General features: G+C 33.0%; 4 protein-coding genes and 1 non-coding gene across 7 annotated transcripts; 3 read left to right on the top strand and 2 right to left on the bottom strand.

Moving 5' to 3' along the window:
• The first annotated feature begins 27,332 nt into the window (after positions 1-27,332).
• LOC109796626 (uncharacterized) lies at positions 27,333-30,675 on the top strand. Its single transcript, XM_020356339.3, has 3 exons — positions 27,333-27,630; positions 28,464-28,974; positions 29,065-30,675. The coding sequence occupies exons 1-3, from the start codon at positions 27,559-27,561 to the stop codon at positions 30,465-30,467; spliced, it is 1,986 nt and encodes a 661-aa protein (XP_020211928.1). The 5' UTR covers positions 27,333-27,558; the 3' UTR covers positions 30,468-30,675.
• Positions 30,676-39,312: 8,637 nt separating this feature from the next.
• LOC145951995 (uncharacterized) lies at positions 39,313-42,249 on the bottom strand. Its single transcript, XM_083064210.1, has one exon. It carries the CDS (start codon positions 42,247-42,249, stop codon positions 39,313-39,315), a length of 2,937 nt encoding a protein of 978 aa, XP_082920336.1.
• A 2,204-nt stretch (positions 42,250-44,453) lies between these two features.
• On the top strand, positions 44,454-44,535 carry TRNAS-UGA (transfer RNA serine (anticodon UGA)). The gene has a single exon. It is a non-coding gene; the product is annotated as a tRNA-Ser (tRNA).
• Positions 44,507-53,500, top strand: LOC109792651 (vacuolar protein sorting-associated protein 35B). 2 transcript variants are annotated; one of them, XM_020352075.3, is made up of 22 exons: positions 44,507-44,799; positions 44,885-44,981; positions 45,102-45,225; positions 45,439-45,627; positions 46,098-46,188; positions 46,392-46,448; positions 46,541-46,630; positions 46,728-46,850; positions 48,396-48,470; positions 48,538-48,597; positions 49,234-49,350; positions 49,464-49,703; positions 49,776-49,841; positions 50,037-50,126; positions 50,217-50,306; positions 50,757-50,846; positions 51,084-51,152; positions 51,631-51,711; positions 51,801-51,908; positions 52,442-52,545; positions 52,846-52,959; positions 53,037-53,500. In XM_020352075.3, the coding sequence occupies exons 1-22, from the start codon at positions 44,707-44,709 to the stop codon at positions 53,257-53,259; spliced, it is 2,391 nt and encodes a 796-aa protein (XP_020207664.1). In that variant the 5' UTR covers positions 44,507-44,706; the 3' UTR covers positions 53,260-53,500. The 2 variants fall into 2 exon arrangements, with proteins under 2 accessions (XP_020207664.1, XP_020207665.1); XM_020352076.3 differs by lacking the exon at positions 51,084-51,152 and having other exon boundaries at positions 44,508-44,799.
• A 2,206-nt stretch (positions 53,501-55,706) lies between these two features.
• On the bottom strand, positions 55,707-61,936 carry LOC109792652 (ABC transporter B family member 13). 2 transcript variants are annotated; one of them, XM_020352077.3, is made up of 10 exons: positions 61,545-61,936; positions 60,997-61,051; positions 60,702-60,877; positions 60,397-60,597; positions 59,807-60,066; positions 59,402-59,715; positions 58,929-59,152; positions 57,682-58,468; positions 57,296-57,537; positions 55,707-57,172 (listed from the first exon to the last, which is right to left on the bottom strand). In XM_020352077.3, exons 1-10 carry the CDS (start codon positions 61,800-61,802, stop codon positions 55,961-55,963), a joined length of 3,729 nt encoding a protein of 1,242 aa, XP_020207666.1. In that variant the 5' UTR covers positions 61,803-61,936; the 3' UTR covers positions 55,707-55,960. The 2 variants fall into 2 exon arrangements, with proteins under 2 accessions (XP_020207666.1, XP_082920107.1); XM_083063981.1 differs by lacking the exons at positions 60,997-61,051; positions 61,545-61,936 and having other exon boundaries at positions 60,397-60,593; positions 60,702-60,841.
• Positions 61,937-72,089: the final 10,153 nt, after the last annotated feature.

The following is a 72,089-nucleotide window of genomic DNA, read 5'->3' as shown; positions in this document are numbered from 1 at the left end:
ATAGTTTTTTCAGCAAAATTTCATGTGGACTCACTTTGAAGTTTTAATTCACCATGCACACTGTTCCTAAACATTACATTCTTTTTCTATTTTTATTACCAAAACTATGTTTGGTAGTAGAGTTTTAAAGGAAAAGAGAATGAATGACATGTACTCTTACTTTTAACTCGAGAGTTATATGATCGATATTTATAAAAATAATAATAATAAATTAAAATTAAGATATCATGTTTAATTATACCAATCTATAATTTTAGTTTTGAAAAATATCAAACTAGATAATGTTTATTAGAGAAAAATAATAATAATAATTTCTTTTCATTTTCTGAATACTCAACTCCAAAATTGTAAACACTTAATTTTATCTACATTCTTCAATTTATTTATTTATCTTAATTTGTTGTCATCCGATTCGGGCTTGTTAAGGCCTCAAAATTCTTTCTTTTCAAATTGGGCTATCTTGAGCCCATTGTAAAAAAATCAAATTGACAAAAACAGAATAATATGAACGTCCAAGATGGGTTGTGTTCAAACAGCCAATAAATAATTGGTTCATGATATATGCACCTCCTTTTTTCTACAAGTACACCTCCTTTTTTTAAAAAAATAATTAAAATTTTAAATTATTCTTAATTTTTTTATTTTTAATTTTTAATTTTTAATTTTACATCCACAATATTTAATTTAGTACTTTTTTTCACATATCTTTCCTCCTTTTTTCAATTTTTACATGCACTCCCTTACCTTTCTTTCACTACACCTATTTTTGGTAGCATGTGAAAACTAAAAGAGAAAAAATGGTATGTAAAAAAGAAGAAAAAAGTAACAAATTAAAAATTGGAGGTGTAAAATTAAAAAATTAAAAAAAATTACAATATTTAATAATTTTTTAAAAAAAAATAAAGGAGGTGTACTTATTAAAAAAGTATATATCATGAGCCTAAATAATTTACAATCAACTCAATAAAAAGTACAAAAAATACAAAACGAAATTAAAAGAAAACTGAAATGACCACAAAGAAAAAAAAAATATATCATCACATGTAGCCTAAAGAAATCTACTCTCCACGTTCTGAAAACAATGATTACGCAAGATGATAGTGCTTTTAGACTCAACATGTACAAATAAAATTTATTTGGGTTGAAGAAGAGATAGAAGAGATAGCATCTGCAGTGTCGTCTAAAAAGAAGGTTCAAAAGCTTTCTTATGGGTAATATTTTTGTTTCTTGCATAGTTATTTTGATTTTCAGCTTAATGGATCACTCCTCCTCCCCCACCTAATCGGGCTTGGCCCATGTATGTTTCTATGGAAAATTGTTGGTTAATGGTATGGTTCATGATATATACACCTCCTTTTATATATAAGTACACCTCCTTTTAAAAAAATAATTAAAATTTTAAAATATTTTTAATTTTTTGTTTTAAATTTTTTAATTTTACATCCACAACATTTAATTTAGTATTTTTTTTCACATATCTTTCCTCCTTTTTTCAATTTTTACATGCACCCCCTTATTTTTCCTTCATCCCACCTATTTTAGTAGCATGTGAAAATTGAAAGAAAAAAAAAGTGTGTGAATAAGAAAAAGAAAGTAGTAAATTGAAAGTTGAAAGTGTAAAATTAAAATTTTAAAAAAAATTATAATTTTTTATAATTTTTTTAAAAGAAGGAGGTATACTTATAAAAAAAAAGGAGGTGTATATATCATGAGCCTAACGGTATATACACCTTCTTTCTTTTTCTTTTTTTTTTATAAATACACCTCATTTATTATTTTTTTGAAAAAAATTCTAAAATATCTATAATTTTTTTTAATTATTAATTTTATATCTCTAACTTTCAATTTACTATTTTTTTTTCACACACTTCTTTCCTTTTCTTTTCTAGTTTTTACATGCACCATCTTGTCTTCCTCTAATTTATCACCTATTTCAGTAGGTAGTTTTAGTTCTCTCGATTTTTATATTATTCTCTTATTTTTTCATCTCTTTCACTTTTTCACATGCACCCAAATCATAGAACTGGTAGGCGACAATATTGTAGGTACATGTAGCTTCCTCGACAGTTTCTATCAAATTAGACACACATTTTTTCTTTCAACACTTAATTTCTTTTCACCTCTCCAAAAACCTTAACATTAAGTTTAGTGTTATGAAAAAGACATTTTTCACTATTATAGAGTACTATGCAAATAGTAAAATCAGTGAGAAAACTAAAAGAGAAAGGAAAAAAAATAATGTAAAACTAAAATAATTAAAATTACTTACCAAAATAAGTAGGGATGAATAAAAATTAAGGAGTGCATGTGAAAATAAGGGAAAGTGATATGTAAAAGAAAGTGTTAAATTAAATGCTAGAAATGTAAAATTTAAAAATTAAAAATAATAAAAATTAACAATATTTTAAAATTTTAATTATTTTTTTTAAAAAAGGGAGTATACTTATATATATAAAATAAATAAATAAATATAAATAATAATAATAAATAAAAAATAAAAAAAAAGATGTATATATCGTGATCCAAATTGTTTCACGAGTTGAGCTCGTTTAGTCCGTGAGATTTTTGTGCATTTAAAACTCATTGGGCCATTGTTAGTTACACTTACACATCCCTTTTGCTTCAATATTTTACTGTTCATTGGATTCATCAAATAATTTTACAAATTTTATGAGATTTTGTTAAATACACAGAATAAATACCTTTCAATTTACTCTTCCAAAAATACATTTTAAAAGCATATTTTTACTTTTTAGGAAAAAAATCGAAAGTATCTTATACAACAAACTTTCAAAAAAATATTTTCCGGTAATAAAAAAAAAACATGTTTTCTAATCAAATCATTCATAATAAAATCAAAAAATTTTATCTTTCAAGACTATGCCTTAAAAAAATCATAACCTTGTATGTAATATTAAAAATGGGTGAAAAATTAAAGCTTAAAAAATGATGAAATTAAAAGTGCAAAAAATAGAATTTAAATAATACTATCTCTATTCATATATTCATATTAATAAGAATCAATTGAAGATAAATAATTGTTCTTTGTATAAGATCTAATTCATATTATTTCATGTATTAATTATTTTTAGACTGGAATACACCTAATTAAAATATGTTCTTTTAATTTGATGAAATGCATTCATTATAGACTATGTAGAAGACATGCACTCTTTTTTTTTATCCGTAGGAAAGATTACACATGAATGATGAGGATAAAACCTAGGTCTTTTCGCTCTTACTCCAACCCTTTCTCCCTAATCATTAGGCTAATTCTAATGGTTTAAAGACATGCATTTTAATTAGTTAGGAGAAAGTAATATTAATTAAGAGAGAGAAACAGAATAAAACATGCACTCTAATTGGTTAAAAGCAAGAAAAATATTAATAGTGAGATAAAACTAATATAAGAGTAATGTTGAAAAAAAAATATAAGAATAGGACAAATTTATTGATTTCAACTATATTAACTACTTTTCCTAATCTTGGTGAATTAAGTATTTTGATCTTATATGTAGGAACAAAGATTGTAATAAAGATGAGTGGTGAGTATCTTGATTGTTGTAAAAAAATAAATCAATGAAGAGTAATTAGATGGAAATAGAATAGCAAAAAAAGAGTGGAGGAAGAAAAGGATGAATGAAGAATAGAGTTTTTTTGAAATAAAATTTATTTCAAAAAGAGAATAACTAAAAAGGGTATTTAGGAAATTTAAAAATAAAAAAAAGGAAGGTGTATTTATTAAAAGAGGGAGGTGTGTGTGTGTGTGTGTATATATATATATATATATATATATATATATATATAGAGAGAGAGAGAGAGAGAGAGAGAGAGAGAGAGAGAGAGAGAGAGAAAGAGAAAATGGATCTACTTACTCCAAAAGTGACTTTACCTAGATTTATTCCACTTAATAACTCATTTTATATCAAATTTTAACGATCCAATTCTTAAAGTAAAAATTCTTAATGTATAAATCAAGTTTGTAAAAATTTTTAAAAATTTAAAAACTATTTGATACTTTGTTTCATTAATTAAAATTGATAAATAATCATAAAAGTATTTTATACGTTGATTTGAATTAGTAAAACAAAATATCATAGAGTTTTCAATTTTTTTAAAAAATTTGTAGACTTAATCTATGTATTAATAACTTTTAATTTAACAGTTAAATCATTGAAATTTGCTATAAAACATGAGTTATTGAGTGGATCCCTCCTTTTGGTGTGTGTGTGTTTGTGTATTATTTACTTTTCTTATCACATAAGAATGAATTCAGTATAGTTCTTGGATCACTTAATATTAAATGCTTTTGTCATTTTATAGAGTCCATCCCTCTTGTATTAAAGACAATCAATCGTTTCAAGTGCAAATCTAAAGTTCAGACATCAATGATGACAATAGCATATCCACTAATTTTATTGTTAGCTCAGAAGTCTTGAGTAGGTCATATGTAGAAACCATAGGTGAGATATAAGAAAAAACTAAAGCCTATGGTCATTGGCCGATAAATATTTTCAAGAGTTTATTAGATATGCTTTTCAAGTTAGCATTGGAACAGAGCATTATTGAAATATTAAGAATTTTAAAATACAAATAGAGTTATAGTGATTTCTATGGGCACAAAGTAGCTACAATTCAATTCTTAATCAAATATCATTTACTGACACATTTGTTGCTCCGGTGGTGAAATTGTGGCACTAGTGACAACCACCATCTATATTCTCATCTTGAGCTTATTTTGATTTTCGGGTTTAGAAAGCCACACATGAATTAAGTATATTTTAGTCTTTAAATTAGCTAGTATTTAAGACCTTAATATTGAATCAAGAAATGACTTGTAGACTAGAACCAAGTATTCCCTTTTTGGAGCTAACTGGCCAAAGGGCACATGAAAAGCAAAAATGAATCATAAATGCATTTCATTCCCAACTTAAAGAGTGTTTCAACATATAGATATACTTATCCTATCAAAATTTAGTCTTAGTTTTGTAGAACAAACAAACACATCCACAATAAGAGATTGAAAGTTATCATGTCATTTCAAACCATTGAACTTACAATGAAATTGACACAACTATTTTATACAAAAAGGAAAAGCAAATTGAAAGAACTTTCTTAGAAGACTAAAAAAGGTCAACAATATGTACACCCCTGATCAAAAACCCAAAAAAGAAACAAGATACAAAAAAAATAGTTCATTAGTTATTCACGCACAAGAGATTGGATATGGCAGTAACATAATTGAACCAAAAATCCTTTGACATCTCAACTCAATGAGCACTCATAAGAAATGGGTGGTGACAAACCCCACACTCAGGTGGTCTTTGAACTTTGAGCTAGCTACCTAGACCTACAAAAATTCCACAAAAAAGCCCTTCAATGTGATGATTTGATGTGTGTGTACGAGTGAAGTGAGGAGAAAGTTTTGCTAAATTAATCGACGTATTTCAAACTTAAAGGTGTACATTACAAATAGGACATGCGTTTTCTAGATCGTCTGTAACACCCTAGTTTTCAAAAAGGTTATTATTATTATTATTACTATTATTATTATTATATGATATTTGGTCATAATTATTTTAATAATTATAGAGGAATATTATTTTGTACGTTTTAAATAATTGTTTTAGACAATTATTTTGTACGTATTAAATAAGTATTTTTATTAGTATTTTTGAATAAATATTTATATGTTTTAAGAGAAGGTTGATTTTATATGATATTTTGTTATTGAAATTATATTATTATATTTTGGGTCAGAAATATATTATTATTATAGAGGAAAAATATTTTATAATATACATGTATTTATTTTATTTAATTATTTTGAGGAAAAAGAGAAATAGGTTAAAAGAGAAAGAAAATGGGTTGGGTTGACCTAGCCCAATGGATTAATTTTAAGAAAGGAGTCAGGTAGCGTTAACATTATCTAGCTCATTTGCGTTCTGAAGGGCTAGGAAAAAAAAGAGGAGAAACAAAGAGCTCTAAGGAAGAGTACTCAGGAACGATCTTAGATCACACCAAGACCATTCGTCTTCTGCTCATTCAGGAAAGGGGGAAGTGAAAAACCTCGCTCGAGATGTGAGAATAATTGTTGGGTAGTTGGATTGGCCCCCAATCCCTTGCCTGATGCATGCTTCTAGGAACATGCAAAGTATGAATATTTTTGTTTTGCCTTCTGATTGTTTTGTTGTGTTCCTTGTTGGATGTGATGTATGAGTATGTGATTAACTTTGAAAATAAAGATGTTTTGATATGAATTAGAATGTTCTATGGGTTCCTACGGGAAACCTATGAGAAAACAGACAAAATATGAATGTTTTCTGTTTTACTTTCTGAATGTTCTGTTGGGTTTCTATTGTGATGTAGAGTGTAAATATGTATTCAATTTCGAAATTAGATAAGTTTTGATATGAATTAGAGTGCTCTGTGGGTTCCTGTGCGAAACCCTAAGAGGAATAATTATAAAAATGATTATGTGAAATATGAACACATGATGATGAGACATGATGTGAATGAAATATGCTACTGTGAAAATTGTGAATATGCTATGATGATGTGCTATGATGATGTGACATGGTGACGAGACATGATGACGAGACATGAGGCTGAGACATGATGATATTATATGAGGATGAGACATGATAATGTGATATGAGAATGCATAGGGTCTTGAATGACATGCATCATTTGCATTTATGAGTTAACAAGGTGTACCTTAGGGGCACTGGTGATGTGACAAGCTAACAAGGTGTACCTTAGGGTCACTAGTGATGTAATAAGCTAACAAGGTGTACCTTAGGGTCACTAGTGATGTAACAGGCTAACAAGGTGTACCTTGGGTCACCAATGATGAAATGGTGAGATATGTGATGAGACACGTGACTGACGCCACATGCATTTATGAGTCGAGTCCATGATATCATCGCATGATAAATGAGTGTACATGTGATACTGATTATATATGTGTATTATTTATATGTATTGGTGTTTATGACTTGTAATATGTTTGTTGTGTGTGTGCGTTCTATCTAACCTTTATTTCTACATCTGAACCTGAGTGAGATGTTTCTCACTCCCTTGTTGTTATTTATCTATGTTTAAATTGTGTTGCAGGTGATCATCAGTATGAGGATGTTGGTGATGAGGTTTAGGCTTCAGTTGGGATGCTTTGATAGGATATGTGACATCGGGGCAGAGCTAGGCTTAGTTTAGGATGCTATTTCTATCAAACTAATTGAAAACTCAGTTTTATTTCTTTGTAATTTTTGTGTTGAAGATATTGTTTATGAGTTTATGAATGTGAATCCTCTACGTAAGATACTTGAGAATTTGGTTTCATTTATGAAAGATTTTAATTAAAACATTTTTTTAAATGATTGTATATGTATGTTGGGGTAGAGGGTGTCACATCGTCAAACTTAGAGCCTGTTAATGAAGCCATTTAATGAGCCACAAATATCTAATTATCCTAAATAAGAAAAATCCTTTAACTACAACTAAATAAACCACATAAAACATTCTTACTATAATTTATGCCACCTTGTTTAACAATTCATGAATATAAACTACACAACAATTTTTACAACCCAAGCTCTAGAATTGAACTCATTACAATACATGTATCCTTTGATTCCTTTCTAGCTCCTCCTACCAAAAATTCATCAATAAAACAATCATCATTTGATGCATGCTTAATTGGAATTGTATTTAACTAAAGTAACTAAACCAAAGTATATCCTTTAAATATCACCATGACAATATTATTTAGTTGAAGTTTCTTAGCAAGATCCCCATGACTCTACAACATAGGTTTATTTGATGACTCTTTAGCATTACTTAACCTATGAGTCACTTTAGCCTAAATAGGAACCAAAGTATAACATTCCAAATATTATAACATTCATAAAACATTTTTAAAAATATAGTGCATAACAACATAGCTTCAATAGTTTATAGCATTGAATACACTACTACAATTGAAAAATGGATAGACAAGGGATAAAAGACCCATTGAAGGAAAAACAAATGTATTGAAATTTCCATCTAGTGACAATTAAAAAGCAACATAAATCATGCATTAGTTTATGGGAAGTTGGGGGATGGATAGGAAAGTTAACAAGCACTACACATACCATGCATTGGTGACAAACTCGTATTGGTTGAGCAATCTCATTAGAAGTAGGATAAACTATACCACGTGTGCATTTGTCACAATGAATATCCCCATAGATCCCATAGTGATGTTTTCCAAAGCATAGATGAGCAAACATTAGCACCAAAGCACACATTATAGAAAACAAAATTAAAAGAAACAAGAGATCAATCTGTGAACAAAAACCTCAAAATCTACTCCGCATGTTGAACATTTTGAGATGACTTCATTTGGGACCTATGCATAAATTGAACCTCATAAGAACTCGAACTGAGTAAAAGAAAAAATGAAAAATTGAGTGTAATTTAAGTTAATGTACATTAATACAATTGACTAATTCATTATCATTAAGATCAAGGCACAGTAGAAGAGTGTTAGATTTTGTAGAAGACCCTAAAGAAGAAAAAAGTTCATATCATAGTCATTATAATCTTACAAATTATTATTTGACTCCTACTATTTAATGTGATTTAGCTACCTATGGATTCATATCATAAAATGAATCTTAAATGACTGTATTTTACAATATATGAATATATTTATGCAAATTTTATATCATTGATATGAATCACACAATTCAACATTTCACTATTTTTCTTTTTTTACTTTTCATTCACCAATTCACATGAATAAAAATAATAAAAAAAATCATATAAACCTAAATTGTTAAATGAAAGGAATTGAAGAAACACGTTTAGATTTATCTTGTTTGATGATTTCATACTTTACTTGTCATCCACACATTCAATGCATGTACTTTATTTTACTATTTTGTTGCTTTCTTTCTATTCTTCTAAAATAAAGGCTTCACAAACTTCGATAAAAATTACAAGTTGGTTTCATAAAGGCTTATGGTCAAGTTGTTTTTATCTATTTCTAGTTTAAAATTATTGCATTAAACACTATATATCATCCATATAATATATTTGAAGTGATTTTTCATTATCTCTAAATCTAACAATTCAATACTAAATATAATTCACAATGCAAAAATTAGTTGGCCAGTTTATTACGATTTGAATCTCATTTTGATAACATAGATTTGTATACGCAATATTTGTGAAATCAAGGATGTTTATAAAGGAACCATGACACGATTATGGTGACAACACAAGATTAGGTCACAAAAAATTTTCCAATAGGATTTATTATAAGACTGGCTTATTGAGCACTTCCACGAGTTAATGCTACAGTGCATGCTTTTTATAAGATGATATAGTTTAAGTTGAAGAATCGACAGAGGAAATAACTAAGAATAGAGAAATAGGGACATGCGTTGAAAGTTTATGGTTTTTTTATTAAGCAAAAGTAACACCAAGTGAATGAATGTAAAATTAGTAAGAAGAACAAGCCTAGCTTGAAGCTAAAACTTCTGAAAACATACTTTACTATGAGTCTCAAAATTTAAGATCATACACAATGGCAAAGAAATAAAAGGGGAACTTAGAATTTGGTTTAGGTCTTAAATCAACTCCATAAAATTAATTTGTAAGGTAAGGATTGTTTAACCTTTATTAATCTATTTAACCTATATCTCTAATCAATGTGAGACTAATTCACCACCCTTGAATATCCAACTAAGGCAATGCTAAAAAAGGTTCTGACTAAGGTGAGCTATGGATGACCATGATTAAGGCCACTTTTCCAATAGAAGATGTAAACTATAGGATTCAAGTAGGGTATATGAAATATTTATATTAAAAATAAAACAAATAAATAAGTAAATAATAAGCAGATCATGCATTAACTGTAGTATGCTTATGCATTAGTTTAAACTTTAACGTGCTTCAAAGATGCATGGGCATGCTTGCATGCCCAAAATATTAATTTAAGGAAAAAATGAAGCACATTTGTACATAATGTATATATATATATACTTTAAACACATACATATAAAAGTTAGGAAGTAAAAATGTACCTATTAAGTATTTGCAGTTTGACGATTCTGTCATGTCATTAATTAGTAATGACTAATGACTAAAGAATGACCTTTCAATAGTGTTATCAATAGTCAATTTTATGAATGGAATCGGGCAAGGTTTATTTTGGTTTAAAGAATGACTTTTAAATAGTTAATATTTTTAATAATAATTTTATTAAAATTATTTTAATTTAATTTAAAATTATATTTCAAGAAATTTGAGATATAAATATATTTTTAATTTATAATAGATTAATTCATGTTAATATATTTAAGATATTATTTAATTTTATAAGGTTTTATTGATTTTAATTTAAAAATATTTAGATCAAGTAACGAATTTTATATGTAAATTAATATTTTTCTTTAAATAATAAATGCATTTATAAATTAATAAAAATTATCATATAGTAGAGTATGTTGCTTGGATTTTTTTTTATTTATATAATCTTATTTAGGTTAAATTAATCTATAAATATTTATCATTATATTAAATTTTTAATTGATCTCCACAATTTAAATTTACACTTAAGTATATTTAATTTTGAAATTTCATGACCAAATCAAAACAAATTAACACCGTGAAAATTTCATTAAATATTACCACTGTCATGTTATTTTTTTTATATTTTATACATTCCATTTCATATAATGTGTTGACTTATAAACCTTTTTTTATCATTCTTTTAATTCTTATTGTTTCACCGAGTGTAATAATACCTTTTCTATATTTTGAGTTTAGAATTATTCCTTAAACATGCATGTAAATATAAGTTACATTTAAATGATGAGTTGATAACGTTATAAAACAATTCTTTAAAATAAAATTAGGCATGCAACCATCGCTATAGAATATAAATATTTTAGCATTTATATTCTATAGCACACCAGAATATATTAAAAGAGAAAAGAAAAATAAATAATTGAGACTAGACTAAAATTCAAGAAAAACTAACAAAATTTAAAAGAAGGTAGTACGCTTATGCATTAGTTTAAACTTTAACGTGTTTCAAAGATGCATGGGCATGCTTGCATGCCCAAAATATTTAAAGAAAAAAATGAAGCACATTTGTACATAATGTCTAATAATTAGAATTTGAAATGAACCACGATCGTAGAAAATTTTATGCACGTCCGTGCTTAATACCACATGGTTTACCCTTTTAAGTGGCCGTGTGGTGCATATGAAGCACCCCAAACCCTATCATTCATTTTTCATTTTTATTGCACTCTCTCAATTTCTCCACGAGTTTGCCCTTTCATTTTCAACTAAGGTAACTACATTTTTTTCGTACATGTTAGTATAATGTTGCATGGTTGTTTATTAATGCTACTTTATTCTTCTATAATCCATGGATTCTATGAAGTATTTGTCATCACCAACGATTAAGCACAACTATGCTTATGAGTAAGCACGATCATGCTTGTCATCATAAAGGAAGCATGAGGAAGCATACCCATGAATTGTCTTTGTTGCATACCTATTCATAGTTGTACATGCTTATTAACCATGATTGACACTATGCATGTTGAAGTACAATCATGTATATTATAAACTTTGTCTGCCTTCTATTGCACGGCGTGCATGCCTTTTAATCCTCTTCTTCACTAATAATTTACTCTTTATTGGCTCTCTTGTGTTTCATTTTTGTAGATATGTATAGTTTAGGTGTTTCTAGCAAGCAATCACGCATTAGACCTTATACTTGTAGGGTCGAATCTTCTTCATCTAGATGAGGTCAAGCATCCATTGATGTCCCCCCAACCTACATTAATCGGTACATGATTCTTTCCCATTTCTAGTGGCATCCAACTAACTGTCTCCACATGGTTGATTTACAACGTTTCAAGTTACTCCTATAAGTTCAACATCACTTAACAAAGATTAATTGGCTTAATGTGACAACAATCAATGTAACAACCCTCAAAGAGTCCACATTAGAGTTCGTATCCACTTGCGAGCAATGGGAGCAAGACCCCAGACAAAGATGAGGATGTTGACCCCCTTCTCATACTATTATGATCTCACTTTTCATGGGGGACTAAAGCAGTAGATGACATTGGCAAACTTCAACATATTATTGGGATTTTAGACAATAGAGAGTGTTTAGAGCTAAGAGTACCAGGAGGTTTTACTAGCCTTGCCCCTTAAGGTTTTAGATGGTATTGCATGCCATACACTCACTAATGAGGGTGGGCACAATCCCAACTGATCAAAGGCCACTAAGCTTCAAGACCTAGCCTTGAGAGTACTCCATCAATGGATAGCAAGATCCATCCAAGGTTGCTTATAAAGCAAAGGCATCATTACAGAAAAAAACTTAATTCTATTATGGTGTATGTTTATTGGACAATGATGTAATGTAGACATACTTTTCCTCCGCCACTATGTTTCATTGGGAAAGAAATTGCCCTGGACCTATTAAGGGCACATAGTGGTATACGATCCCTAATCTATGCTATTTCATATTGCTTTGGATGTTTTGGATCATTATCTACCTAGGGATTGGCCATGGAAGTCATTAAAGAGTTCACATTGTTGCAAATTAGGATGATATGAGATGGAGCACCTTACAGTCATCACTGATGATCAGGATGACCATCAAGAGGAGGAAGGATAGGATCACATTGAATATGCACCAGGAAAGGACCAATTTTAGGAGGTCATCCTCATCCACCAATAACACCACACCATAATACCATGCTAAATACGATGTTGTGATGACTTGTTTGAATGTCATGGAGTTGGGCATAAATGCATGTTTTTATGTAATAGAGGTACCATTTGCTCAACGTTTTGATGCATTCGCTTAGCAGTCACCTGAGCAATTTGCAACCATGATGGTCATGCTATAATGTCTTCATAAGCAGTTCCCTGGAGCTCCATCTCTTCAACAATAGGAGGTTTTCTTTATTTTTCCTTATTTTGTTGTTTTTATTTTCATGTCTCTTATTTTTTCTATGTATCTAGACTAACTTTAGCATAAGGACCATGCTAGTGCTGAAGTGTGGGGAGTGGTTATACTTCATGTTTAAATTCTTGTACTCCTAAAACACTTGATTGATTATATGATTATGAGATGATTTCCTTTGCACAAGGTTACGCTATTAAATTGCTTATTTTCATAATTTTTGAGAAATTATTGGGAAAAAATGAATCTCGATTAAATTAATGTTATCTAGAGGCTATGATTTTAAAATCTTTTGATTGGAACCCTACGCACACCACATCATTGAGTCTTGAAATGAAAGCACTTAAGAATATTATTGGTTTAGTTAAAGTATATGTTAAAATTAGGTTCTCTTGGTACACTCATTACACCTAATTATAGGAGAATTGTCTATTTTAGGGAGTATAAAAAATATACAAAATTTAAATTAAGAAAAATTAGAAAATTTTGGCCAAGCACCCTTTTGAGACCATAGGTTATTAGTATAATTTTTAGTGTCCTTAAAAAATTACTAAAGAAATGTTTAGACTCACCAAATCTCCTAAGCTCCTAATAATAATAATAGTTATAATAATAATAATAATAATAATAATAATAATAATAATAATCATTATTATTATTATTATTATTATTGATTGTTCATAATGTATCTAAAAGCGTGTTGGTAGTATAAAATATAAATCAAAGTGTCAAACCCACGTATATTTGCTAATATAATTCCTTTTGTTTTTTAAATAAGTATGTTATGAAGCTATGCCATTTAAAAGTTATATTAACAAATTCGAAGTTGTAGCCTACATTATAGGGAGAATATGTTAGGACTAGTGTGGTTATTAAGTCAGACGAAGAAACTCCCAAAAAAGGTTTTGAGTCAGACAAATATAATATATGTTGTTATCTCTAACAAGTGAATTAGTGTTTCAGAAAGATATAAGAACAGGTAAAATGATGAAAAGGCATAAGCACCAAACGCTACAAAACGAAAGGCCAACATAAGCACTCAACAAGCCAAATCAGGAACAAGACCATGCCAAGCACAATCTAAGGCAGCACATAAAGACTCAAACAGAAGATGGTCAAACGACCAAGAAGAAACTCCAGAAGAAATGGAAAGTCTGACCATATACAAGGTTGACCAAGATGAAAGGAAAAGTCAAAATGTTGATGATCAGACAAAGGTCGAAGTATTAAACTAAATATCGACTACCAGACGCAGACAAAGAATGTCACGCAATCATCTGAGAAATCAAGCCTCAAAGAAGAATTTGAATATCGTCTACACTCATAGAAGAACAAATAAAGTCATTTGAATTATTAGAAGAAAGAAGAAGAGCATGCTCAAACGCTAAATCATGCATATGTCAGAAAAAGTACATAACTTTTTCAAGCAAGGACAAAAGCTCCAAAGCTATAGGGTCAAAAAAGGACAGAAGTTTCCTAGGACTCTGCTACATTCAGATACAACTACTAACTGAGCAAGAAAAGTTCATGCATTGTCTATGAACAAGAAGCCACATTTAATGCAAGAATCAGAGCATTAAATGCGAAGATCAAACTAGTCGCGAATGACTATATTTGCTTCAACGGAAAGTTGTAACGGGCAGAACTCACAAGACTATATATAAGCCTCAACATCAAACCTTAACTGGCTGGTTGTTTAGCCCGAAATGGTGCAAGCATAAAGAAGAGTGATATCCAGCCCATGGTTCAACGAAACCAGAGACAGAGCGTATAGAGTCAAAAGTACATTAAAGTGTTCATCTCAATAAACTACGGAATTTCAAATATGTACATCTTAGCATCAAACCGTAGTGTGTAGATCATATATGTATCCTCTCCATGAGAGTAACCCACACACTCAAAATCTCTATGAAACTAAGGTACCAGACCTTAGTGAGTGTAGGAAATTTCCCAATTCTCTCTGTGAGAGTAACCTAATACACTTGAACCCGACTATACATCTATCAGTTGTAAAGCCTGAAGAGGCTAGGGAAAGAATACTTGTAAAGCCCAGAGGGGCTTGTAAAAAAATACTCACTGCTAGCCTGAAGTGACTGAGAAGAAAATACTAGCGTTGGTGAGTGAAGCTGACGGGCCAGGAGTGGTCGAGAATACTTGGAGAACCAGAAGTGGTTTAAGAATACTAGCGTTAGTGAATGAAGCCGACGGGCCAGGAGTGGTCGAGAATACTTGGACCAGGAGTGGTTCTAACCTGGGTGGTTCATAATACTCACTACTAGCCTAAAGAGACTGAAAAGAAGATACTAACGTTGATAAGTGAAATCAACGGGTTAGAAGTGGTCAACAATACTTATGTACTTTATTGCATATTTAGTGGAACCCTTCAAGTTGAAGGAGACTGGACGTAGCTCTGATGAGCGAACCAGTATAAAATGACTGCATCCTGTTATTTACTTAGACGCAAATCTTCTCTTAAAATTGTGAAAGACTTTGTTTAGTGCTTATACATCTTTGAAACGACTTTTGGACGAAGACGCTAATTTTTCTTAACAATTTTATTACACTGAAAGTTCATCTGCTACTTATCCTTAAACGAAACTATCTTGAGAAGGAAAATGTAAGAACTTCAATTAATACTCTTACGAGACATTTTCCCTAGTGGACGATAAAACTTTCAGACACATTGATTGTACGTTAAGTAAGCTCGACACAATTGTTTGACGTTCAAAAGTGCAGTGAATGAAGAGCACTAATCTTGCGAAAATATTTTTTTAAATACTTTTTTTTACACACACACATATTCAACCCCCTTCTATGTGTTTTTTCGCTAACCTCAATGGTTTCTTGATTTTCTATTTTCCTTAAAAATAAGAAATGATAGAGAAAATGTGTTTTATATGAACTATTTTTTTTTGAAATATTCTCGAAATAAATCTTAAAATTGGAAATGAATTTCAGTCTTTTCTTTGAAAATGGAACTGTATAAAAATTAAAAGGTGATGAAAGCATAGTTACAATAAAATATCATTCAATTGGATTTATTTTCATTAAAACATGGCCATCATCATGGAGAGTGGTAGGGACATAGAGGAAGGAAGTGAGAAGAATGAACATTTTGTTAGCATGAGGGCAGAGATCGAGGTCGTTAAAGGTGAAGAAGCAATCTTGGGACACTGGTGGCATTGCCCACTCCCACCGGAACACTTCCACATGTTAAAACTCATCGCTGGGATGTATTTCTCTTCTTGGAGCTCTTGAGTTTATAGAGAAAGAAAAAAATGTAAGAAAGAATAAAGCATAAAACTGACTCCTCCATTTTAAAACCTCTTTCTTTTATTTAAATAAATAAAACAAATATAATTAGTACATACTAATTAAAATACCTTTCTCGATACAATATAATAAACATAATAATTTTAAAAACTTTTTTATTTAATTAAATAGTAATCATAATTATTTGATTAAAATACACTTTTGTTCTCATATATTCTTCGATCCATAATTCTTGTTTCTCTTTTTTTAATTACACACTTTTGTTAAAATTATGATTTTAATTTTCTTTATTAATTAAACTGTGATTTGGTATCCACCAATGATGTGCCACTTTAATGTGATGTAACAACTCATATAGATTGATAATATGACACTCTAGCATGTATTCCACGACGTATGATTGATATGACAAGGAAATGTAAGATTTATTTCAAAAATGATTAAAAAAATGATCTAATAAGGATTAGAACTTGGTATCATCAATATAAAAAGCACCATTTAAATGCTTTTCTGGTTTAAAATTAATAATTAATAAATTTATTTAATAAAATAATACTTTTTAAAAAATTAATTATATAATTTACTATTTAATATATTTAATATATAATATAAAATAAATTGTAAAAAAATGCAATATAAAATAAATAATATAATATTAGTATGTATTCTTTAATATATTAATTTATTTTATATTATATATATTTATTGTTGTATAAAAATATATTAAATAATAAGTTATATATATTCTTTAACTAAACTAAAGTGTATGTACATTAATTTGTGTTTTTACTATATTTTTTATTATCTAATACATATAATTTTATTATTTAATATATTTTTACTATATTTTTTTTATCTAATACATATGTTTTTGTGTATACAATTTTTAGACTGTTTTATCTTTAGATTTTTAAATAATAGAAAATAATATTTAAAATTAACTAAATTCAATACTTGAATTTAAAACCGACAAGCTAATCTGACTAAGACGATAAGAACGAATAAAAAGAGGGACCCATATGGGTCTGATTCACACAAAATACAAACTAACGTACACACTTATTATACAACTGGTGGCAGACAGTATTATTAGCCTCCTTTAATGATGGGTTCGTGACTAGGAGAGAAGCTCATTATTTTTATTATCTTCATGAAACTTTAAGGTTTAAAACAGTTCCTCCAACCATGTTTGATCCTACAGAAGAACATCCTGGAATTTTTGAATTATTCTGTGAAATTGGGTGGGATCTGTGTGAACCAACTCTTTGGGCCATATGGTGTAAAACTGTCCAAAACCCAACCCAATTGCCTTAAGGACACAGTCAGCCTATGATATTCTGATAAATCTAGATAAAGATAATTATTTGTTTTGGACTTTATTAGAATGGTTTTCGCCTCTCCCATGGTGGAGACGTGAGTTAAAAAAGGTCCTCAATTTTCAAAGAAACCAAAAGGGAAAGACTAGGGAACAATGTGAGTCCTTAACCTCCATTGCCATCATCAGTCGCCCTTATTTTCAGAAGCTTACAGGATGACTCTGGTCCAAAAATGAAGCTTATTTTTGGGGAACCTTTGAGACATACCCTCCAGATCAAAGTTACAGGACACAGTTGATCAACCATCTCAAAGAAACAAGGATCCACCAGAAGAATCAAGATGAAGCCAGCTCATCACATAGTCGTCTAATTCCCTCTCAGACAAGTCATCAGGGTATCAACGCTTTCATGAGCAGAACTGAATATTACGTTCCTGATGAACAGTTCCAGACAACTAATGATCTAGGAGAAAACGACGAAGATCTCTACTATGCCGAATTGATGATGAATAGCTGGTCGGATTCAGACGCATCAGATCCAAATCTCTCTCCTAGTCATGAACCCATCATTAAAGGAGGCTAATAATATTGTCTGCCACCAGTTGTATGATAAGTGTGTACGTTAGTTTGTATTTTGTGTGAATCAGACCCATATGGGTCCCTCTTTTTATTCGTTCTTATCGTCTTAGTCAGATTAGCTTGTCGGTTTGTATGAGTCACACCCCACGAGGGTCTTTTCTTGTGCTTATCTTTTAATCAGCCAATAAGAATTGGCCCATGTGTAAAATATGTCGGTCACTTAAGAGCCCCTCCGAGTCTATATAAGGAGGCACTCTCTCAGTTTGTAATCAAGTTGAATTTGAAATAAAATCTCTTGTGTTTCTTTACTCATGGATTTCTAAATCACTCCTCTTTCTCTCTTTCGAAAGCTCTTGATACTATGATAGTGTTATGATCTCAGTATTATGCTTGAAGCAAGTATGCTCTGTACTAGCCTCATTAAGAGGATCTTGTACATCAGAACGCTATGAAACCTTGGTCCAGTATTTTTCGGTCCTTAGGACTTATGATAAACTAGCCTGATATAAGACAAAGGCTGAAAAGAGTAGGCGAGGGATGCCGAAAAAGTAAGCAAGTTCTTATATGGTGGCCAATGAGTTATAAGTTTCTAAGGCTCCCGGCCTTAAAGTTTAAAAATTAAGCACAATATCAATTGACTCATCAAATATTAATAATTCTTAAACACCTTTAAATAAATGGAATCTTTGGATTGATGAAAACTCCTTGAATGTCCACGCCAACTCCTTGTGTTCCTTGAGATCCTTCATGGAGATGATTGAAGAAGAAGAAGGAGCAAAGAAGGAAGAACATAATCTAAGCTCTTCGAATGGAACAAGATCACCTAAGCTACAAAGAGAACTCTCACAAACTCTAAAAAAACTCTCTCTAGCAAGTGTCCGAGACTTTGAAGGAGAGAATTTGTGAAAATAAACTTTTATATATGCTCAAAGTGAGGCCAAATACACAGATGGAAGCAATATATTGGCAAAGGTAGAGTATCAAGGAAGCTAAGCTAACCTAGAGTTTAAACATAACCATGGTATGGTTAGTTTAAACTCTAGGCGCCAAATTTGAATTTGAAAAATTCAAATTTGGATGCTTAGCCTAGATTCCCGAATCTCCCATGTGCTATCATGTAAGGTTTACATTTAAATGCGATTTGGTTCTCATTTGAGATGAATTTGGACATGTCATATGCGCCTCCTTACATGGACGGTCACATGGTGTCAAATTCACTCTAAATGTGAATCTAAGTCATATGAAATGTAAATTCACATGCACATGCCATTCCTATCATCTATGTGGCTAAAATACAAGGCCCAAAAATAAACCCTAAACTACTTGGCCAAAATACAAGGCCCACAAAACAAATACAAGCCCATATAGGGTCAAAATCCTAATCTACACGAACTTTAATGTACAACCCAACTAAAAAGTACTATGGACTTTATTTCTTCTATGTTATCCCATTCCTCCTCCAATCTCCTAACCATTGCCCTAATGATTGGACCCTTGGTCCATGGGCACATCAATGGATTTACTTAATGAATGGCTCTAGATTCGATTCATAAAACCAAAATAAAAATGTATGAAATGTAAATGAAAGATTAACCTTAAAAAATTCTAGCAACAATTTACAAAAATCGAGACTAATGCTATGAGAAAAAATCCACTCCAATTTGGCTTTTCCTTGTGTGTGTCTATATATATATATATATATATATATATATATATATATTTTAAATTGCACATTTGAATTCTCTTTTCTCTTTTTTTATTTTTTATTTTTTAACAATTGTAATTCAATAGGAGTTGCCTTTTTTATTTCTCACAATTCAACCTAACTTTTAGTCAGAGTCAACCATTATGCACCAAACTTCAATAAGAATTTGAATTCCAAATGCAAATGAGATTTAACCTAAATGAAATGAACTAGGTTCATACTTTTCATGCTTTCTCAAATTCAAATCAATGTGCCATGACCTTGGTTTTCCAAATTCAATGTTTCAATTTAATTCAAATGTTTCTAGCAAAGAACAACACCACATGCAAGAAGGTATTTCCGGATTCAAAATTTTTTATTAAAAGAGAACTTTCAATAATGACACAATGGAAACCTAACTCTATAAGAAGATTACTAATGATCTAATAGTAATCTATGAACTCAAGATCATTTGTGACACCCTTACTACCCCAACACATATATTGTAATAATGAAAACTTACAAATAAATCTTTCAATTTCGGTAAAAGGGTTCACATGAGAAACTTCAAAATTGTTTTTCAATAACCACAATAATAAAAATTTAGAAAATGAAACACAAGAGTTTACAAATTATTTTCAAAATAATATTTACAATTCCAAATCCATATAAAAATCTATGTCCTAAAAATCCTCTGCCCCGATGTCACAATATCAGAACATACCCATAATTCAATTGTTGGCATTCTAGATGCCACTCGTAGCCAGATCTTTCTCACCTAAAACATCCACAATTTGTACGGTGAGAAAAGAAAACATCTATATGTAAAGCACATACAAATACACAACAATGTAATCTCATTACATAATGAAATATTTTCAAGCATTTCTATATATCATAACTCTATCAATCATGCATCATTTTCACATCATAATTCGCAATCACACCCATTCATCTCAAATCTTGCAATTAACATTATCATTTTCACATTCATAATTCACACAAATCTTACAGTTAACACTATGCCAAGGCCATGCCACAACTGACATAAGTGATACGGGTTAATTACCTCACTCATCCCACACCATGCCAGGGTCACACCCTCCCTTTAGCATCACTTACCCAGGGGTCGTGCCATCCCTGGTCATTGATGTGAGGAACCACAATCACATCACAATCCACACAATTTCTTACAATTAACCCTATGTCAGGGCTGCCATATTTGACATAAGTGATATGTGTTAACTGTCTTACTCATCCCACATCATGCCAGGGTCACGCCCTCCTTGTAGCATCACTTACCCAGGGGTCGTGCCATCCCTAGTCATTAGTGTGAGGAACCACAATCATAATCATATTCACATCCATACAACATTTCATCTCATAGCTCAATTCCATACACATATCAAATAAGTCCAAAATAATGGATTTCATACACATCAAGCAATTCACATCTAAATCATCAATTTTTATCAAGTAATATAACAATAACATTCATAAATTAATATAATACTCAACGAAATTACCAATTTAATATAATTTTATCATAAACAGTAAAACCCCCAATTGTTCCAAAACCTAGCTCATAAACACTTTTCTACAATTTCGTTCTCTCTCCCAGATCATCATTCTTACAAATTATTAGCATATTTATAATCTTCAACACATACAGAATCTAATGGGATCATCAATTCCTCAAACAGAAATAATCCAATTTTTCACAGCCTAAGTTACAGACACTTTTCTATAATTTCATTCTCTCTCCCAAATCATCATTCTTACATATTAAATATATATTCATAATCCTAAATTCATACAGAATCACATAAGACCAATAATTCTCCAAAAAGAAATAATTATAAAATTACTCATAATCTTAAGGGACTCTTCCTCTACCCAATTCCCTCATGTAACTCTACACACAAATAATCCCCTTTTCCCCCGTACCTTGATATGTAGAAGCTGAACCTATACAAGATCTGGTTGCTCTCCCTCACTGGGTTCTCCTCGGTCTGAAGTAGAAAGTAGAGGGAAAGAAGAGAGAGCAGAAGAAAAGAAATCAGAAAATGAGAGGTGTGCCTTTTGGGAGTGGCAGAGTGCTCTATTTATAGGATCAGATGTCTCCGGAACGACCCGTTCCAAATTCGGAATGGCCCGTTCTGTACCCTTAAATCACGAGTAAAAAATCACATCTAGAACAGCCCGTTCTCAAACCAGAACGGCCCGTTCTGGGGTGCATTTAATAATCACAACGGTCATATTTTGGAACGACTCGTTCTCAACTCTGGAACGGCCCGTTCTCAATTAGGTGAAAAGGCCATTTCTGAAAACTGGAACGTCCCGTACCCAACTAAGAATCATAGGCAAATTTAATGGTTTAGAACGGCCCGTTCCGGGCTACCAAAAGTAGGTCTATTTAGTAATTTGGAACGGCTCATTCCGGACTACTAAACCACCTTAATTGGGCTCTTGGCCTAGTGAAAATTGGGTTGTTACATCATCAAATTAAAAGCACCAAAAGTTCAATGTCATTCGGTCAAAACAGAATTCATAAGCATTCATCATGAAAATTTCAAAGTAAACAATACTAGGAATTTTTGACATATAAAGGACTAAACATGACTCTAGACAATACTTGGATAGATTCAAAAATTAAAATGACTCAAACACTTCAACATATGACCAAAAAAATTTTAAAATCAAACAAGACTCAAACAAATTGAAAATGTACAAAGGTATGGATCCTAAAGCACAATTTCAAGCATGATTTAAGAATTAGAAACAATCCAAAAGCTAGATCTATCAATTGATGTATTAAGACAACAATATACTCAAGACATGTGAAGCAAATTGATGAGCAACAAGATAGGTTCAATGAATTGAATTAGTGAACTTATCTCTTGAAGAACCGAGCTCTTAATAGCACTTGATGGAGTCTTGGATTGATGAAAATTCCTTGAATGTCCATGCCAACTCCTTCTTGTGTTCCTTGATATCCTTCAAGGATATGATTGAAGAAGAAGAAGGAGGAGCAAAGAAGGAAGAACTTGATCTAAGCTCTTCGGATGGAACAAGATCACCTAAGCTACAAAGAGAACTCTCACAAACTCTCTTTAGTAAGTGACCGAGTCTTTGAAGGAGAAAATTTATGAAAATAAACTCTCATATATGCTCAAAGTGAGGCCAAATACACGAATAGAAGCAATATATGGACAAAGGTAGAGTATTAAAGAAGCTAACCTAACCTAGAGTTTAAACATAACCATGGTATGGTTAGTTTAAACTCTAGGTGCCAAATTTGAATTTGAAAATTCAAATTTGGATGCCTAGCCTAGATTCTCGGATCTCCCATGTGTTATCATGTGAGATTTATATTTAAATGTGATTTGGTTCTCATTTGAGGTGAAGTTGGCATGCCATGTGCGCCTCCCTACATCGATGGTCACATGGTGTCAAATTCTCCCTAAATGTGAATCTAAGTCACATGAAATGTAAATTCATATGCATATGCCATTCCTATCATTTATGTGGCTAAAATACAAGGCCCAAAAATAAACCCTAAACTACTTGGCCAAAATACAAGGTCCACAAAACAAATACAAGCCCATATGGGCTAAAATCCTAATCTACATGGACTTCAATATACAACCCAACTAAAAAGTACCATGGACTTTATTTCCTCTGTTTTAGCTCATTCCTCCTCCAATCTCCTAAACATTGCCCTAGTGATTGGACCTTGGTCCATGGGCCTTCATCAATAAATATAGAAGAGCAAAGTGTCTTAACCCCATTAATAATATATAAAGGGAATCTTCCTTTTTATGTCCACATTTTTCAATATGATTAAACCTTATATTATATTATATTTTTTTCTCACTAATTTATATTTAAAGATGAAATAAGAACAAAATATATATATATATATATATATATATAAATAATAATTACCTTCTTTAAAATAATAACTATCACTTTTTTTTTAAAAAAAAAACACTAATTTTTTTAAAAGAGATATGAAATGCCTTTTTCTGTAAGTATATATAAAAGAAGTCATCACATACTTTAATAAATAAATAAGTAATCATAAAATGATTTAATTTAAAAAATAAAAACTCAAATTTATAACTTTATAAAGATTATAGAGGAAGTAAATAACTATTCAACACATTTAGAATATTTAAGGTTTAAAAAATATCAATAATAAAACTATAAATACAAGAGTGGATTAGAAAGATATTTTTTCAATAAAAAAATATTTTATTTGTAGAAAATAGACAAAGATTATGTTTTTCTAGAAAGATAAAGATTATATGTTTGAATTAAATATTATATTTTAATTAATCATTAAAAAAATAATCTTTATTTTAATATATAAAATAAGTTGTAATTAAAGTTTACGATAAATGAATATTTTTAAATATATAAATTTTATTTTAGTTTTATAATAAATAAAATTCACCCTATATTTATACTATAGCATTTTAAAATTTTTTTTTAATAAGAGTTGTTAAGAATTCTTTTAATTTTTTTTATATATTTAAAATTTTAATTATAAATTAAAATTTATTATTTTTAAAATAAATAATAAATTATTAAAAATAATTTTATGACATAATATAAATAATTTTTTTATAAATATAAAATATAATTTATATTTTCAAAAATATTTATTTATGTAAATTTTAAATTAATATAACTTATATATTAAAATATATAATATTTATTTATCTATATTTATTATAAAGATGATAAGTTTTGGTAACCACTTTTTTAGTTTTCATTTTTGTATTGGATACTATTATATTTAGATTTAACAATTATTTTTTTCAAAATTATTTCAAAAGTAATATATTAAGGCACGAAGTGTTTATTCTCCTACTATTATGTATAATTTAGTTTATGTCCACGATTAAAATATCAATTCTTACATATTAATTACGATCACTATTGTGTGAGAGTTTTTATGAACTTTTTTTCAACGAGAAGATTTGTAAATTTTTTTTTAATTTATCGTCTAATTCAATTTTTATTCTTCATAATTACTTATGAATTAATTATTAACATCTTAAAATTATTTATCAAAAAATAAAAATAATTTTATTTTACAATATAAATTATTTCTCATAAAATTAAAATATAAATTATATATTTAATAATATCTAATTGTGCAAATTTTAATATAATATATATATTTAGATATAATTTTTATTTATTTATATAATTTATTATAAATTTTAATTATCTAATAAACCTGTACAATACACAAACTAATTTATTAGTTAGATTATATAGTGATACAAAATTATTTATAACTATTAATAATGTTTAAAAAAAAAATAAAGAATAACATATTAAAAAAAGATACAGATAAAAAATATTAAAATAAATAGAAATGATATATTCAAGAAAATAAGATGATAAAAATTATATATTTCATTTTCCTACTCAATTACTTGCATGATTTACCTCTTAGTGATAATAAAATATTTAAATAAGAATACAAGTAAGAGAAAGTGTAAAATAAGCAAAATATTTATAAAATAGATAATTATTCTAATATATATAGAATGAGAAATTAAAAATCAAACTAAATAAAGAAATCAAATTTGTCAGAAAAAAGTTTATAAAATAAAATAAAATAATATGTATGTATGCGCACACACATACACATATATATAACAAAGTCAAATAAAAAAAATGATAAAGATGTAACTTTGTAAGTTGTGATAGTGTTATAATTATTCCTAATCATTTTATATTGAGTTGTTAATTTGTGATGAGGGATTTTAGGTTTAAGGATCCTTAAGAGTTTTAAGGTATCTTCTTTTATATATATATATTTGATTGATTGATATTGATTAATGATGATTAATTAATTATAAAATATAATTTTAAAAAAAATCAATTCAAATAAAAAATAATGTTCCAGTCGGTATAGATAGCAAAACTCACTAATAAAAATAATTTTGTAAAAAAAATAAAAATTGATAATAAATCTAATTTTTTGATTGATTAGAAAGAGAGGGGTGATACCTTGAAATATAAGCAAGAAACCAAACTCACCAAAAAAGATGACACTTGTCTTGAAAAAATATTCTTTTATATATATAGGGAATGCTAATATATTTCTACCTATTTTTTAGTTGGAGTATGTTAGCAACCTATATAAAAATTTTAGGACAAGAAAATCACTAATTTCTTTTGATTTGGTTAATTTATATAAGAGTTAATCACCTATACAATGTCAGTGTAAAGTTTTTTTACATTAACAACCAACCAAATCTTTTAATAGTGTCATGTCAGTTGCTTATTTAATAAAATAAAAATAAAATAAAATAATTTAAAAGATTTTATTAGTTATCAGTGTAAAAAAACTTTATATAAATGATATTATAGTAATTTAACTTAATTTTAAAAGAAAATAAAATATTTTATCTTTCTTATTAACTCATTCTCTAAGTCATTTATCTCTCCTATTAAATTCCTTCTTGAAACCTTTTCTCTTTCCTATTAAATTTCTTTTTCAACTCATTTATCTCTCTTCTATTAAATTCTTTCTTTAACTCATTTCTCTCTCATCTCTCATGATATCTCCCCTCTCTTTGAACAAATAAAAATTAGTTAATAGAAAAAAATGAGTTGGAGAATGAATTATTAAGAGAGAAAAAATATTTTATTTTATTTTAAAATTAAATTAAATTACTATAATATCTTTTATATAAATTAATCAAATCAAAATAAATGAGTGATTTTCTTATCCTAAAATCTTGGTGTAAGTTGTTAGCATACTCTAACTAAAAAAATATGTGAGTATATTACCATTTCCCTATATATATATATTGATATATTGATTGATGAGTTATTTTTTATTTTGGTTTCTATAAATATTTTTATTTGTTTTTGCATCTTTTTAGAAATGAAATTGTTTTTTTATCTCAAATATTATGTGTTTAGTGTTAGCTTTTTTTTTTTATCATACGATAATTGATGATTATTTTTTGTATCAATCACAACTGTATTTGATATCATATTAGTAAGTGACATTTTTTAACTTTTTTTTTTATAAATTTATAAAATAAAGGTTATTTATGTACCTTAAAATGAATATTATGGACCAAAAATAATAAATTTTAGTTTTATATAAATAAAAATCAAAGAAAAATATTTTATAAAAAAAAAATCAAGTTTTTACGATCAAAAATAATAATTTCAAATTTAAAAAAAAAATATATTTTATACATACTAAAATTTTATTTTATAGAAATTAAAAATATATTTAAATCTAAAATTAAAAAGATAAAATGAATAAAATTAAATAAAAAATAATTAAACTTTTTATTCTTTAGTTCTATCAATTTTAAAATGTTGTAATTGATAGTGGGAGTAGTGAGGGTAATATCGTAAAAGAACCAATACGCGTGGCCGCGTGTACATCACAAACCGTGTGCTACTTGAAGTCGGTTTCCCCAGCTATAAATACACCCTTTGCCTCATACTTTCTCTCATTTTGGCTTAGGCGATTCAGATCTTAGGGTTTCTTTTCTGCGAAGCCCTCTTGCCAGAGCCACCACCTCCGATCCTAGGTTTTCTTTTCCCTTCTCTTGAAAGCTGACATCCACCGCGCTTCTCGATTCGCCTCCACAGTATCCAAGCGGTTTTGCGGTGATTTGAGGGAAAACCCCAAACCCAGAAACACGTTGTATAACCTATCAATCGAAGATGTCTCGTTGCTTCCCGTTCCCCCCTCCTGGGTATGGGGCACGTGGCGAGGCCTTGATCGAATCGATTAAGGTGTGTTGTTGAGCCGTTTGATTTTGCGTTTTGTGCTCAACTCTCTCTGCGTTTTGTGCTCAACTCTCTCTGCATGTTGATCGAAATTAATTTTCTACATGAAATTGGGAGCCCCTTTGCGCTTAGGATAAAATAGAACCAAACAATGCCCTAAACCATTTTTTAGTGTTTTAATCGAACCCTAAAACTGAGATTTGTGCTTGTCATCACCAATGATCTGTTTATCCTTGAGGATTTTTCCTTTTAGGGTTTTCTTTTGGGTAATTAAGTTGGGGTTTTTCGAAACTGAAATTGTTTGGCGGGAGTGAGAAAAGGATTTCGGTTATAAGGGTTTTAAAATGCATGCAATTCTTTCAAATTGCTAATAAATGGTTATGTTAACAGATAATTAAAATTTCTAAATTGTTTATAGTTTTTCTCTTTTTAAACAATGATTTCTGTAATTTAAATGGGAGTACAAATCTTCGACTGGTTTTATCTATAAACATTACTGCATGTTAGGTTTATTAGGTTAGGTGTGTTAAAGATGTGAGATCATGTGAGTCCCAGTCATCCTTGATTAGTAGGGTGATTTGGGTGATGCTCGATGTTCATACCCATGGGTTAAAGTTCTGTATTGGATATGTGAGAGAGAAAAATAAAAAAGTAGTTATAGTTCTCGCAATTGCTGAAACAATTGTTCTTGACTACCAAGATATCTGTAGGAGGTGTAAAATAATTCTTGTACTTGCAATTGCATCGTGAAGCAAGATTGAAATGCTTGCATAGCATGTTTGTTTCTTTGGTCTTCTTCCCTATCCACTATTTGAAAATGTTATTCTCGTGCTCTAAAGTTCCGAATGGAGATGGAGAAGGCCAAGAAAGACCGGAAGGAGAAGAAAGAGAAGAAGAGAGAGAAGAAGGAGAGAAGGAAAGAAAAGAAGGAAAAGAAACTTAAAGAAGGAACATCAACCTTTCATGGCAGTGATGATGGCAAAGAGCTCAAGCTCATTAACGGAACAACAACCACTCATGGCAATGAGAATGGCAAAAAAAGGAAGCATACAGAAGGAACAACAGCCTCCCATGGCAGTGATAGCAAAAAGGTCAAGCTTATCAAGGGAACAACAACTTCTCATGTCAATGATGGTGGCAAAAAGTTCAAGCTCATTAATGAAATTAAGGAAACCAAAGCAGACACGAAGTTGCAAAAGGGTGAAGACTGTGAGAATGAACTAATTGAGAGGAGTGGAATTACAGAGGAACTTGAACAACCAGTCACATCTGTGGAGCCATGCTGCTGGTCTGATAGTACTCAAAGCAGCAAGAGGAAAAGGAACTCCCTTCAATCAACTCATGATCATGGTGAGGGAGCTTTGAAACTGGTCATTTTATTTTTTGTTGTTGTTTTTTGCGACCTGTGTTTGAATCTAATTTGGACTTTGTTTGAAACAGGACTTCCTATCAAAATTAGGCTTCCTTTGAGGAAGCATAGAGAACCTGAAGAATCAAAACCCATATCAAAATTTAATGTGGGGTCTTCTGGAAGTGTGGGAATTGCAGATCCCCTAGTTAAAACTGCCCTTGTAAGTGATCGTCAGTCACAACGTCCCATGATTACAGAGCCCAAACGTCCCATGAATACAGTTCCAAAACGGGTTCTTGGAAACTCTGTTAATAGTCGTAGCAAGGTGTTGCCGAATTTAGTTCATGGAGATGCTGTGACCACTAAAACCACCCTTGGAAGTGATCGGCAGTTACAATGTCCGAAGAATACAGTGCCCAAACGTGTTCCTGGGAACTTTGATTCAGTTCAGGGAGATGCTGTGGCCACTAAAAGTACCCTTGGAAGTGATTCTCAGTCACACCTTCTCAAGAATACACAGTCCAAACGGGTTCTTGGAAACTCTGATTCTAGACATGGCAACTTGATGCAGAATTTAGTCCATAGAGATGCTGTGGTCGCCAAAAATACTCTTGGAAGGGATCGCCAGGTGCAGAGGCTCACCGATGCAGAGATGCAACAACTCACCATTACAGAGTCCAAACGGGCTCTTGGAAATTCTGATCCTAGACATGGCAAACCTGTGCAGAATTCAGTCCATAGAGCCACGGTTGCCAAAAATACTCTTAGGGATCCCCAGGTGCAACAACCCTCTATTACAGAGGTGCAACAACTCACCAATACAGAGGCCAAACGAGCTCTTGGAAACGCTGTTCCTAGACATGGCAAAGCCGTGCAGAATTCAGTCAACAGAGATGCTGTGGTTGCTAGAAATACTCTTGGAAGTGATCGCCAGGTGCAACAACCTACCACTACAGAGGTGAAACAACCCCCCACTACAGAGGTGCAACCAGTCGCCATTACAGAGCCCAAACGGGCAGTTGGAAACTCTGATCCTAGACATGGCAAAGCCGTGCCAAATTCTGTCCAAAGAGATGCGGTTGCTGCTAAAAATACTCATGGAAGTGATCGTCAGTTGCATTGTCTCGTGAAGTCAGAGCCCAAACAGGTTATTGGGAAGTCTGATTCTAGGCATGGCAAAGCAAAGCAAAATTTGGTTCCTGTAGATGCTGCTTTGGTCACAAAAACTGCTGTTGACGATGAAATGGAAAAAGTTGCATCTTTGTTCAAGTGCTTGTTACAGATTCCTCCAATAGCGTGTGATGGATTGGACCCAGTAGATGAAGATTGGTTATTTAGTTCTGAACCGAAGGAGGCAAGGCCGGTCTCAAAGAAACAGAAGACTGATTCTGAGACCTATGTCCTTCCGTTTTCAAATACTCCATGGCCTCCTCGTGCTCAGAATTTGCCTGAGATCGAAATATATGCGTTACCATACGCAGTTCCATTTTGATTCTTTTTGGAAATTTTGTTTGACAATACGTAGTTTGAAAGTAGGGAGCTGTGTTCCAATTGATAGAACCAGTGCATTATTGTTTTTTTCTGAAAGAGAAATACATCCCTAAATGACACATGGGAAAAGATTGCGATATATTTCTGAATATGGTTGATGTAATTTTTTGTCTTGCATATAAAACCAGATGGCAGCAGCATTTGTTGAATATACATACATAGTAATAGTAATATAGCAAAGATTTTCTCTATCGAGAGAACATAGACAAACATTAAAATCATTTAGTACTTTATTGAGATAGGGTGTGGCTAAGGGAACTGCAATATTGCAACCTAAGTGAAAGAAATCCTCGATTGGAGTCTATCTCTTTCTGTTTTTTTTTAAACTTTAGAAATTTAAAGAATTTGAAATTTTTAGAATTTGAGTTATTTGATTTTAATTATCATCATTTTTTAATTATTTTAAATATTTAGTTTGAATAGTGAAATTTAACTTTTATTGAAAATAAAACTAAATTTATGATAAGTTTTATAAAATTAAATATTAAGCAAATTTTATAAATATTAATTTTATAAAATTAATAGTTTAAAAATAATTATTATATGATATTTAATAATTTTAAAAATGATTTTAAATATTTATAATTAAAAAATATTAATAATTTTTATGTTGACTTTGACAGTAAAGAGATGAATTAGGAGAAAAGAGAGAAAATTTTAAATTCTAATTTTTATGGAAGAATTTTAAATTTTAAGAAGTTTTACATATACTTGAACTTTAAATTTTTTTATAAATTTTTTATTCAAATAAAATATTTTAATCAAAGCATTTGAAATTTTTAACAAAATTGAATTTATTAAAATTTATCATCCAAACGCATTCATAAGAAAATTAAAAGGACAAATATGATGATTTATTCACGAAAAATATTTCTTTCATATTCAGTAATCCAACATGTTTTCTTTAGGTATTTGATGGGTTTGGGTTTTGTAATTTTTGCAAGTTAATGTTAATGTTACAATTCTTTGCACATTCTTTTGGCGTTACGAACTAGTAGTTTGCATGCAATGCGAATGATTGGATATTTCAAATTTGTTTGAATATTTATTTGATATGGATCTCTTATTTAAACAAGTAGAAATATTTATAACTATTTAGTTATATTTTTGGTCAAAGCTGGTAATAAGATAAGGTTGAATTGTGGCATGTGGGCAGCGATCCCTTATTTGTTTCTCGATGCAATTTTATGTTCCATGCGAGACGACGCCAATAAGTAGTAGAAATACACACAGCATTAGATTTGATAATGGGTCTCTGCGAAACTGTGAATGAAAAACTTTGGGAGCGATGGTCCCTTAAATAAATTTTAGTAATTCGAGTGATTGATTTTTAGTTTTCAGCTGGGGATATCCTGTTTAAAAAGTATTCAACACTTTTAACCTTCAAATTTTTAAGGGGAAGGTGGAAGTTATGGTTGAGATTTTTTATTTTTGAAAAAAGTATTCAATTCTTTTAACCTTTAATCTTTCAATAATTACACTCCTTAAACTTCAACTTTATTTTCTTTTTGGATATGAAAAGTTTAGATCAGGATTAGATATATTCTATGTAAGACAATTATTAATCTCTTTAAAGAATTTTAATAGCATTATAAATTATCTATTTTATTTTTAGTACAAGTCTATATTAAAGATATAAAATATAAGAAAAATTGAATTCAATCTTAGTCTTCATTAATATAAATAAATAGATTTAATCGGTGCTATAACTTTTGTATAGGGTATGACTAAGGCAAGATCAATGACATCATTGCATAGTTTTAAAAATCGGACCGGTCATCGAACTGGTTAAGGTATTGGGTCAGTGGGTCAAAGGTTGAACCGGTGGGTCACTGGTTGAACCGCATGACTCGATTTTTATTTATTTTTATTAAAAAAATATTCATATTAAATATATTTATACTTATAAATTTTAATAAATTCATATCTTATTTTAAATTTAATTTTTTTTATCTTATTTAAAATTATTTTTATTTTTATTTTGTAAAAAAATACATAAAAAATTACATGTTAAACGGTATATTAATACAAATTAAAAATATAAATAATATGTACATATATAATATGCTTGCAATTAATATCACAAAATAATATATGTAATATTTACATAGATATTGAATTATTAAATATATAATTTAAAATTAATAATATACTATAAAAGTTATTTAAGTTGTATATATTGCAAACAAATATATTAGAACAAGTAGTCATTGTTATATTTAATAAGACTCCTTGCTTTTTCATTAAGAGATTCAATTTTCATTATTATTTTTGTGATTTATGGTCCCTTAAAATTAAAAAAAAAAAAAAAAAGTAGTTGAACCGGTTTGACCCACCGGTTCACCGGTTGAACCGGAAAATTGACCAGTTCAATCCAGTTTAAAACGGGTCGACTGTATAACCGATCCAACTTCAGATTCGGACCGGCTGGACCACCGGTTCCCGGTCCAATCGGTCCGACCGGCCGGGTTGGTTCGGGTTTTAAAACACTGCATCATTGTCTTAAATCTCTTGCCCCAAGTTTTTTTTTTAATATTTTTAAATAACTAATTTTAATTTAAATAATTAAGTAAGTAATATATTTGTTCCTGCGTAGAAACACTCCTCTTGTCGTTCTTTCTTCTTGATCTTCTAAGTCTTCGGTGCCGACCGAATACTATAAATGTTCCTGCGTAGAAACACTCCTCTTGTCGTTCTTTCTTCTTGATCTTCTAAGTCTTCGGTGCCGACCGAATACTATCTCCGCGGGGTCGGGAGTGTACCTGCAAAGGCACTCCAACGCTCAAGTGAGTATTCGGTATAGAGCAATAAGTGCTTTTATATTGGACAATAACGTACCTTTTCATGTCACATCACCTGTGTATTTATAGTGACACAATTGGGCCTGGTGGGCCTTCAGTCTTGGGAGATGGGTAACACTTGAGTTAGCCTTAATCTCCTCTTAATCTGGTATGGTAATTAGCGCATAATAAGTATCTAACTTGCCACGTGTTGTTCGTGATCTGCTCTTTGTCGAAGTCCTCGGCTAGGCGTAAGGCCGAAAGGGTGTTCGGCCTCCCCCGAGGCCGAAAGGGTGTTCGGCCTAGGTCAATGCCGAGAAGGTGTTCGGCCTAGATCAATGCCGAGGAGGTGTTCGGCCTAGGTCAAGACCGAGGAGGTGTTCGGCCTAGGTCAAGACCGAGGAGGTGTTCGGCCTAGGTCAAGACCGAGGAGGTGTTCGGCCCAGGTCAAGGCCGAGGGGGTGTTTGACTCGTCCTTGATGGCAGTGTTTGTTTGATTTGTTGAAGTCCTTGGCTAGGTATGAGGCCGAAAGGGTGTTCGGTCTTCTCCAAGGCCGAAGAGGTGTTCGGCTCATGTCAAGGCCGAGGAGGTGTTCGGTATCGGGAGGTTTTGATGGGTTTCTAGTGGTAAAGGAGTCATGGGGTACCTCCTTTGGCCGAGAAGGTGTGTTCGGCCCGTCCTCCAGCTGAAGGGGTGGTGTGTTTTCGTCGGCTCGGGCACCCCTTTCGGCCTATTGCCTGACCGAAGGGGTGCCTCCTAGTACACTACCCCCCCAAGCCCCAGGATAAAAGACGTAGGGGTTTGATTTGGTTAAATGGTTCCGAGTTATTTCAGGGTTTTGATTTTGGGGAGTCGTGTACTTCGGGAGGTGTGTGGATAGTGACCGTTGCAGGCCAGAGCCGTCTTTGGGTTTCGCGCCCTTGCGTTATGTCTCTTCGCGTTCAGGCGCATTTATTACGAGCCCCTTGGGTTGCTTCGCGTGGTCTATATAAGGTATGGGGGTGGGACTCACTTCCTCATGCCTTGTTTGTAGTTATACTTCCTCAATATCTTTTCGTGTGAGCCGAGTACTCCTAAAGGTTCGTTTTTTGTGTTTTTAGATTTTTTTTTTCTTGGTTGATAATGGCCACCGAAGGTGTGACATTATCGTCAGGGTCGTCGGCTAGTGATAGGGTGTCGGCGCAAGATGTCGAGGCCGAGATGTTGGCCTTTAACGCCGAGGTGGATATGATTGTGGGTCATGCCGGGTCGGGTCCTGAGCGTGATGGTGGGTCTAGTTCTTCATCCGGGTCGGATTTGCCTGACGCCGAGATGAGCCCCGGGGATTATAGGCAGAAGTTCCCTCCGTGTGAAATCCCTGGGTATGATTGGGTCGATGGTGAGGTGGCGGCGTACTTCTCTCGTTTTCATGAGAGGGCTGCCGTGATACGTCTTCTCGGTCGTTGCACGTTAGGCCGATGGGAAGGTTGGGATCCTTATCCTATTCTGCTGCGTCGATGCCAGGCCGAAGGCCCTGGGGAGCTTGATCTGGTTTTTCTTGCGAAGCGGGAAGGAACCGGAGATTTTTTCTACATGTACGAGTGTTTCTTCCGAGAGCTCGGGATGTCGCTCCCCTTCGACGATTTTCAGATGGGGGTCCTTCGTGTGTTGAATGTGGCCCCGACGCAGTTGCACCCGAACGCATGGGCTTATATGCAAGCGTTCCGGGTGCTTTGTAAATACCACTACATAGAGCCGTCCGTAGGTTTATTTTTACATTTTTTCTGTACTCGTCCTTCGAATAAGACTGTTAAGTGGCTTTCTTTGGTTCGGAACGCCGACCGACCGCTGCTAACACCCTTCACGTCGTCTTTCAAGGGGTTCAAGTCGGGGTTTGTGAAGGTGATTATTGACCCCGTTGCCGGCCGAAATTACTTTTATGATGCCGAGCAGAAACCCCTTTTCCCTTTTTATTGGACTCGGCAGCCTCGGAAATACGATGATTTTCCGGAGGACATGATGACCGAAGCCGAGTTGTCGGCTTTAGATATCCTGAAAGGACTGCCGAAGTGTATCCCCTCTCGGTTTTTAGTGCTGCTGCCCAAGTCGTCTCGGCCTCGTTTTGATTTAGAGGGTATGTTTTTATATTTCTGATTGGTCGTTCTTGTTAGGTTGATGTGTGACTGTTTGATTTTTGCAGGCTGGATGGCGCAACAAGGATTGGGACTGTCGTACCGGCAATTGATGAGGAGCAAAGCCCCTGCCGGGACTTCCGCCGAAGATCATCGAAGCGTTGCCATTGATCGGCAACCTCAAAACACGGATGCTGCTCGGCCCACGCCACCTGTTATTGCCCTTCCCGATCCTAAGGTCAGGAAGAGAAAAGACAAGGGGAAAAGGAGGGCCGATGCTGAGGGTATGGAAACCTCTCGGCCCAAGCAACGAAGAGTGGAGGGTTCTTCGACGGATTTGGCCGTACCTTCGGCCATCGTCGCCAAGGACTTTTTATCGGAGGAGATCAGGCCGGCCCGAATGATGTCTTCTGATCTGTTATCGGCCCAAGGGCATGTTATGCTCGATGCGGCCACTCCTTCGGCTCGATGGGCGATGGCATGTGAGCTGCACATGAGGGCCACCGCCATATTTCGGAAGATGGCCTTGGAACCGATGGGGGACATGCATAATCTCCAGAAGAGCCTGGAGGACACTAAATCAGCTCTGCAACAATCCCTCTCGGTGCAAGAGGCTTTAGCTGGGGAGAAAGCGGTGTTGGAGGCCGAGGTGGCCCACTGGAAGGAGGCCTATGAAGGGATGGAAGGTCGAGTTCAGGCGGCGGAAGATGCCGAGCGGATGCGGGTTGAGGAGGTGAAGGATCTCCAGGCTGAAGTTGAAAGGGCGAAGGCCGAAGGTGACGCGGCGATGGCAACCTTCCGGGCTGAATGCGAAAGCAAGATTGTGAAGGAGCACGAGGAAGGATTTTGGCATGCCGTTAGGCAAGCCAATCATTTCGGCACTTTTCCTCCCGAGTTCTCTTTCGCGCTTAGCAAGGACTTTTTCCAGGGGGTGTACATGGACTATGCTGAAGCCGACCCCGATGCCGAACCTGATCAAGCCGCTCCTCCTCGCTTAGCGGCCCCTGAAGACCCCGGCACCACCTTCAACGATGACGACGAAGAGACCGAGCAGACCGGTAATGCCGATTGAGGGAGGGCGCGACTTTTTGTTTTTTGAGTATGCATCTGTTTTGTTTAAGATGTACAAATTTAGGGTATATTATTTTTTGCTTGATTCCTTTTGGGCCGTTAGAGCCATCCTTGCTTGTACCCTTCGGCCGATAGTGCCGCGTTGACCTTGAGTCTTAATGAATTGTTATACCCCCTATTCGGATTGTTTTACTTTCTGTTGCGCGCCTTTGTATGCAGCTTCTCTTGTTTGTAGGTCTTAGGATCGTCTGAGACGTTTTTCTTTTTTGGCCGAGAGGGATGACCGGGAATGTCTTAGGTCATGTAAGTGAATTTCTGTCGTGGGTTAGTCGGTCAAGAACTCACTAATTAAACTTTGGTTGTTAGTGTATCTCGGGAGAAAAGGCTTCGGCCATTGGGATCCCAGGTAGAGGGAACTTCAATGCAAGTTGTTCCATTTCGACCGAGCGATCTTCGGGAAAGAGGCTACGCTCTACCTTGGCCGAGAGGGTTCTCGGGAGGGAGACTTGACGTTCGACTTTGGCCGAGAGGAATCTCGGGAAGCAAACATCATATTCAACCTTGGCCATATTCGACCTTGGCCGAGAGAGATCTCGGGAGGGAGATTATGCTCAACCTTGACCGAGAGGAATCTCGGGAGGGAGGTTATGCTCGACCTTGGCCGAGATGAATCTCGGGAGGGAGGTTATGCTCGACCTTGGCCGAGATGAATCTCGGGAGGGAGATTATGCTCAACCTTGACCGGGAGGATTCTCGGGAGGGAGGTTATGCTCAACCTTGACCGAGAGGAATCTCGGGAGGGAGGTTATGCTCGACCTTGGCCGAGATGAATCTCAGGAGGGAGATTATGCTCAACCTTGACCGGGAGGATTCTCGGGAGGGAGGTTATGCTCAACCTTGACCGAGAGGAATCTCGGGAGGGAGGTTATGCTCAACCTTGACCGAGAGGAATCTCGGGAGGGAGGTTATGCTCGACCTTGGCCGAGATGAATCTCGGGAGGGAGGTTATGCTCGACCTTGGCCGAGATGAATCTCGGGAGGGAGGTTATGCTCAACCTTGACCGAGAGGAATCTCGGGAGGGAGGTTATGCTCGACCTTGGCCGAGATGAATCTCGGGAGGGAGACTATGCTCAACCTTGGCCGAGAGAATCTCGGGAGGGAGACTGAAGGTTTGAGATTAAATTGAGTAAAGATGTCTGAAAAATAAGGGGCTTGTTTCATTGATATGGTGCCTCATTAAAAACCTTTTCTCAGGAAAACCTCTTTTCACATTCTTTTAAGAGGAGAAAACCTGGGACAAGGAAAAGAGTATACCGAAACAAATACATTATATTCTAACTAAAATAATGCTTCAAGTGCGTTGCATTCCATGTTCGTGGAATGGATTTTCCTGAGAGTTCTTCTAACTTGTATGCTCCATTCTGCAAGTTGTGCATTATGCGATAGGGGCCGTCCCAATTCGGTGCCAGCTTCCCCTGAGCCTTGTCTTTTCGCGCCTCTCCTGTGACTCGCCAGACTAAGTCGCCGGTTTGGAATTCGCGAGGCTTGACCTTGGTCCGGTGTTTTCTGGACAACCTGGCTCGACAAGCTTCCATCATGATGAGGGCTTGGTCGCGTGCTTCTTCCACTAGGTCGAGTTTCACGTTTAGGGCTTCCTTGTTGATCTGGTTGTTGAACATTGTTCGTCTTAGTGATGGTTCTCCTACCTCTACCGGGATCATGGCATCTGTACCGTAAGTAAGCCGAAAGGGTGTCTCCCGAGTCGAGCTTTGCGGAGTGCAACGGTAAGCCCACAAGATTTCTGGTAAATGCTCGGGCCATGCCCCCTTAGCTTGTCCGAGGCGCCGTTTTAGTTCTTTGAGGATAACTTTGTTTGCCGCTTCGGCCTGCCCATTTGATTGGGGGTGCTCTACCGAGGTCATTTTGTGCTTGATACCCAGCTCTGCTAAAAACTCGTTGAAACGGCGGTCGGTGAATTGCAAACCATTATCCGTGATCAAAGCATATGGGATTCCGAACCGAGTAATGACATTCTTCCAAAAGAATTTTTGGACGTTGTTGGCCGTGATGGTAGCCACTGGTTCTGCCTCAATCCATTTGGTGAAGTGGTCGACGGCCACAAGGAGAAATTTGACTTGGCCTTTCGCTGGTGGGAAAGGTCCCAAAATGTCCATGCCCCAAATAGAAAATGGCCAGGGGGTGGTGATGGAGTGTAACTCTTCGGGTGGTTGATGTGTCAATGGTCCGTGCTGCTGGCAGGGCTTGCATTGTTGAACATACTTTGAGCAATCTGCCATTAGAGTGGGCCAATAATATCCCGCCCTGACGACTTTGGCTGCTAGGGTTCGGCTTCCCGAATGGGTTCCGCATACGCCTTCATGGATCTCTCGAATTACATAGTGTGCTTGATCCGGTGCCAAGCATTTCAACAAAGGTGACGAGAACCCCCTTTTGTACAATTCTCCAGCGATTAGGGTGTATCGGGCGGCCACGACTTTCATCTTCTTTGCTTCCAATGGGTCGATAGGTAGCGACCCAGCTGTTAGGTATTCTATTATCCCCGTCATCCAATTAGGTGTTTCCTTCTGAATTTGTAGACACTCGGCCTGTGTGATACTCGGTTTAGGCAACTCTTGCTGTATCATGCTGCGCAAATGGCTAACCTTCTTGCTGCTAGCCAGCCTGGCCAACTGATCGGCTCTCATGTTGAGTTCTCGAGGCGTGTGTTTGACTTGGACATTTTCAAAATCTGCTTTCAGCTTATTGAACGCGTGGAAGTACAATAAAAGCGTTGGTTCCTTGATTTGAAAAGTACCGTTTACCTACTTTGTTACCACTTTCGAGTCGCTCCAGCACTGCACTTTAGGGATGCCTAAATCCTTTGCCAACCATAGGCCTGCAAGAAGAGCCTCGTACTCGGCTTGATTATTCGATGCCTTGAAACCGAAACGTAGGGACTGTTCAATCACCACTTGACCAGGCCCCTCTAAAATAATGCCGGCACCACTGCCTTGATGGTTAGATGACCCATCTACATGCAGGGTCCACAGGTGAGATTCGAGGATTTCTTGGGGTGTGAACTCGTTCACGAAATCTGCCAAGTTTTGTGCCTTGATGGGTCCCCTAGGCTCAAAGCGAATATCAAACTGGGATAATTCTATAGACCAAGCGACCATTCGTCCTGCCAACTCTGGCCTTCGCAGGACCTTAGTTACCGGACTATCCGTTCGAATAAGCACCCGATGGCTCTGAAAATAGTGTCGAAGGCGCCTGGCAGTATGTACGAGGGCCAAGACCGTTTTCTCGAGATGTTGGTACCTCGTCTCGGCGTCTTGCAGGACTCGGCTGATAAAGTACACAGGCATTTGCTCGGTCTTTTCCTGCACCAACACTGTGCTGATAGCTTTGTCTGATACTGATATGTAGATTATCATGTCCAAGCTAGGGTCCGGCTTGCTCAACAGCGGCGGAGCCATGAGCGTTGTCTTGAAGTTTTGAAAAGCTGTCTCGCACTCCTGGTTCCATGAAAACTTGGTAGCTTTTTTCAATAGGGACATTATAGGCCTTGACTTCTCGGCCATGCAGGGGAGAAAGCGAGCCAAAGAGGCTATGCGTCCGGCTAGGCGCTGTACTTCTTTTATGTTGCGGGGACTTTGCATGTTGATAATCGCCTGACATTTATCGGGGTTGGCTTCTATTCCCCTTTTGGACAACATGAATCCTAAGAATTTTCCCCCGGCCACCCCGAAGGTGCACTTTGCTGGGTTTAATCTCATACGGTGCCGCCTTACTTCTTCAAAGATCGTGCTCAGATCTTTCAAATGATCAACAACTGAGGTGGATTTGATGACCATGTCATCCACGTACACTTCCAGACATGTCCCTATCTGGTGGCGGAAGATTTTGTCCATGAGTCTCTGGTAAGTAGCACCGGCGTTTCTCAGACCGAAGGGCATTACCTTGTAGCAGAAGTTTGCCGAATCGGTGATAAATGCCGTTTTTTCTTCGTCTGGTGAGTACATGGGTATTTGATTGTACCCCGAGTAAGCATCCAGGAAACTTAATCTGTGATGGCCAGCTGCGCCGTCCACCAATGCATCAATGTGAGGCAGAGGATAGGCGTCTTTGGGGCACGCCTTGTTCAGATCGGTGTAGTCTGTACACATTCGCCATTTTCCATTGGCCTTTTTGACCATCACTACGTTGGCCAACCAAGTGGAATACTTGACTTCTCTTATGAATCTTGCCTGGAGTAATTTGGCGGTCTCGTCCTTTATCGCCTGGGCTCTCTCCCCGCCCATTTTTCTTTTCTTTTGGGCGATGGGCTTGGCGTCTCGGCATACCGAGAGACGATGGCAATGAAAATTTGGATCAATGCCCGGCATATCCGCTGCCGTCCAAGCAAATAGATCCGAATACTTCTTCAGGACTTGTTTGATATCTTCAGCTTCTGTTTCAGATAATTGAGAACTTAAAAAGGTAACCTGTCCTTCAATCTTTCCGAGTTGGAAGGGGACTGTTGTCTCAATAGGTTCAACCCTATCTTCCTCTTCTAACCTCGGATCAAGTTCCAAGCCTGATAATTTTTGTTTGCCGACGTCGCCGATAACATTCACGTCTCGTCTTGACTTCGACATTGGTTCTACTTTTAAGCTGGCGAAGTAACATTCGCGCGCTGTCTTCTGATCTGCATGTACAGCAATGACGGTCCCTTCCTCCGACGAGAATTTCATGGTTAAGTGAGGGGTGGATACGATGGCTCGGAGTTTGTTCAGAGACGGTCTGCCCAAAAGAATGTTGTACGATGTGTTGGCCTGCACCACCACGTAACGCACCTTGATCCGCCTACGCTGGTCTTCTCCGAAGTAGGTGTATAGGTCTATGGTTCCCCGAGTGTCCACCCTCTCGCCCGAAAACCCTACCAAAGGCTCGTTATAAGGCGTGAGCTCTTGTTCTGGAATCCCCAATTGCTCAAACGTCTTCCAGTATAATATATCGGCCGAACTTCCCTGGTCTACCAGAGTCTTTTTTACGAGGCAATTGTTGATTTCTACGGTGATGACCATTGGGTCGTCTTGCACCGGATCAATGCCGTGGAAGTCTCGGTCAGTGAACGTTATAGGGGGCATACGAACGGGAAGCATTCGTCCTATAGCGTTTACCGACTTGACGGCCCTCAGGTGTCTCTTCCGGGCTGAAGATGAGCTCCCCCCTGCGAAACCTCCAGCTATGGTGTTTATGACTCGTCTGGGCTGATTGCGGTTTCGTTGGTCGTTTCCTTCTTGAGACCTGCTACGCTCGCGAGATCGGTTCCGGGGGGGTGCTCGACCTCGGTTGTCTCCCCTAGGTTCCCCTCTTTCGTGGTGGTAGTCGTTTCTTCTGTTATCCGTTATCCGAATGAAGTTTTGGAGGTGACCGGCCTTAACGAGATCTTCGATACAGTCTCGAAGGGCGGAGCACTCCTCGGTGGTATGTCCTCTATTCCGATGGAATTGACATGCTTTTGTCTTGTCGGCGTGAGGTGGGGTCAAAGCTCTTCGAGGAACGGCCAGAACTTCTTTGGCTAGAGCTTGCTCCAACACTTTGGCCCTGCTTGCGTTGAGCGGCGTATACTGCACATACCTCGGACCCCTGTTGTTATTCTTCTCACAATCATTGACTTCCCGGGGTCGAGACTTAGGAGGCTCCTTGTCATTCTCTCTTTTGCCGAGAAACAGGTCAGATCGGTTCTGGTTGCGGAACTCGGCCAGTTCCTCCATCTGCATATATTTGGTGGCCCTTTGCCGTAGGTCGTTCAAGTCATGGGGGGGCTCCTTTGGCCGAGAAGGTGTGTTCGGCCCGTCCTCCAGCTGAAGGGGTGGTGTGTTTTCGTCGGCTCGGGCACCCCTTTCGGCCTATTGCCTGACCGAAGGGGTGCCTCCTAGTACAATATTTATTATTTTATTATAACTAATTTGTAAATACATAAGATCATACAATTATTTAAAATTTATATACACATAAATATTGTCATAAAATTATTAATTTGAGGAATTTTATTATAATTTAAAAATTATTTTACATTTATTTGAATTTCAATAAAAAATGGTATCCAAAATTTTAATATTTGAAAAAAAAAACTAGTTAGAAAAATAAATATAATAAATGAGAGAAATTAAAATAAACAATTGATTTAGATTTTTTTTAAGCATTTCAACCCCAAATTAATATAAGAGACTATTTATGAAATAAATGTTTTTACAAACATTGCAAATCCATCCTCAATACTCTTCACCACCCTACCTCCTCCATCTCCGGCATTTGACATTTTGTGTGGCAGTGGTGACGCTTGGGATATAATTCTATTCATGTTATCACGCTTACGACCAAATTTCATAACAAAATCAAATAAATCACATAATGAAAAAATCGCTCGAATAAAACTGTGAAAATTGATTGAATAATAATCAAAATTAGAAATGGTTCATATAAGATTATAGATAATTCGTTGAAGTAGGAGGCCTTGAGGCTTTGAGTCATAGTTTTAAAAACTGGACCGGTCATCGAATCGGTTAAGGTATTGGGTCAGTGGGTCAAAGGTTGAACCGGTGGGTCACTGGTTGAACCGCATGACTTGATTTTTATTAAAAAATATTCATATTAAATATATTTATACTTATAAATTTTAATAAATTCATATCTTATTTTAAATTTAAATTTTTCTATCTTATTTAAAATTATTTTTATTTTGTAAAAAAATACATAAAAAAATTACATGTTAAACGGTATATTAATACAAATTAAAAATATAAATAATATGTACATATATAATATGCTTGCAATTAATATAACAAAATAATATATGTAATGTTTACATAGATATTGAATTATTAAATATATAATTTAAAATTAATAATATACTATAAAAGTTATTTAAGTTGTATATATTGCAAACAAATATATTAGAACAAGTAGTCATTGTTATATTTAATAAGACTCCTTGCTTTTTCATTAAGAAATTCAATTTTCATTATTATTTTTGTAATTTATGGTCCCTTAAAAAAATTTAAAAAAAAAAAAGTAGTTGAACCGGTTTGACCCACCGATTCATCGGTTGAACCAGAAAATTGACCGATTCAATCCAGTTTGAAACGGATCGACTGCATAACCGATCCAACTTCAGATTCGGACCGGCTGGACAACCGATTCCCGGTCCAACCGGTCCGACCGACCAGGTCGGTCCGGGTTTTAAAACACTGCTTTGAGTCCTTTTATTTGAATTGTGGGGCTTATCATTAGGTTCATGTAAGCTTGAATTAATCGTCAATTACCTTTTGGAGTTTGCGATATGGATAGAAGGCTCAAGCCAATGATTTCGTTTTCTTTTTAATTTTTCAACTTGGGCATAAGTAGCAGCACTTTGGGTGATATTTAGGTTGTTTTTTTTTTAAATCATAATTATAATTATAACATGTTCAAGGTAATGTGATTATGTAACTATAATCACAAGATCAACATAGTGATAAAGAGTTTGATATAATATATACAAAATTTTAAATTTAAATTTTGAAATTAGATATTTTTATTATAATTTTGATGAATAAAAAAATAATTATATAGTTATTTTAACTTATTTTTGAAAATTTTCTCCCAAATTTAGTTTTAAATTTTTCAATAAAGATTATAAGAGCATAATTACAACCAAAGTGTGACTATTATGAAAATTTCTAGTAACTTTGTGGCAGTCATTAATGATATTTTGATAATTTAGTGTAAGAGGTAAAAATCTTGTACTTAACTTTTAAAATATCTCCGGTTGATTCACGTAATGGAAAAACATTTCTACATAAAAAACTTGCAGCTAATTAGATAACACAATAAAAATAACAGTTTAATCGTTAATGTATAAATTCCCACAATGTAAATTAGAAATCATTTATATTAAGTTATTAGATTTTAAAATTGTGATTTATGTCATCATAAAGTCGATATGTCCGAGTGGTTAAGGAGACAGACTTGAAATCTGTTGGGCTTCGCCCGCGCAGGTTCGAACCCTGCTGTCGACGTTTTTAATTCTTTATTTTTCCGTGTATTACTTCATTATTTTTGGCGTCAATCATCTTCACCTGCGATTCAATTCAACGTCTCGAACTGAAACCCCATTATTTTTGGCGTCAATCATCTTCACCTGCGATTCAATTCAACGTCTCGAACTGAAACCCCAGCGTGGTAGAGCAATGCTCTCTGAAGGATTCGAGGACGAAGAGAAATGGCTCGCGGAAGGGATCGCCGGAATTCAACACAACGCATTCTTCATGCATCGCGCGCTTGTATGTATTCTCTTCGCACCGCACATTCTTCCTTTTCCGTAACCATAACCTAATTTCTCTTATCATTCACGATTTCCTCTCACAGGACGAAAACAATCTCAGAGACGCTCTCAAATACTCCGCGCAGATGCTATCGGAGCTTCGAACTTCCAGGCTCTCACCGCACAAGTACTACGACCTGTGTAAGTAAAACGTTACTCGCTTATTCGCGTTTTGTGTAGTAATAATAGCACTTCGAGCTTCTAGGTTTTCCTTTCAATTATTCACTTGGATTTGGCTTTGTTCCCTTCGTTGTGCCTCAGATATGCGAGCCTTCGACGAGCTTCGGAGGCTGGAGATTTTTTTCAAAGACGAAAGCAGACACGGCGTTTCCATTGTTGATCTCTACGAACTTGTTCAGCACGCCGGAAATATATTGCCTAGACTGTACGTGTTTTTTGTGCTCAAAATTTTTTCAACTTTTTATTTTATTTTATTATATATATATATATATATATATATATATATATATATATATATATATATATATATATATATATATATATATATTGTTTATGACCAAATGCTGATGCTCGTGGTTATTATTTGAACTTGAATGATTGTGCGGCTTCAATTTTTGTGACGTTAATTTACTGCCAGGTATCTCCTTTGCACGGTGGGATCAGTTTACCTGCGATGCAAGGATGCTCCGGCAAGGGATGTTCTTAAAGATCTAGTGGAAATGTGTCGCGCTGTGCAGCATCCAATTCGGGGTCTATTTTTGAGGAGTTACCTTTCTCAAATCAGTAAGGATAAGTTGCCTGATATTGGCTATGAACGTGAAGAGGGGTAAGGCTATTGTTTGGTTGTGAATGGGGATGAATTGATAGTTTTTGAATGTCTTGTCCATGTTTTATTTGAATTTAGAGTAACGGTTTTTTCTTTTGACCGACAAATTCAGAGTAATGTTATATCCTCCTGCTATAATATTATCCTAGTAATCTTCCTAATACTTTATAAAGAAAAAAGTACATGAAAAACATAGATGTATTTAATGTCTTGAAACGGAAAAAAAGTTCAAATACTTTCTTCTTGTAGCGAGTTGGAGGATTAGTAGGAGAACGTTGAAGGAGGATTTAGAATTATTCCTTAATTTACTAGTAGGTAGTAATTAGAAAGTCATTTTTTTTTTCAATTTAATTCCTATGTCTTTGGTTTCAATTTCCAATGTGGAAAATTATATTTTGGTATTATGTTTGGGACTGGGTGAACAAGAATTAAAAGAATGAAGATTGAAAGGTGCCTCTGTTTTCCTGCAGGGAATCTAATGGTGTGATGGATGCAGTTGAATTTGTTCTACAGAATTTTACAGAAATGAATAAGCTTTGGGTTCGGTTGCAGCAGCAACAGGTTGGTTGAACTTATTTAACTCTTTTCTAATCTTATCTTATGAGATGCATAGCACCACAGTACTTGCATGCCATAGCCATAGAGGTAAAAATAAATCATGAAAACATGATTTCTGGCCATGCAGGTGTTATGGTGCTTGTGAATCATGCTTAATCTTTGGCGATCCTGAGCTGAGGTCTTCAATTGGGATTTCTGGTCTGCAGGGACCCAGTCGGATAAGAGAGAAGAGGGAAAAGGAAAGGAACGAGCTTCGTGATCTGGTAACATAAAATACAATGCTATCTCCTGATGAAGCTGTGTGTTGTACATTTTGATAGATAAGTTATGTAATTTCCTTTTATCAATTTATTAGGTAGGGAAGAATCTACACGTTCTGAGTCAAATTGAGGGTGTGGACCTTGGGATGTACAAAGACACCGTCCTTCCAAGTGTCTTAGAGCAGGTCTAATAAAGTACATTTCTCTCCAAAATATAATTTTTCTCTTATTGTAACCCTTGATGTTATAATGTCTCTCACCTATCTAAATTGGCTTGAGCAGGTTGTCAACTGTAAAGATGAGCTTGCCCAATTTTATCTTATGGAGTGCATAATACAGGTTTTTCCAGATGAGTACCATTTGCAGACACTTGAGATACTGTTAGGTGCTTGCCCCCAATTGCAGGTGGGTAACACAATTAGATTAGAAATAGATGACCTTTAATGTGCTTGGGATTTTAAAAATTATATTAGTGGTGACTGGTCAACCTTGTAGAGGCCTAATATACTAGTGATTTTAACTCTTTGTTGTTATTATATCAAATCCCTTTTTAAGGGTTTGTCTTACAAATATCAATGGGAAACACATTATAATTGCTCCTGCCAAGGTTAAATAGCTTGTGAAACTCCATGACTTATGAATAGTTGATCATACATTTATTGGTCACAAATTTAGGCAATTTGGAATGGTGACTAGTAGTGCATAAAAAAATTTCAAAAAAAATTAGACTTTGATAACACCTTGAAATTGAATTAGTGCATAAAAAATTGCACATGATGTGATTAATCACATTTGGACATACTTGGTGTATTTATATAAAGAGATTTTAAGAGTCAATGTGATTTCTAAGACTAACAAAATAAAATACTTTGTTTGGATACTGAACAAGTGAATTTTAAAATCTCTAAGCCTTTGGTTGAGCATAAAACAAGGATTTTGAAATTCTTCCTATTGAAGTGGTATTTCAAAAATACTTCAAGAATTGACTGGACTGTCTTCTTTCTTTCATAGTCCTTTAAGTTTCATCATGGTCACTTCACCTATGTACCTTTTGTCTGAGTCTGCAGCATGTGTTCAAACAGCTCCATAACTAAAGTTGAAATTGATACATCTTTTCCACGAATTTTTTTTTTTCAGAATTTATTTTCATTTTATGCATTGGATCTTCAAATTCCATTGTTACCCAACTCAGTACCTGCTGAAATTATCTCTTTCTCCATCTCTCTATCTACCTTCAATGCATATTGTATTATTTTGTACTTATCTCAACTCATCATCACCATTGATTCTGGCTTCATGCTATTAATTCACGTGATCAATGAATTATCATACATTTGCTATGCCAACCAATCATTTGCAAAATTCCTAGTCCAGCTATGGAAGCTGTAAAACTATTTACTTATAATTATCATCGTTGTTTTTGAAAATTATTATTGTTCACTTTGTTATTAACCAATCATCATTATCACTATCAATGTTGTTGAAAAGTTGTTTGAGATGCTTGAGAGAGATGAACATCATGGACAACAATAATTGATGGGTATGTGAAGAATGATAATATTGGTGCAGGTGTGCAGCTTCTAATCATCATCATGAAGGGAATTCCAATTTCACTTCTAGTTACCCAGACACATATTATCAAATGAAGAAAAATAAATTGATGAAATTTGATTTTCTGAAGATTTATAATTTCCCATCCAAACACACCCTTAATATATTTTTTGTTTCTTACTGTATCTGGATGGTGGTAGGTTTCCTTACCCATGATAAAAATTTCCATCCAAACACAACCTTAGTTTCCTTGCATGTATGAGGATTCTATTATAAGTAAAGAGTGTAGCAACACAAAAGTTTCTCACACATCAACTCTGTTCTATTATATTTATCTCTGATTTTCTTGAAGCTGAAAGCCATTTTTATCCCCTCTTTATGACTTGGTTGTATTTGCAGCCCACAGTAGACATCAAGACAGTGTTATCTCAGTTAATGGACAGGTTGTCAAATTATGCTTCCTCAAGTACTGAAGTAAGTCTAATGCACCTTTTGTCAAAAATTAGGCTTCCATGTGTTGTTGATATCATTTCTGCCTCAGGTATTGCCTGAATTTCTGCAAGTGGAAGCATTTACCAAATTAAGCACAGCAATAGGCAGGGTAAGCCAGATTTCCTTCAGTTTGCAACTTCTAGTCATACTTGTTTTGGGAGAACTACAGAAAAGGAAGTCCTGATAAAGTTATGGACAATGAAGGAACTAAATGTGATGATATCGCCCAAAGGCTGTTTCCCCTTCATGATAAATATTTTAACTTTGATTGTTAAGTACATGTAGACGTAGTGGTACCTTTTGACATTCCTTTAGCATGGATTTCTGTACTAGCCTTTCTTTCCCTTGTTTTAGTTTTTTTGAGTTCATTTGTCTAAAAGTAATTTGGATCAAAGGTTAATCTTCATGGTTGTGCTAGCCTGCTAGGTGTAACTCATAAAGCTGAGGCTATAAAATAAGGCCATCCCGGTTCTCTTTTGGTTCATATTTATAACCCCATCCAAAAATTCCTTTGTAGATCCAGAAACCTGTACTTGATGGTTGATTTTCTATGTAATAGGATTGGTCCTTTTCAACTTTATGAGCAAAACCAAATATCAATTATAGCCATTTATTTGATAGGAAAATAGTACATAACAGAAAGGAATGATATCCCTTTTTTGTCTTCTAAATACTAGTTATACCTTTTTTTTGTATGGACTATGGAGCTGGCATCCAAGACTATATAATCTGCATTTGACTGCAGGTTATAGAAGCACAAGTTGACATGCCTCTAGTGGGAGCAATATCTTTGCATGTTTCTCTACTTACATTTACTCTCCGTGTTCATCCAGATCGGCTTGATTATGTGGACCAAGTACTGGTATGTTGCTTTTCAAACATCACAACCTCTTTCTAAGCTACTTTTTTTATGAGACGTGGTATGGACAGGATTTGGATCTTAGCTAAGATGCATCTTTTCTGCAATTTTTGCAGGGATCATGTGTTAAGAAACTTTCTGGAAAACCAAAGCTCGATGACAATAGAGCAACAAAGCAAGTTGTTGCACTTTTAAGTGCTCCACTTGATAAATACAATGATATTGTGACTGCTCTGACACTGTCCAATTATCCTCGAGTAATGGATCATCTTGATCATGAAACAAATAAAGTCATGGCCATGGTTATTATCCAAAGCATTATGAAGAATAACACTTACATCTCTACTGCTGATAAGGTATATTACTTTGCTTTTGGCTCAACATAACAACTTTATCTCTATGTAACAGTGTTCAATATGGCCTTGCAGGTTGAAGTTTTATTTGAATTAATAAAAGGGCTTATAAAGGACTTGGATGAAACAACTGAGGATGAGGTGTGCTAGAGACTATTGTTAATATCTTGGGATTTTGTTTATAAGGATACAAATGTTTATGTAACCTGTTATTTTTGTATTATTATTTTACATTTCTTTATATGCCAAAGCAATAAATAATCTATTATTGCCTACATAAATATAGTATTTGCTCAAGATCAACCCAGTTTAAATATTTTTCCATCTTATCTGTAGGTTGATGAAGAAGATTTTAATGAGGAACAAAATTCTGTCGCTCGCCTTATCCACATGCTTCATAATGATGACCCAGAGGAAATGTTTAAGGTAACGATAAGTGTGTTCAGAGTCAAATTGAATTTCACTGGTGTTTTACTATTAAGTGCTTCATATAACATGCGACTCATTGACCTTCAGATAATATGTACCGTAAAGAAGCATATTATGAGTGGAGGACCAAGGCGCTTACCTTTTACAGTTCCTTCCCTGATATTTTCTGCACTTAGGGTATCTTTCTTCACTGATGGTGCTATTCTTTCAATTTGTTTTATCTCTGCGATCTTTAACTTGTTTCTTGAGTTCAATTCTATATGATGGTAGTTTGAAAATTATTTGAATTGTTTCTGGTCCATATTCCATAATAAAGCCACCAATGGTTGTACAAGGATCGTATGAACCATGTACAGCAGAGCTTCAAGACTAAGTATATATGTGAAATACGCTCGTGAAGTATTTCTGTATACATTTACAATAATTGTACTGTGACAATATCTTCAACTTTAGATTATAGTTTTCTAGTTCAATAAGATACATGACAGATGGGGCAACAAGGTCTGAAAATAATTACTTAAATTGCATGCCAAACGGATCTGGGGCTTTCTTTATTGAGATTTGAAAATGACTAAATAGGAATGAATAACACTTCCTTTTGGTTTTTTGAATCATATTTTGCTGCAGTTGATCAGGCAATTGCAAGGGCAGGATGGAGATATAGTGGGAGAAGAAGTTCCTACAACACCAAAAAAAATATTTCAACTTTTAAATGAGGTGATTTAAAAATTTATAATCTTAGTGGAGTGGTGGGGAGAATCATTGTCTCTCTTTATAAATACAAGTGTACAACTCAAATATATTTTTTATTTAACTATCATGGAATAATTTATGTCTGGGTTATCTGACTGCCGTTTAGCATGTATTAAGTCATTTATGATATTTATGTAATGCTTTATGCTCCATATATTGCTACTATCACACGATGGACAAATAATAGTCATTTTGTTACAGACCATTGAAGCTCTTGCTTCTGTATCATCTCCTGAACTGGCCCTGAGACTGTCTCTGCAATGTGCTGGGGTATGCTTGACCCTGCAAACTTGAATTATCTAATTGGTTTCACCTTTGTTTCTCCCTTTACTTCCAAATAGCCGAGAACACCCAGATAAGGGGATTTGCAAAAGAAGTTGAGCTTGAAAACTGATTCTCTGCCACCCAAACATGTCACACTGGACTTGGCTATAATTACACAATCATAAATTTTAATATTTTCCTGACATTGAGTCCGTTTGTTTAAATTTTTTTTCCTATAAAAGTGTTTTTAATAAAATAAGCACTTTTTTTTTTGAACTTGATGTGTTTGTCTAAACTTTTTTTTTTGTTTTTAAATGAACAGTTTTCTAGTTTTTTTTTAAGAAGCAACTCTTCTCTACTTTTTAAAGTACTATTTTTTAAAAGCACTTGTTTAGAGATACTTTTTTTAAAGTTTAAACAAACTAACCCATTATTGTACAACTGTTTCAGTGACTATTTTTCTCACTTTTATTATTATCACCAGGCTGCTAATGACTGTGACCTGGAGCCTGTTGCTTATGAATTTTTCACTCAGGCATTCATATTATATGAAGAAGAAATTGCGGTAATTATTAGTGAAAACAATTCATTTTAACATTTTCTTAATATTCGAAATGGCCTTTACTAATCTGTCTCTGTTTATAATGGTTTTAGGACTCTAAAGCCCAGGTAACTGCAATACATTTAATTATCGGGACTCTTCAGAGAATGCACGTCTTTGGCATTGAGAACAGGGATACATTAACACACAAGGCCACAGGGGTATAGTACTGTTGTTTTCCTTTTTTTTTCGTCCTTTTCTTTTTAAGAGTCTATTAGGATGAGGGATGATGAGGGGGGAGAGGGAAGAAAGTTTATCCTATCTTGTTGCTTCTCAACCCAGTTTTTCTGTCGGGATAAAAAATGCACTGAACAATATGATAGGATAAAATTATGACATCTTGTTGGAGCAACAAAAACTGATTATAACAGGATAGGATAATTATCCTGTCTTGTCCGATCATATCTTGACTAACAAACAGGTCTTTAAAGTAGTAAATAAGGATTATATATAAATATTGCAATTATAATAAATCTTTCCCTTCCCCTTCAGTAATCACTCATAAATTGGAGGATTGGGAAGGAAACCTTTCCATGTCATCCATTTCATTTATATTTTATTCCATCTCTGCCTTCCCAAAACTTAACCATCCCAAGTTGGTTAAAAATTCAGTACAAGCTAGCCATGTGATTAGTTTTCTCAAGAATTTCTATCTATTATGCCAAACCTAACATCATATTCTGTCTTTCCATAGTATTCAGCGAAGCTTTTGAAGAAACCTGATCAGTGTCGAGCAGTTTATGCATGCTCTCATCTCTTTTGGGTTGATGATCAAGATGGTATTAAAGATGGAGAAAGGTATGCTGATAAATCTCAACTAGGTTTAATTGGGATGATTTGATCGGTTTCATGCATTTTTTCAATGCTTACCTATGTTTTCTGAAATAATTATCTCCGTTTTACAATATGGAATCAAGCTTCATGAAGTATTTATGCTGCTGCAACGTAATTTATCAAATGTAATTATATGTTTAGAATTGCATGAATTTCTTTTGGTATATAGAACTTTACTGTATCCTGAAGAGAATCTTCGAACTGTCATATTGTCTTTTTTTGTTTCTTTCTCTCGGGGTGGGGGTGTTGACTGTTTGATTACAGGGTATTGCTTTGCCTTAAGCGTGCTTTGAGGATTGCAAATGCTGCTCAACAAATGGCCAATGTAGCTAGGGGTAGCAGTGGTCCAGTAACGCTATTTGTTGAAATACTGAACAAGTTGGTCACCTTTTGCTTTAAAACTGTTTGTTAAACTATCTTCACGACTTTCTTACTTATGGATGAGTGGGTTTCAGGTACATTTACTATTTTGAGAAAGGAAACCCGCAGATCACTAGTTCTACTATCCAGGGGCTTATAGAATTGATCACGACTGAGATGCAGAGTGACTCTGTAACAGCTCTTCCAGCTTCAGATGCTTTTTTTACTGGCACATTGAGGTACATCCAATTCCAGAAACAGAAGGGTGGTATACTAGGTGAAAAATATGACCCTATCAAGGTCTACATCCCTGCCTAGCATATCCAAGACGCCCAAATGTGAAATTGTACGAAAAATTAAGCATGTAGTTGTGAGTGTTCATCTTCATGAAAAACAACAAAGGTTTCAGTGTTCACTACTTGTGCATTATAAAATGATTGCAAAGTGAATAACTCTAAATCCTCTTGCATCTTCCTACAATTTTTTCTTACTAAACGAAGAAATAATAGAATGTATTTTATATTTTCAATATATTAAATGTATTCACTTTTTCATTTAATACTTTATAGAGAATTGGGAGGATTAGTAGGATATAGTAAGAGGATATAGCATTACTTTTTTAAAGCACAATTGGCATGTGCAGTTGAATGTTTAACGAAAACCGCGTAATTGAATGTTCATTACACGTGCTTTAACATGTTTGCAGTGGCTTCAACGTCACTTGAAAGCACGATTGACATTTGCAGTTAAAATCCACATTATAAACTGATGGGGGGAAGATATTCATTTAGAAAGGTGTCAATATTCATCACAAAGATTGAACAGGCTCTTCGTGCCTTCTTTTGTTTCTTTTTTCTTTGGTGGTCGAAGAATCACTATGATGGCCGTATCAAAGACGCCTTCTACATATGATCATAACTAATACATGAAACTCAATGCTAACTACTCGAAACACTCAAAAAGTATAAATGCTAAAAAAGTTATGGCAATCCTGCTTTTAGACAGGAGCATCAATCAGCTTTGTTGATTCGTCTCCCTTCAAGAGTGAGCAAGTATCCACGTGTAGATCAAATAACTTAAAAATCAGTCCCGTACCCAACATTAAAGTATGAGAATTAGGTAATCTTTGGTTCAAATTTTTTTTAAAATTTTTTTTATAGAAGCTCTTTTTTAGGCTTCTATTCATTAAAAAAAAAAAAAAGTTACGTTTTAAAGGAGGTATTAGAAAGTCCAAATAAAGCTGGCTGAAATGCTACCTTATCATTGCAGAAAAGAATTTAATTATGGTTATTAAAATCCTAGTAAGAACATAGAAGTGCTTCACTCGTCATGCACCATCAAACTACACCCTAGATACAATTCTGAACTGTCATGCATCCATCTCTCTGACAGATCAAACTAGAATTTCCACAAACCAAACTGTACTGATGTAAAACCAATTTATTGCTTCCTCTTTTCTCTATGACCAGGAAGAATTTTTTTTCAGTATAGCGTTCAATCAAATTTCTGTATGAAAATGAAAAGACCAATGACTCAGACACCAGTCAAACCATTTCATGTTGAGTTGGTTTATGAATAAAAGAAATTAAGAATCAGATGTCCTGGACTCCTCGGTTTAAAACAAATACGGAGAATTAAATAGTATTTGATAACATAATCAAAGTGAACCTGAAGCAAATAAAATCCTGAGCCTTTAAATAATCGAAGTTCAAGGCTAAATAAGAAGTTAAGTAAGATAATCAGATAGATTGGTTGACATCCCACAAAGTAAAGACAATCTCGTTGAAATAATTGCTACTTTGACAAAACAAATCGACTTCATGCATATCAATCAGGATCCAATAACCAAGTGCAATCCATCAAGGACGGAGAGCAGCAAAAATTTACTTGGTTCCAGTTCCAAGTATAATTTCCGTAACACTAGGGGCATGATGCCCTAGTTCAGGGAACAATGAAATAGTTACATGAAAACTTAAAGCACTAAAATCTTTATCGGTTATGGTAAGTTCAAAAATAGGTAAATGATCACCATCCTAATTAAATTCATTATATTCCAGGTGTACACCTTCGTAGTAATATCTTCATGGATGGCATTGCTTAGATTAAACAAGTATAAAGATTCGTGTTTGAATTTCTCAAGGGTCTTAATCTATTACTAAGATAAGTATCTCACTAAGATAACCTTGCACGTGAGGCATAAAGCAAAGGGTCCATCCATGAACGCTGGAAATAAATTCTTTAGAGAACATCGTGTAAAAGATTTAAAGAAGGGAAGATTTCAAAAGTGTGGAATTTGAAACGGAACTAGTCACAAAGACAGTGCAACCATGGAGATTCATTCTTCAACAGGTATCAAATACATTTCTGATGTTCTTCAGTACCTGAACTTGATTGAAACCTGTTGAGCCTGGGTCAAATGATGCAAGTGGATGCTCAAAATATACATGTTATCATAAACCATACTCAAATCCTGAAACTTCGGATTTCGGCATGACCAAAAATTTCATATTTTTTTAAACTGATCTGATTGATATTAGATAAAATAACCTTTTGTTACGTGAAATAGATGAGATATTTGACTCCTTCCAATAATTCCTTTTATTTTTACATACATGTTTCACTAGATCCTATTAAACGATCCATTTAATATTTTAGATTTATTTTGGTCAAAAGGAACTTGTTGATCAAAGTGTCATGAGTTTTGAATTATTATCAGAGTGGATGGAATGAAGATGAGAAAAGAACAAAGTTTGATGGTCCAAAAGTATGGTAAAATTCAGAAAGAAATTACAAAAGTTGTAACATTCTACAACAAATAGCCAATTACAGGGTTTGAGTTTTCTCATAAGACTCGTGTATATAAACATAAAAAACAATTTTCGTATAAAAAAACATCTTCTAGGCATGCGCTTAAAAGTTAACTAGGCCTTGCCTCAATTCAAGTTGCAAATCACAAGTAGTCTTTGAATTTCTACATTTACTTGGGAAGCTGCAAATGAATAATTCATCAATGGCCTTCTTAGTCACGCATTTCTTGCTGTAGACTAACCAATTGCTTGTAGATGCTTCCAGGTTTCGCCATCAGCCTCTCATGGCTTCCCATTTCAGCAACCATCCCATTTTGCAGCACTGCAATGCTGTCTGCATCACGAACAGTCGATAGCCTGTGAGCTACCAAAATTGTTGTTCTACCTTCCATAAGTTTATCAAGAGCCTCTTGGACCAGCCTCTCTGAGACTGTGTCTAGCGCACTCGTCGCTTCATCCAACAGAAGAATGGATGGATCTTTAAGAATAGCTCTAGCAATTGCCACTCTTTGTTTTTGTCCTCCTGATAACTGCACCCCTCTCTCACCCACCTCAGTTTTGTACCCTTCTGGCATTCTGCTGATGAATTCATGAGCATTTGCTGCTTTGGCTGCCTTCATTACCTCTATTTCTGATGCCTCCTCTTTTCCATACTTGATGTTTTCATAAACTGTGGTAGAGAACAAAGCAGGTTCTTGCTGAACCAATCCTATTCTCAGTCTTAAGGATCTCAGGTTCAGGCTTCTGATATCACATTCATCAATCAGGACCGACCCAGAATTGGGGTCATAGAATCTCATTACCAAAGCAATCACTGTGCTTTTCCCTGAACCACTTTGCCCCACTACTGCCAGACTCTTACCTGCTGAGACCCTGAGGTTTAATTTCTGAAATATGGTGATATCAGGTCTCATAGGGTACTTGAAGGAAACATTTCTAAACTCTATATCTCCTTTGATATCAGTTACCATCTTTGAGTTGGGGTCATCTGGGGTGATGGCTGTTCTCCTTTGGAGAATGCCGAAAACTGATCCCAGTGCTTGTGATCCCTTCACAATGTCTGGGGTAAGAGCCAGTGTTTCTGCTATTGCCAGAGAAGTGATAATTAATACCATGAAGGACTTCATGATGTCTCCAAAATTTGACTCTTTCTTCTTGATTAAAACTGATGCATACCAAAGGCCAAGTGCATAGGAACAGAAAGCCAACAGCTGTGTTATGCCGTAGCCAAAACCTGATATGTGGCCCCGTAGAAGTGCTTGTTTGTTAGGTTTGTTCAATTCAGATGCAAACTGGATTGAGATTCGATCTTCTGCACCAAAAGCAGCAACAGTACGTATGTTGGCAATAGCTTCACGAGCCAAAGAAGTTGCTTTAGAGTAAGTATGGACATAATCTCCTCCAAACCCCTTCAGAAATAGTTGCTGCATAAATAATTTGAACTTAGCTAGTCTGTTGGTTATACACTAAAAAATGATACACGAATCATGCACTAAAACATGCAGCATAAAAGAGAATTGTTAGTGAAGTGGTTTTATGAGATTAACCTCAGTGATAGAAGCTCCTATGAGAAGGGGAAGGCAGGCTACGACCACTGCTGTTAGTTTCCAGCACAATGTGAAGGCAATAACAAAAGCTGTGACAGTGAGAGCTACATTTTGCACAATGGTTGAGAGTCTGTCAGCTAGAGCACTTCTTACTAATGTTGCATCCGCAGCAAGCATGGCTGTTAGTGAGCCAGTGTTGTTCTCATCCATATCAAACCATGCAACTTCATTGTTGAGAATAGCTGCAAATCAAATTAACTGCAATACTTCAGTCATGAAAACATATCAAGAACAGGTCAAAATATGTAGTTAATGGTTTGAGTTTCTCAGGCCACAAAATTTAATGCATGTGATTCTAACAACAATGCTTTGCAGCCAGGGAGTACCTGAAAACATTAATAAACGCACACGGGCAGTGAGGCGCTCTCCCATCAATGTATAAAAGTAGTGCAACAATAGATAAATAGGTATAGTAATGACAGCCACTCCAACAAATATAAAAGCAACCCTATCAACTTCTTGCTTGATTATAGAACCACGAGGAGAATAAAACACAGTCAAAATGTGAGTGATTCCAAGGGCAAAGAGAGGGGCTTCCATTCCAGCCATAACTGCACCTACTGATCCAAGTATTGCATAGGGCCACTCTGGAGCATTCAGTTTCACTAAATCCAGAATTGGAGTGGAAGTAGTAGTGTTTGATGGCAGGTGTTGATCACTTGATTTCTGTTCAAATGTTGTATCCAACTTCAGCTGCTCCTCTAAGGTCATGTAGTTTGAAGGTTCTCTAAAACTAGAACTTCTTGAACTTTCAGAGCGAGATATTGATCTAGAGCCTGTGAGGTTTTGTGATGCCTGCAAACTCACCAGATTCACATACTCGCCATTATGTGACATCAATTCCATATGAGTCCCACTTTCAACCACCTGGCCGTTCTTCAATACAACAATTGTATCTACATCACGTATGGTGGATAGTCTATGAGCAACAACTATTGTTGTTCTGTTTGACATTATTTTTTCCAATGCCCTTTGGACAATGAGCTCTGATTCAGCATCTAGAGCACTTGTGGCCTCATCTAAAAGCAATACTTTTGGGTTTCGGAGCACTGCTCTTGCTATGGCAATTCTTTGCTTTTGGCCCCCTGAAAGTTGGGTGCCACCCTCTCCTACCTGAATTAAAAACAAAGTGTCATTATGTCAACAAAAAAAGACTTAGGGTCTGATTGGATAAGTTTTTCCAAAAACACTTGTAACAGGAAAAAAAAAATTGAGATAAGTTTCTTCATAAGATAAAACTAATTTATATGTAAGTTAAAAAAAAAATTTTTTGGAAAAAGCTAATGGAAGAAAGTTTTTACAAATTAACCAGCGTTTGAGCTAATTGTAGCTTATAAGTTTATTTCATTTTCTTCTTCTTATTTTTCTTTCTTAAAAGTGTTTTTAGAAAAGTTTACCCAAATCAACCCTTAGATGAGGTGATAAACTTCATAACCTTTTTATGTTCAACAAATAATTCATCTCTAGTAGAAGAAAGATATTACGAAGATATTAAAGGTGATTTACACATTCATAGTTTATACCGGTCAAAAAAATTATGATAGCAATTTGACCTGTGTATTGATAGACTCACCTGAGTTTGATAACCATCAGGTAATCCTTGAATGAAAGAATGAGCATTTGCAGCCATGGCAGCTTGTATGACTTTATCCATGTCTGCATCTTCTTTTCCAAATAAAATATTTCCTGCTATTGTTGTGGCAAATAGTGCTGGCTCTTGACTAACCAAGCCCATCTGTTCTCTCAACCATTTCAATTGAAGATTCTTTAGGTCATATCCATCCAACAGGATCTTACCTAGTGAAAATTAATGCATTAACCTCTCCTCCTAAATATTGAACTGTACATTCACAAAAAAATATGGTTGTACTAAGTACTAACTAACTCAATCAAAATATGGGGTATGTTTGGAATAGGTGATTTTGGTCCCTACAATTTCCTCTCTCTCTCTCTCGGTGTATCTATCTTCTATTTGTCCAAAATGGTCCATGGAAATTTCAAATGAACAATAACCTACTCTTAGTCTTAGATGTTAGTATTAATTACCTGAAGTGGGGTCATAGAACCTTTGAATAAGGGAAACAATCGTGCTCTTTCCGGAACCACTTGGACCAACAACTGCTATAGTCTTCCCAGCACTAACTGAGAAGCTCAATTTTTCAAAGATCATATTGGATCTCGAGGGGTAAGAAAAGCAGACCTCACAAAATTCAATTTCCCCAACAACTTGTGGCACAACAGTGCCATCATCCAACCTTTTGGAATTGCTTGAAGCAGATGCAATCATGTTCATTATATTGGCTGCAGCTGCGCGCCCTTTAGCAATGGAACCAAGGTTTGGAGCAGCTTGACCAAGAGCACTTCAAAGGAGCAAAAGTCAAGTTTGAAATCTAGAACAAAATTATTTGAGTTATTATATGATCATAATCATGTCAGTTTTGATGAACTTACAATCCACTAAAGATGACATTGATAATTGTTGTGAACGCTTTGCCTCCATTTGTCTTGTGATGCCTCACAAGTATGCTTGCATACCATAGAAGCAATGCCCAAGCACAAAATAACAACCCATATGTGAAGCCTACTCCAACTCCTTTTGCCAAACCACCCTTCTTGCCCAACTTCAGTGCATTATCAAGAGACTTTGAGTATGAGCCAACTGCTTTCTCTTCTCCTACAAATGAGTAAACAGTACGCACTTGAGAAATCACCTGATCCATCAAAAAATTAGGGGAAAAAACAAAAGATATGTTATGCAAAGCATAGTTAAGACACCAATTATCAAACAGTTGAAATAGCCTCTCAATAAAAAGTAAAAGTCCTATTCTCAAACGAGGAATGTCATTGACAGTTGACACTCTCTTTTAACACCCTCCTTAATCTTTATCATTAACTAAGATATATTGGAAATCACAAATTTTGTCGATTTCACATCACATTTAATCTCTCTTGATTTAGTAGTAAAACTCGTCAAAATTTGTGATTTTCAACTAATAGTAAATTGAGTGTCACTATCATTTCTTGTTCTCAAATAGATTTACCTCTTCTGCAACCTTTCCAGCTTCAGCATAAGCTGCTTCACCCTTTTCTGATAAAGTAGACATGATTATTGTATAAGCTCCCCCAGCTATAGCTATCAATGGAACCACGGCCAAGGTGAGTAGAGTGAGCTGCCACACTGAGGTGAATCCAATGGCAAATCCAACAATGAATTGAGAAAGGTAACGAATGGCATGGCCTGTCTGCATTGAGTTTTCAATAAACAAGATCACTTCATCAACTAAAGAACCATCCCCAAAACTTGCCTCAACAATAAAGCAACACCTTTTTTTGCAATGTCAAATACCTTGTCACCAATTGCATCTTGTACCAGTATTGCATCACTGGAGATGTGGAAAATGATATTAGCATCCCTGGCTTCATTGTCAAAGAAATTAATATCCTTCTTTAGCACTGCCTGCAAATATTTCAAGCGCAAACGTGCCGTTTGTCTCTCCCCTGTTTGCATCCAGAAAGCAACACCTGAAAGTATAGTAATAGTAGTGAATAGTGATCATATACCGAGAATACATAATATTGTAATTGTAAAAGAACATTACTTAGAAAGAAAAAAAAAATGAGATCCAAGTTATAAGATATACCCATCCAAGCCGATATCAGAACAACTCCTCCAAGATAGACCAAATACAAAGCATGCTGCAATGGAGAAGGAAATCAAATTTACTTTATTATATATGCACAAGCTAAAAGTCTAACACAAACACACTAGAGTCTCACGGTTTATAATCATGCATGCAACAAGGAATATAAAACACAACAAAGGTGATACAAATTTTTCCATCTTAATCAGTAGTACTAGTATCTATGTTTTATAACTATATTATTAGTATAAAATATTCATTCACCAGCTTTACTGATGACTATTCCTTTTAGTAGGCTATGTCCCCTCTCTAATTTTTTTTTTTTTTTTTTCATTTCCAAGACTTAAATCTAAATTCTTGTTTAAAGGTAACAAAATCAATATCACTCAGGCCAATAATTTGCCGGTATCAGTGGTGTCAAGTTTGAGTCTGAGAATATGCAATACTGAGAGCAAGATCGCCAGTAATGCTCTTAACCTGCTCGAACAGGATTACTAAAAAAAACACACAATGGTGATAATACACGTACGTAGAAGTGGTGATAGTACCTCAGAAATTCTTGAGGACAATTTGTGAGGGTCATTAGAAAGATGTCCCAAAGAATCAATCATACGACCGAACAAAATGAAGAAAACCGGAAGAGCAGCACCATGGACAAAGGAACCGATACTTCCGAGGAACATTAACACACAGTCAGTTGTATCAGCCGCAGAGAACAACCCAAAAAACGAAACACTCTCCGTTTTAGTTGGTTGGTCCTTTTTAGACGTGACACCTTGTTCTGGGGCTAGTTCCACTTCTGCCATATTTGAGTTTGAAACTTCTTTCCTAGTGAAAATTGAAGAGTGGTAGATAGAAAGACACAGCAAAAAGAAGAAAAGTGTTGGAAGTTATTATATGTTAAGGACTCAACATAGAGTCTGTGAGGTACGGTTGGTGGTGAAGTCTATTCCCGCCAATAAATACAAAGTAGTTCAGGTTAACTATGCCAACGAAGAATTCGGCTCTATAACTATATTATTGGAGAAATATTGATGAGGTGATAAATGGTTAATGAGTAGCAAGTGGAAGCGATTACGTTAGTTATTAAGCCAACGACTTCTTTGTGCCGATTTTGTGGTTCTAAGAGTACCATCTCTGGTCATGTGACCTGTCACACAATGAGCCCATATCCATCTTCCTACACTACACAATCAGCTTAATAATTCACTTTGATTTATTTATTGCTTAGGTGAGGCCAGATGAAAGGGAACAGCCATGCCAACGATTGGGATGTTTTTTTGATGCAAAGTAGTAGGTATAACCCTCCAACAAATAAGAATAATGAGTTTGAGATGTTGATAAATGCTCCCATTATATAAATAGTTTAAAGGCAACATCACTTTTTTTTTGGTAAAACATTTAGTTTTTTAACGTAAAACTCAACAAATTCATGTTTATGATTGCATGAGAATATAAACAAAGTCGGTCTAGTGATAAGTGGGACTTTTTTTGTCATTATATATGAGACATTTTTGTTAATATATGTAACTTTTTTTTACTTTATAAAACTAGTAATAATTTTTTTTTTATGGATAAGCTAAAAATTTAGTCTTACTTAAATTGTTCCTTAGTGTAAAATTACCTTATATTATTAGTAATATAGCTTATTTTCTTTTATATAAAAGGTGAGGTTATTGACTTCTTAATAATTTTTTTTTCAAGAGTACCGGTTGTTGTAAGTAGTAAAATAAATAAAAATTTAAGTATCAAATTTATTAAAATATATGCTATGATTAATTAATTTAATTAAAAGCTAATTAGGAAAAATATGAAATTTAGGTTTAGAAGAACATATGAAAGCAAAAGAGATAATTTTTTTAGGGTTTTAATATAAAAAAAAACACATGTTAAAAGGTAAATCATACATTTATAATAAAAGAAGTCAATTGATTTCACTTATCTTTATCACGCAAATTCTTCTTAATTATTATATAAATTAAGTTATTATTAAGTTAATTCAATAACCAATGCAAATATTTTGACCCTAATTCTTATGGAGAAAAATTTTAAGTTCTTTAATTAAAATTATAATTCCTTAGTGAAGTTAATTAAGCAACCCTTATTCAAATCAGAGGTTTTCAAAGCAACAACTAATAATTTTTATCCTATTTTCAGTAATAAGCATTATTAATGTTATTCTTCATATTGTAATTTTAAAAGGATTTCTCAATTTCAATTAATTCTATAGGATTGTGTAGAAGATGATTAAACCAAAACATGCATTAAAAGAAGAAGAACATTAATTAACTAAATAAAAACTGGATTGAATAAAAATATGAAAAATTACATGAATTTTAAAGTCAACTTATAAACATCATTATTTTTTTGAAAAAAATCTTTAGTCTAACTTTTTTATTAGCATTTGTAAACCTAACTCTGAATTTTTGTAAAAGTACTTACGATTGAAAATTTCATATAAAGTAAAAGCTAATCCAAATTAGGACATAGGTTTTTTAGCATTATTATTATAAGTAAAAAAAAAAAACACTTTATACTTCTACATGTTTATTTTAAAAATAAATTAAAAAAAAAACAAATATATGCAATCTTTACATGGAGAGAGCGAAAAAGTAATTGTCGGGTGTTGCATTCAAAGAGTGGTAGTTATTGATTTAAAAGATATAAGAATTTAAAGATAAAAAAGACATTTCATCATACACTATATTAAATATGAAAACAATAATTATTTTCATGAGTAGTTATTGTAGTTTTAAAATAAAATTGAAAAAGAAAAAGAAAAATATAGAGTAATTACTTATAGAAAAAAAGTAATTTTAAGAAAAAAATAATATGTATAAAAATAAAAACCAAAATAGTTAATATAAAGAACATTTCTTTAATATAATGATATAAGTATAAACATTACACCAACTAACTTACACAATTAAGTGAATATCATATAATTAAAAACTGTTATTAACTTTTATCTTTAATTTATAGTCCACGGGTTAGTTTTTATCGTTGAAAAACTGGATGAAACTTTGTTGCAGTCACCCTAGAGTTTGACTTGAAGAACCCGTTTACTGTATTCACATGTAGTTACGAAGCATTAATTAATCCTTCATAACTAAATCTACCAATGTAAGCGCCTCTTTTCCGGCTTCTACATAATTTAACCTAGCTTGAAATCATAAGCCTACATGAATAAGTTGAAAACACACATAAATGTGATCGTTTATTTGTTTGCTTATTTATTTATTCTTTTTTTTGTTTTGTGTTGGCTATTATGTAAAATACCTCAGACTTGGAAAAGTATTGTCACTTTAGCTTACATGATTTGTCATTATCTTGTAATTTGGATCATTCCATTACAATAAAATTAATACCTAACCCTCATTATTTAGGCTATAAACATGATAATAATTGGTATGATATCTCAGATGATGTTTACACATATGTGATGCACTTGTTTAGCATTGCCTTGGTGGATAGTTAACTTTTGAAGATTTTAAAAGAAAACTTCTTAATTTTTATATATATAAATATTGCATAAAATTCATATTACTTTTGTATAATCTAATTATGATTTTTAAATAATTTAATGGAAATAAAAGTAACACGTTATTTTTAATAATTATATAAAAACATTATATTAATCAAATTTTATTACGTAGATTTATTTTGATTATATATAATAAACTAATGGGTCAAGAACTTGATAACTTGTTAAAAAAATATTTAATCTCAAATATTTCTAATTATTTAAGATTTTGATGGATTCTAAAGGACATCACATGTGCCTATAAACACATTACACACATTAAGTATCAACATCTTAGAAGGATAAAAGTCATTTAAGATGTGTCCATGGTCATCACTACTAGAACTTCTTTTATTACATGCGACTTTTCTTGCAAACTTTTCATAAAAATCCGCAAGAAACGTTGTACCTGCAAATTTTTCTGCGAAATTTTATCTGTAGGTAATACCTTCATGGATAATATATTTTTGCAAATTTTAAAATTCGCAGGAAATTTTCCTGCAAAAAAATTGCAGAAAAGTTTCCGGCAAAAAAAATTTCGCAAGAAAGTTTCCTGCGAATTGTTTTCCAAGAAATTCTGCAAAAATATTTTTTACGAAAAAAATTAAAAAAATTACTATAAATTCTATCAATAATTTTTCAACTTTCAAATGCTCACAATGAGATCATTCGAAGCATTTGTTTCCATGCCTCCAACATGTGATACATAATCTTTTAAATTCTAAGATTGTAGATTATAAACCTAACACTCAACCATACAAATTAACTTGTAAGGTAAGTGTTGCCCCAACTTATATACTCTTTAATTGTTTTATTTTCAATCGATGTGGGACTTGAAATTTTTTTAAAATATTAAACTTATAAATTTAATTTTTTTTATTTTTCCTGCGGATTAAAATTTGCAGGAAAATCCGCAGGAAAAATTACCTGCAAAATTTTTCTACCATTTAGTAAACATTACTTGCGAATTTATTTTTGTATGAAAATCTGCAAGAAACAAAATAAAATTCTTACAATATTTTCTGCAAATTTTTACCATGGAAAAAAATTTCCATGATTATTAAAATTGTAGCAAAATTTGTAAGAAATATCTGTAAATTATTTTTTGCAAATAAATTCGTAAAAAATTTCTGCAAATATTTTTTTGCAGGAAAATTCGCAAAAAATGTCTGTAAATATTTTTTTTCAAGAAAATTTACAAAAAAAATTTGCAAATATTTTTTTTAGGAAAATTCGCAAGAAAATAATATTTTTCTAGTAGTGCATCTTATAGTCATATTGTAGTTAAGATGTACATCTTATTTATAAATATGTATATAAGAGTAAATGTGGACACCAAACACGTTCATAAAGGTGTGATTTAGTTCAATTTATAAAACTATTTATAATGATGTGTACGTTAGTATAGATTTGCTACCTAAACATTTTTCTTAAGTGGTGTTTAGTGAAACAAATATTTTATTTTCGATTAAATCATTTTATTGAATTTTTAGGAATTGAATAAGATTATTGAATTTTTTTATAAAATATATTTAATTATTATTTAAATTTCTTATAAATAATATATTTACACTTGATTGTTATGGAAGAGTTTGATAGCTTTCCAGACAAATGTTAGGGGGAAATTTCGCTCCACTAAAAAATAGAGCTTTTGTTAAATGAGATTGTTTTTCCTTTTTATTCTCTTAACTAGTGTAAATTAGGGATGATAATGGATAGTGTTTGGATAGGGTCCTATAATATCTGTCTTCATACTCACGTTTAAAAATAATACTCGTATCTAGTCCTATACATGCACGTATAATAATTTTAATCCCTATTTTTGTACTCACTGGGTACTTATATACCCATACTCGTACCTGCATTTTACTTATGTATAAAATAAATAAATCAATAAAGAGATAACATTTTATACAAGTAAGTATAATATTAATTTGTCAGGTCTTTAGCATTACAAAAAATCTAAAATAACAATCTTATAAATAAAGATTACAAAATATTTGATTATTGTAAATAAACTTAAAAAAATTAATATAATAAAAGTTGTAATTAAACTTCCAACATCATGATGTTAACAATATTTTCAAGATCGGTGAAAAAATATATAAAAATTAGTTAGATTAAAATTATAGATCATTAAATTATATACTATAAATTTCAAAAAAATAAATCTGTAGACATTTGACCTCATTAATGGAATCAACTTTTCCATATTTTTGTAAATGCTTGTCTTTCAAGTTTATAAATTGTTTTAGTCCAGTAATATCAATAAAAACTACATAATAATAAAATGAATGATTAGATAATTTAAATTAATTAAAACAAATAATAAAAAATAAAATAACTTTTATTAAATAAATAAAGTTTAATTATTTATTACTTTCTTGTCTGTAATTCAACCAATTTTGCCCACGCATAAGTGCCTCTAAAGTAAATGTATAGAATCTAGAATGATGAAGATTCAAAAATCTATCTCATATGTTAAATGCAGATTCTGAAGCTAAGGTTAAAATTGGGATTGCCAACATCCTTAACAATTTTTTGAAAAATTGGATACTTGATCTTATTTGTTTTTCATCATCCAAGAATGTTAAAAGTAACACTCATAAACAAAACTTCTTCTTCCAAGTAAAACTTTATTTCAAGCTTTGTGTTTAATTGTATCATACGCAAATAGGTCATAATCACTAAGAAAAATTCAAAAATTTAGATTATCCAAGTTTGACTCATTGACATTTACTTGTGAAGTTGAAAACTTCACTATTCTCTTAGCTTTAGTTTGATACTTTTCAAACAATGAGTAATATAATTTTTTGATATTATTAATTTCAATTAAAGATGAGCTTAAAAAAAATACTCTAACAACTTCAACTTGTATCTTAGATCTAAAATAATAACAATATTATTATATTAATTAATATATATTTATATAAATAAATAAATAAATAATTAATTATTAAATAATTATATATATATATATATATATATAATTGTGGGGCGGGTTGGGTATCATAATACCCATACTCCCACCTGTACCCACTAAATTTCACACACACACAATAAATAATAAATATATACATAAATTAAAATAATTATATATTTTTTTTATTTCATATAATTACGATATGTGTATTATATAAAATTATTCTTTAAAATACACACACATAATGGTTTTTAATTAATTTTATTATAAATATATATTAGTATATATATATATATATATATGTATATATATAAATATGTAAAAAAATTAAATAAAAAATATACACATAAATTCAAATAATTTTATATTTTTATGTCTTATATAATTACGATATATGTCTTATATAAAATTATTCTATAAAATATTTTATATAATTAAAATTTATAATTAATTATATATAAATATATATTATTTTTAAATATATAAATTTTATTTAAATTTTTTTTAAATAGATAAATTTAAACATATAATTTATGTTTTAGATTCATGATAAATACATTATATTGTAGTAAAATATTATTTTTATTATTGATAATTTATTTTTAAAAATTAAAATTTATTTCATAAATAATTATGATAAATAAAAATCAAATTAGATAAGAATCTAAAAATATTTCTAAAAACTATCTCGCCAAAGAAAAATTCTTAAAAATACTTTTATGCGAAATATATGTTTGTGTTTAGGAATGACAACGGGTAGGTATGTGTAGGATCTTATAGTACCCATTCTCATACTCGTGTTTAAAAATAATACCCATACCCAACCTCATACTAGTGCAGGTATCAATTTTAATTCGCACCTTTGTACACATTGGGTATTTATGTACTCATATACCCATACACATGACCCACATTTTATTTATGTATAAAGTATACAAATAAATCAATAAAGTGATAACATTTCACACAAACAAACATAATATTAGTTTTTTAGCTCTTGAACATTACAAAAATATGACATAACAATTGTAACATCCCAAATTTTATACAATAGTTAATTATTATTTTTATATTTATGGAAATTATTTTCTTATAGTTATTAATCAATAAAAAGAGTTTTTTTATAGAACATTTTAGAGATTTTTAATAATTGATTATTATTTATTTTTAATATTTATGGAGATTATTAAAGGGGTTTTATAATTAAATAATAAATATTAATTTTGGTGTTTTGAAGGCACAGAACGGGCCGTTCCCAAAAATGAAACGGGCTGTTCCAAGTTATTAAAAATGCCTAAAGACCTTAGTTAGAAATGGACCGTTCTAATTATGGTCGTTGTGAGTAAAATTTAACCCCAGACAAGGTGTTCTGATTTTAAAACAGGTCGTTCCAGTCTTGAGAACGGACCGTTCCAGTTGTAAATGTTACACATAATGAATGGCTCCAGAACGGGCCGTTCTGGCCACTCCAGACTTCTATAAATAGGAGGGAGGGGTTGTAAAAAAAAATAACAAAGTGAGGTGAAAACTTAGAGAGAGAAAGAGAAAGAGAGAGAAAAAAAGAAAGAGAAAGAAAGAGGGAAAGAGAGAAAAAGTGAGTAGGAAGAGGATCTTGAAGTTTTTCGTAGATAAGTCAATGTTCTAAGGTAGAAGGAGGAGAACGTTATCTCTTTTAAAATTTTAATACTATTTTGTTTATTTATTTATGTTATTTTTTATTTGTATCTGTTTAGTGAGGTGTCCCTAACCTCATTTATTTGTTTAACTTATGATATTTATTTTTATTCATAATAATTAATAAGGTGTTCATATTTTATGCGTTTAATTATTTCATAATGATTATCATTTTTAATTTATGTGATTGGTATTCTTAATATATTCCTTTTACGTAAATATTATTTTATGATTAACTATAATATAGTTTTATTAAAGTCTCTTTAACTTGTCTTGTTATTTCTTTATGTATTTATGAAGATAAATATTATTCTATGGCCATAGAAGATAAAGTTTGAATTAATTGTAGCCGGAGGTTTGATCTTGGGGATTTAAATGAGTAAGGACTTATGGTGAAATATCCTGAGTAAGAAATTAAGGTGAAATATCCTTTTGTTGGTTGATATTATGATAATGCTCATTTATCCTGACTAGTCACTACAATTATATTTCAAATTTTATTGTAACATAAAAGTTTAATATATAATATATGAGGGGGTTATAATAATTCCGGTGTAACTTTTACTAAGTGTTACACCGCTTAATAACTTTATATTAAATGCGAATTTTGTAAATCTAACCGTTAAATTGAAAGTTCATATCTCTTAGATCATATATACCAAATTTTATATTAATTCAAGATGATTTGATACTTCATTTTTATAAAACAAAATTGACGTAATATATTCATTTCAAAATATACTAAAATATGAACACTTTGATCACCTTCAAATTGTTGTTCAATTTTAATAAAATTTGATATACACCTATAATAAAGTGATATGAACTTTCAATCTAACGGTTAAATTTACAAAATTCACATTTAATATAAAGTTATTGAATGGTGTAACACTTAGTAAAAGTTACACTTAGTAAAACCCTAAACCCTAAACCTTAACTGTGGTAATGATGTTACCCTCGGCATCAGTTTTGACGGCAGTGAGAATTTCATGTTTTTCTTCTTCAGAAACATAGTTATCCCACCATCCTTTGAGTTGTCCAGAAAAACCAGACGTCAGGATTTCAACAATAGCATCATCAGTACTATCAAGAGCAGTTTGATATGCTGTAGAAACCATTGTCATATGTTGGAGAGTACTGAGGATATTATACTCGGTTAAACCATCTATATTCCATTCATAGATGTTTGTGGCACTGAATGATCGAAAACATATATATATATATATATATATATATATATATATATATATATATATATATATATATATATATATATATTGAAAGTTCATATCTCTTAGATCAGATATATATCAAATTTTGTTAAATTTGAACAACAACTTGAAGGTAATCAAAGTGTTTATATTTTAGTGTATTTTGAAATGAATATATTACGTCAATTTTGTTTTATGAGAATGAAGTATCAAATCATCTTGGATTAATATAAAATTTTGTATATATGATCTAAGATATATGAATTTTCAATATAACGGTTGGATTTTCAAAATTCAAAATTAATATAAAGTTATTGAGTAGTGTAACACTTAGTAAAAGTTACACCGGTGTCGTTTGAACCCTCCTCATATATATATATATATATATATATATATATATATGTTTAATATTGATTATAAATAATTCTGTACATTCTTTTGAATTATTGTATTTATTGGATATTATTCTCACTCCTCACTTTTCTTTGTTTTTTTAAAATTAAATATATTACAAAATAGATGGATTTACCTACGATTCCAGGACATTTTACAGTTGCTATTACTGCTGTCTTCCTTGGATGAAATTGGGATGTGGATGTTGTTTCCAACTCTGTTACGTTTTGAAGACATATGATTACATTCATATATTTTTCTTTCTCCCAACCATACTAGTCAAATTGTAAATTTATTTCCACTATTAATGTAATTATTGTAATAGAGGTGGAAGAAATGAAAAATGTATAAAATAGTACATATTTGTAAATATTTTTAAAATGATATGTCATGTAATAAGTTCACAAAATTTTCTTTGTCCTTATGAAAAATATTATTAATGATATAATTGTGATAATATCATATAAGAAAAACATATTTATTATTATATAAATTGGGCATTACAACAATTCTTATAAATATTTATTACAAAACATTCAATTCTTGTAAATAATCTTTTAAACAAATTGAACATAATAAAAATTGTAATTAAACTTCCAACATCATGATCATATGTTAACAATATTCTTTAAGACCTGAGAAAAAAATTGTACAAAAATCAATTAGATTAAATTCTATACTATAAATCTCAAAAAACAAATATGTAGACTTTTAACCTCATCATCGAAATCAACTTCTCCATATTTTTACAAATATTTGTCTTCCAAGTCTATATATTATTTTGGTCCAATAATATTAGTAGAAACTACATGACAAGAAAATGAATGATTAGATAATTTAAATTAATAATTAAAATCAACAATAAAAAATAAAAACAACTTTTATTAAATAAACAAAATTTTAATTATTTATTATCTTGTTACTTTTCTTTCAACCAACTTTATGCATACATAAGTGTCTCCTAAGTAAATTCATAGAGCCTAAAATGATGAGAACTCAAAAATTCACCTCTTGCACTAAATGCAAATTTTGAAGTTATGATTGATATTGAGATTACCAAATCATCCTTAGCATTTTATTTTTTTTACAAAATTGGATACTTGATTTATCTATTTTCTATCATCCAAGAATGTTAAAAGTAACACTCATAACAAAACTTTTTCTTTTAAGTAGAACTCTATTTTAGACTTTATTTATGTTTCAATTGTATCATTCACAAATGATGAGTCATAATCACTAAGAGAATTGCTAATATTTAAATTATTCAAGTTTGACTCATTATTAAAGTTGCACTTCCACTATTCCCTTAGCTTTAGTTTGATATCCTTTCAAATAATGAGCAGCATAATTTCTTAATATTATTAATTTC

The sequence above is a fragment of the Cajanus cajan genome, chromosome 9 (genome assembly GCF_000230855.2).
Source record: "Cajanus cajan strain Asha chromosome 9, NIPB_CcT2T_4, whole genome shotgun sequence".
Taxonomy (NCBI): Eukaryota; Viridiplantae; Streptophyta; class Magnoliopsida; order Fabales; family Fabaceae; genus Cajanus; species Cajanus cajan.
Note: the sequence above shows the minus strand (reverse complement) of the source record. Positions and strands in the feature narration are given on the sequence as shown.

Bases quoted from the DNA above. Each gene is read 5' to 3' on its own strand.
- LOC109796626 (XM_020356339.3), top strand. From the start codon at position 27,559: ATGTCTCGTTGCTTCCCGTTCCCCCCTCCTGGGTATGGGGCACGTGGC. The intron at 27,631-28,463 runs GTGTGTTGTTGA...CGTGCTCTAAAG, and splicing joins CCTTGATCGAATCGATTAAG to TTCCGAATGGAGATGGAGAA. The intron at 28,975-29,064 runs GTGAGGGAGCTT...TGTTTGAAACAG, and splicing joins TCAATCAACTCATGATCATG to GACTTCCTATCAAAATTAGG.
- LOC145951995 (XM_083064210.1), bottom strand. From the start codon at position 42,249: ATGGAGGAACTGGCCGAGTTCCGCAACCAGAACCGATCTGACCTGTTT.
- LOC109792651 (XM_020352075.3), top strand. From the start codon at position 44,707: ATGCTCTCTGAAGGATTCGAGGACGAAGAGAAATGGCTCGCGGAAGGG. The intron at 50,127-50,216 runs GTAACGATAAGT...ATTGACCTTCAG, and splicing joins ACCCAGAGGAAATGTTTAAG to ATAATATGTACCGTAAAGAA. The intron at 51,712-51,800 runs GTAATTATTAGT...TAATGGTTTTAG, and splicing joins TATATGAAGAAGAAATTGCG to GACTCTAAAGCCCAGGTAAC.
- LOC109792652 (XM_020352077.3), bottom strand. From the start codon at position 61,802: ATGGCAGAAGTGGAACTAGCCCCAGAACAAGGTGTCACGTCTAAAAAG. The intron at 59,153-59,401 runs GTAATTAATACT...AATTTTCACTAG, and splicing joins GTTCTATGACCCCACTTCAG to GTAAGATCCTGTTGGATGGA. The intron at 57,173-57,295 runs GTTAATCTCATA...TTATTTATGCAG, and splicing joins TAGGAGCTTCTATCACTGAG to CAACTATTTCTGAAGGGGTT.